Below are 71,078 nucleotides of genomic sequence, written 5' to 3'. Positions count from 1 at the left end.
AGGAACGTGCAACTCTGTAAGATAACAGTTGAACATTCCTCAGTTACTGTACCTTGTAAGGAACCATGTGCGATCTCAGGTTAGTGCCTCATGGCTTGCCTGTCAATCTGTTCTTACCTTGTCCTTGTGTAGAACTCAACATGAAAAGCAGAATCATAAACACAAGAGCCATCATCATACCATCAATTCACGATGACTGCTGTGTTTGAGTGTTCAATCTAAAAGGGAAATCCAACTAAATCATAACTTCCTCCTCACTCCTCTAGCTTCTCTCATATGTTGCACCAATTAAAAATCTGTATGCTGTTTCTAGGCAGACAAGTTGGTGTAAAAATTGTTTTCCACCCAGGTTTTGACTGTGGTCAAAAACCAAATTGGAATTAGAGTCAGCATATTCAACATACAGTCATTATTATTTGCCCTAAAAATACACTGCTCAAAAAAATAAAGGGAACACTTAAACAACACATCTAGATCTGAATGAAATAAATAATCTTATTAAGTACTTTTTTCTTTACATAGTTGAATGTGCTGACAACAAAATCACACAAAAATAATAAATGGAAATCCAATTTAGCGGTCCTGCTGCTGGGTTGTTGCCCTCCTACGGCCTCCTCCACGTCTCCTGATGTACTGGCCTGTCTCCTGGTAGCGCCTCCATGCTCTGGACACTACGCTGACAGACACAGCAAACCTTCTTGCCACAGCTCGCATTGATGTGCCATCCTGGATGAGCTGCACTACCTGAGCCACTTGTGTGGGTTGTAGACTCCGTCTCATGCTACCACTAGAGTGAAAGCATCGCCAGCATTCAAAAGTGACCAAAACATCAGCCAGGAAGCATAGGAACTGAGAAGTGGTCTGTGGTCTCCACCTGCAGAACCACTCCTTTATTGGGGGTGTCTTGCTTATTGCCTATAATTTCCACCTGTTGTCTATTCCATTTGCACAACAGCATGTGAAATGTATTGTCAATCAGTGTTGCTTCCTAAGTGGACTGTTTGATTTCACAGAAGTGTGATTGACTTGGATTTACATTGTGTTGTTTAAGTGTTCCCTTTATTTTTTTGAGCAGTATATATACTGTGAATACAATGAGTGTACAAAACATTAAGAACACCTGCTCTTTCCATGAAATAGACTGACCAAGTTAATCCAGGTGAAAGTTATGATCCCTTATTGATGTCACTTGTTAAATCCACTTCAATCAGTGTAGATGAAGGGGAGGAGACAGGTTAAAGAAGGATTTCTAAGTTTTGAGACAATTGAGACATGGATTGTGTATGTGTGCCATTCAGAGGGTGAATGGACAAGACAACATATTTAAATGCCTTTGAACAGGGTATGGTAGTAGGTGCCAGGCGCACCGGTTTGTGTCAAGAACTGCAACACTGCTGGGTTTTTCACGCTCAACAGTTTCCTGTGTGTATCAAGAATGGGGGGCGGAGGGGGTCATACCATGGATCATTTAGCTATTTCATTTAGAATTTTAGGACCCCTTTAGGTATAAAAAAAAATGCATACACTAAAACAAAGTTTTAGAACACCTACTAATTCAAGGGTTTTTATTTTTACTATGTTCTACATTGTAGAATAATAGTGACGACATCAAAACTATGAAATAACACATATGGAATCATGTTGTAACCAAAAAAGTGTTAAACAAATCAACATATATTTTATATTTGAGATTCTTCAAATAGCCGCCCTTTGCCTTGATGGCAGCTTTAAACCTGGCCTCTTCCATTTTTGCAGTAATGCTGCAATTAGTTGGTTGTAATTTTGGGAAGAGCAGACATTTCCATATATTTTTGTTAGCGGCATGTATTACAACTCCACCAGTCCTATTTATGATAGAATTTACAAAGAATATACATTTTGTTTGTAATTTGTTTTTGAAATGAGTATATTTAAGTTTTTTTTTTTTTTCCCCTTTTTCTCCCCAATTTCATGGTATCCAATTTGTAGTTAGTCTTGTCTCATCGCTGCAACTCCCGTACGAAGGTCGAGAGCTAGGTGTCCTCCTGAAATTTGAGATCCCACTTACTAGTTTCTGTCACGCCCTGATCTGTTTCACTTGTGCTTGTCTCCACCCCCTCCAGCTGTTGCCCATCTTCCCCACTTGTCCTTTGGGTATTTATACCTGTGTTTTCTGTCGGTCTGTAGCCAGTTTGTCATGTTTGTTCAAGCCTACCAGCGGTTTGGGTCTCAGCTCCTGCTTTTTCCAGTTTCTCGGCCGCCTGGTTTTTGACCCTTGCCTGTCCTGACCCTGTATCCGCCCGCCTGACCACTCTGCCTGTCCCTGAGCCTGCCTGCCGTCCTGTACCTTGGCCTCTACTCTGGATTATCGACCCCTGCCTTGACCTGTTGTTTTCCTGCCCCTGTTACAATAACATTGTTACTTCAGTCTGCACTTGGGTCTTAACTTGATTCCTGATATTATCAGTGGCAAAGCTGCATGATGGGTCTGGAACTGAAGTTGATTGGGATGCGTTTGAGGTAGTGAAACGGACAGATCTTGGTGTTTTCAAGATCACACTGAACAATGATGCTAAAGGTATGTGCTGGTTTTCAAGTCTTGGTTACTTGTGGCCTCACTTTCAATATAACCAAACATTTGACATGGCTGTATTGTCATCTTTGTATTTCAGAATCTTCCCTGATGAGTCCTGTCTCTGCCAGTTCTGTGATTGGTGGTTCAGACCATGAGTCGGATGACAATCATTTTGAGCCAGGATGGAAGCCCCTCACGAAGGCGTCAGATCTGATGACGAAGCATAACATGTACGTTTGTAATTCATTCTTCAATTCACTTGCCATCACATGGATTTTTCACTGCTGTTTTTTTTTTTACAGCTAATAGAGAGCGTACTGAAGATCAAATCTGGTGGCGAGGTTGTCATCAAGGAATACTCAAACTAAAAGCCTGACTGACTGCACCAGATGAAAGATGATCAACATTCTTGTTTCGACAATGAGACTCTCGGGTAAGTTAATGGAAAGATTGATAATGAAAATTGTTGCGCATTACTTGCTCCCATATCTGCTTAATGTTAAAAATGACTTCTGTATCAGTATCTCAGTCACATAATTGGTTAGGCTACTGCTGCCCATCCACTGCTATTGGTAGAAGATTTATCTTGTATCAAACTCGCGGGGCATGATACTGCTTCAACAATCACTCCTGATATTTAGCTGACTGGGGACCAATGCTGCTTGTGGAGATTCTGAATGCTGCCTAAACATATTATATTATCGTCAGAACATCACCACCGCGCAGTGTGAGAAGTGTTTGCACAAGGCATCATCTCCTTGTTCCCATACCTGAAGGATCCCTACACCACAAATGGATATGTAAGTGTACATTACAACTGATAAAGGGCATCTGCATTTAATTAGTATGGTATCTGAGCAAATGGGACTTGGTTATTTGTTTTTTTCTTTCAATATTAGTAACATGTTCATTTACTTATTAAGGAACATTATTACGACCCTAATAGTGGAGAGGGGTACCTCTCGTATATAATCAAAACCGTTCAGAGGAATTTGGCTTCATCTGAGAAACGGCCCACTCAACTATACTCTGAACGGGCAACTGTGAGGGAGTCCAGTCCATCCACTTTGGTTACCCTTAGTGAAGACCAGTGCAGAGAGGCCATTTCTCTTATCAAGTGTTCTTCTAATGAAGAAACAGCCACACATAAGATGAAATAGACCTTTGAGTAAAAGATGACCCACGACCCGAGTAAATGACCCACGACCCGAGTAAATGACCCACAACCCGAGTAAATGACCCACAACCCGAGTAAATGACAAACCATCCTACCTGAATTTCCACTCTTTCTGGATGTGAAGGGCTTGGTAATACTTTTTTAAAGAACAGCTTCTGTAATAGTAGTTCAATTATTGTGTAGGCTGGTGATTTACTCACTCTGTTTTGGAGGTTAAAGTGGAATGTTTTGTGAGAAAGAAATTGACTTGCACGAAACGAATGTTTTGTTCTTTGTCTTGTTTCAGACTGAACTGGATTTTGTGCTGCTGTTTGGAGCGGGAACATCAGACAAGTTTTTGGAGAGGTGGCCAACAACTCAAGCAAAAGATCAAGCTAAGCAAAACCCTAAGGAAGCTGAACTTCAGGAGCTGATCCAGATGGCAGAATCCGCTGTTGATGAGGGAGCTGACACGAATGCTGACGGTTAGATCATAATTTATCATTTATTTTTCAAATAACTCTGAAATGATAATGTCACTGATGGAACGTACCATTTTAATCAGGATCTCTTTTTTCGGATGGGATGGTGACCTTTCCTCCATCCTTCTCCTGCCCCATTTTTGATTCCTCCATCACAAGGCCGCAAAAGTCCAGGCAAGATGTCTGCATCCCAAGCTGAACAGCATCTTGTGATATTCCAAAAGGCTTGTATTGGCATTCTTATTCTTGGACATTGCTGCAGCCATTATGATGAACTGAGGGTGTTAATGTTTGTCGTCTTCAGGCAGGAACCAGTATCCAGGAGCACCTTGACGCAATTGACCAGAGCCGACAACCATGTCTTCTTGCAGTCAGGACCAGGAAGAGCAGCATCCATGCTTATTCATCATTCTGAACAAGCTAGCCTTGCCGTGCACATCAACGAGTTCTCTTGTTGCCTTCAATGAGCTTTTCAAGATTCACTTTGTTTTTGGTATTGCCTACAATACAATGCTGCGCAACGTGTACACCTTCATACAGACAACTGTGTACAACATAGACATTGGGAAGGTTAAGGAGACTCCAAGGGTTGCTGAGCTCAGAGCTAGACTCCTGCACTAATGCCAATTAAGTTATGATGATTTGTTTTGTTTGCCATGCTAGTCATGGAGGTACCAACTTGCTCGTGAGGCATCTCAAGTTGATGCATGGAATGTGCCCTGGCAGAACTCTTAGACTAAAATGTGGTCAAGTAGTTTGTGTTAGGCGGAGCAGCACAGGGGAACCGAAGAGCAGACAAGGAAACAGGGTTGAATGAACCAAGGTATTTATTGTAACACAGGGAAAGATGGAGTGCAGACCTGGGGACGCTCGGATGGGTTGTAGGAAACCAGATGTGAAGGCTGATGGCGTGAGCTGGGTTGGGACAGGGTGAACAGGTCTGGAATCAAAAAGAGTGGTAGTGTGCTGAATCCAGAACAGGGTAGCAGGATGGTGAGATGTGGAACAGGAACCAGAGTCAGAGCGGCAAAACTGCAGTGAGAGGATAAACCGCATCAGGCAGGGAAACAGGCACCGCAGGATACAGGATCTTAAATTACAACAAATAGCTAGAAGCATGACTGACTGAACAGAGATTACGATCTGGCAGAGTGGAAGTGGCAGGACTGAGTATTTGTAGAGGTCTTGATTATGGAACGGGTTGCAGCTGGTGGGGATCTGCTCTGACTCCAGCACACCTGTCTCCAATCACACACAGAGTGTGTACTGGGGGAATGACTGCAGGTCAAGGAGACACCGGATTACCACTAGAGGGTGTGGCAGGAGCAGATGTGACAATTTCCCCCCCCCCCAACCCTTTCGCTCTACGGGCGCCACTTGGCGCACGACCCGGCTTGTCAGGGTGTGAGGTATGGAAATCCTGTAAGACGGGTCCAGAATGTGACGACGGGGCACCCAGCAGCGCTCCTCAGGCCCGTATCCCTCCCAGTCCACAAGATACTGCCAACCGCGACCCCCGATGGCGCACATCCAAAAGCCGCTGGATGGTATAGGCAGGATGGTCATCGAGGGGGTGGAGGAGCAGCTGCGGCAGAGTCTGGAGCAGACTGGTTTAATCAAGGAGACATGGAAGGTGGGGTGGATTTTGAGAGAGTCTGGGAGTTTCAGATGCACAGCAGAGGGGTTAATGACATGATCAATCTCAAATGGACCAATGAATCGGAGGCAAGTTTCCTGGAAGCCACTTTCAAGGGCAAGTCCTTAGACAAAAGTCATACCTTTTGGCCTGGAGTGTAGACTGGGGCTGAAGCACGGCGACGGTTAGCTTGGGATTGGGTCCTGGCGGAGGCACGGTGAAGAGCAGTCTGGGCCCTCCTCCAGGTGCGACGACTACGGCGCATGTGGTCCTGGACTGAGGGCACCGCTACCTCGACCTCTTGGGAAGGGAACAAGGGGTGTTGGTAACCCAGAGCACACTCAAAGGGTGACATACCAGACGAAGCGTTGATGAGGGTGTTGTGGGCATATTCCACCCAGGGTAGCTGAGCACTCCAGGAGGAAGGGTTAGCCGAAGTCACACAGCGTAGGGCAGTCTCCAACTCCTGGTTGGCCCGCTCGGTCTGGCCGTTAGTCTGGGGGTGATATCCAGATGAAAGGCTAACATTAATGCCAAGTGCTGAACAGAAGGCTCTCCATACCTGAGATGTAAACTGGGGTCCGCTGTCAGAAATGATCTCAATAGGGATCCCATGCAGCTGAAACACATGGGATACCAGCAGGTCCGAAGTCTCCCTGGAGGAAGGAAGCTTGGAGAGGGGAATGAAGTGAGCCGCTTTGGAAAATCTGTCGATAATAGTGAGGATGACTGAGTTACCGTTAGATGGAGGAAGGCCAGTGATGAAGTGGAAGCGAGATTGACTTCATCATTACTTGTTTTTGTAAGAGGTGTTGACAAGCTGAATGTACCAAGCTGTCTGTTTTAAAATACTAGCACACAGCTCGGACACCAATGCATGCCTTAGTAGCGGCTAATGGGGATCCCTAATAAATACAAAGTTTGAGACAACTTCCAGAACTCATCATCTAGTGAGTTTATTTTTTTAGTTTTTTTTATCCTATCGCCACACTGGTAGTAGTCGCAGAAAACACCAATTCTGGGCTGCGTGGACCCCACGTTTTTCTCCCTTTAGTTTGATCTCACATGGCTTGTTATGTGCATCGCTCCCTGTATGTCTGAGCTGTGACATGCATCTATTTAACTGGACATACGTGAAATGTTTATCTAGATGCTTAATGAAAAGGGCCAAGTCATAGGACAGTGTTCTTTCAAATAAATCATGGCCTAGACAAGGAGGAAGCCTTTTACACAGATGGAAGTGGTTCAGTGTTGAACACAGAATTGAACTTGTCACTAGTGGACAGCTCCTCAATACTGTCTTGATAGTTACTGATTATTCTCTTTGGGCCAAGCTTGTGAGGTGCTCTTTAAAAGGTCTCTGTCAACTAAGGCAGAAATATTTACTACAGCTAAAGTTCTGTAAACCCACCAATATAGGGGGACCCAAGATTGTCACAATGGCAATCAATGACCATTTAAAAGTTTCCCCATCCCCTGTCTCAAAGCCTGAATCCTCAATATCCCTAAGATCTGAAATCAGATTGGAAAACACTTTCTCATGCCCAAAACATTTGAAATCATTCTCCTTACAGAGCAATTCGGAAAGTATTCAGAACCTTTGACTTCTTCCAAATGTTCTTACCTTACAGCCTTATTCTAAAATTGAGAATCATTTTTTCCCCCTTCATCAATCTACACACAATACCCCATAATGACAAAGCAGAAACAGGTTTTTAGAAATGTTTGAAAATGTGTATGTGTGTGTATGTGTGTATATATATATATATAGTGTGTGTGTGTGTGTGTGTGTGTGTGTGTGTGTGTGTGTGTGTGTGTGTGTGTGTATATATGTATATATGTATATATATATATAACGGAAATCACATTTACATAAGTATTCAGACACTTTACTCAGTACTTTGCTGAAGCACCGTTGGCAGCAGTTACAGCCTTAAGTCTTCTTGGGTATGACGCTACAAGCTTTTCACAGCTGTATTTGGGAATTTCTCCCATTCTTCTCTGCAGATCCTCTCAAGCTCTGTCAGGTTGGATGGGAGCGTTGCTGCACAGCTATTTTTCATCAAGGATCTCTCTGTGCTTTGCTCAGTTCATCTTTCCCTCGATCCTGACTAGTCTCCCAGTCCCTGCCGCTGAAAAACATCCCCACAGCATGGTGCTGCCACCACAGTGCTTCACCATAGGGATGGTGCCAGGTTTCCTCCAGACGTGATGCTTGGCATTCAGGCCAAAGAGTTCAATCTTGGTTTCATCAGACCAGAGAATCTGGTTTCTCATGGTCTGAGAGTCCTTGAGATGCCTTTTGGCAAACTCCATGCAGGCTGTCATGTGCCTATTACTGAGGAGTGGCTTCCGTCTGGCGACTCTACCATAAAGGCCTGATGGTTGTAGTGCTGCAGAGATGGTTGTCCTTCTGGAAGGTTCTCCCATCTCCACATAGAAACTCTGGAGCTCTGTGAGATGTTAAGGAGAGACGCTGCAGACATTTTTTTGGAACCCTTCCCCAGATCTGTGCTGTGGACAATCCTGTCTCGGAGCTCTACGGACAATTCCTTCGACCTCATGCTTGGTTTTTGCTCTGACATTTTTTTGCATTGTCAACTGTGTGACCTTATATAGACAGATGTGTGCCTTTCCAAATCAATTGCATTTACCACAGGTGGACTTCAAGTTGTAAAAACATCTCAAGGATGATCAATGGGAACAGGATGCACCTGAGCTCAATTTCAAGTCTCATAGGAAAGGGTCTGAATACTTATGTAAATAAGATATTTCTGGGGGTTTTTTGTTTATACATTTACAAAAATGTCTAAAAAACGTTTTTTTGCTTTGTCATTATGGGGTATTGTGTGAAGATTGATGGGGGGGGGACTATTCAATACACTTTAGAAAAGCCTGTAACATAACAACCGTGTCAAGGGGTCTGAATACTTTCCAAATGCACTGTATCTCCACTTTGCACCATTTTTTAAATCTCCACTGCTATTTTAGTTACCAGTTAATCTGACTATTCTCTCGTCATTGATTTAATTGACTTATTTCAGCATTTTTTTTATTTTTTTTTTTATTGTAGTCTAATGTTGGTGGGGCATATTATTCTGTTTTAATGTTACCCCTGAATCACTATGATAAATATAATAGTTATTCTTGAATGTATTATACTAAGCTGTAGGAATATAGGTCAAATCAGTCATTGACACAGACATGGTGTTGTAGCAGGAAGATAGCCTTACCATAAACCAAGAGGTTGGAGTTCAAATCCCAGATGAGGACATGTTGAATAATAATTACTGTATAAATATACAGTACATACACTATGTAATCATTTATGTCAAATGTACATTGAAAACGCTGACGCTATTTCGTGATGTTCTGGGGACATCCTTATTTTTGTTTGATGGGCGGCATCATTTGAAAATGTGAATGCACATGTGCAAAGTTATGTGAATTGTCATCACATGTGGTTTCACTATTTCACATGAAATTTCACATGTGAAATATGCGCAAATCATGTGAAATCATGTGTTTTTTTTATAAGGGTAACTGCACATTCTTGTATGATAACAATCAATATGTGGCGGTGCAAGTATACAGGTGAATTCCATGTTTTTTTCTCACCAGATGGACACTTTGTCACCACCCTCGAACTTTGTTATTACAGAGGGGAAGATCCACAACATGTTCATCATCAGAATCTATTCAGACATGGTGACGGTTGCGGAATACAACAGTGCTTTCAATAGATACACTGGCTATATAGTTGGAATATATCATGCTGAGATACAGAACAAAGATCTGTTTTTCTACTGCAAAAATGATGAACTTGTCTACAAAGCTGGATTTAATAAAACTGGTAAGCATCCATAGAGGACAGTAGTGAAAATAAAATGATGGTGAACTTGTCTACAAAGCTGGATTTAATAAAACTGGTAAGCATCCATAGAGGACAGTAGTGAAAATAAAATTATGGTGAACTTGTCTACAAAGCTGGATTTAATAAAATTGGTAAGCATCCATAGAGGACAGTAGTGAAAATAAAATGGACTTCAGGCTAAATGTATTTTACATCATGTGTGTTTTATGGCATATAAAATATTCTGCTAAACACTATTTGGTTGACTCTAACATGAGTGAGGTTTGTATTTGACAAGTCAGGGAACTTCCAGAAAGAAACCTTTCTGTGCTGTTCTTATTTAACCCACACCATGACAGGGTGGAATCTTGCTGAGTTTGTTTTGAGGAAATGAAAGAGAACTAGCTTGGGTATCAGTCTGACACAACACAAGCCACCTCAATTGACCCTGTCTAAAAGTACACTTACTAAAGCTTAATGGTGAAATTCATTGAAATCCAAGAGACCTGGCCAGTATGAATCTGTCCAACCTTATTGGACATTTACAGTACCACTCAAAAGTTAGGACACACCTACTCATTCAAGGGTTTTTCTTTATTTTCACTATTTTCTACATTGTAGAATAATAGTGAAGACATCAAAACTATGAAATAACACATGGAATTGGTGCAGTTGGTCTCATCTACTACTACAACAGGAGGAAGACCACTTGTGGTGATACTCTATAATCTATCAAAAATATAATAGTTCACTGGTGGTGAGACATACAACAATCTATCGGAGATATTACATTCAGAGGCCTACCTTTTGACCCACAATTGCCTCACAATGACCACGGCACTAAGTTTACCTGTGATAAGTGTGTAACTTTTTCCAATGCCTTCGTTAAGCTAAGCCCAGACCAAGTGGACAGGTTGACGTATGAAACACAGACGCAGAACGCCTCCCAGCTGTGGCACAATGCAAGGATGCTGCGCATCACTGCCAGCACAGCACAGAAAGTTCCCAGACGCAGCACAACAAACCCAGGAAAATTCTTAAATGAACACTTGCTCCTGGCTTTTAGAGGGAATACTGCCACTTGGTACCGCAACAAGGACAAAGGCACACAAATGATGGAAGGCAGAGGATTTGCTGTGGAGAGAAAAGGCCTGGTGGTGCATCCTGGCCATCCCTGGTCGGCAGCTGGGATTCTGGATCCTGGAGGTGAAATGTGACCTGAGGCTCCAAATCAAATTTTATTGGTCACATACACGTGTTTAGCAGATGTCATTGCGGGTGTATCGAAATGCTTGTGCTTCTAGTTCCGACAGTGCAGCAATATCTAACAAGTAATATCTAACAATTTCACAACATATACCTAATACACACAAATCTAGTAAAGGAATGGAATTAAGAATATATAAATACTTGGACGAGCAATGTCAGAGCGGCATACACTAAGATACAGCAGAATAGTATAGAATACAGTATATACATATGAGATGAGTAATGCAAGGTATGTAAACATTATTAAAGTGACATTATTAAAGTTACCACATCACTTAAGGAGTTTTTGACCCAGTCACGTGGTGACATCAAGTCACATGGTGACAACAAACAGTTTCTCATCCTTCCAAATGGGCCGAGTGGATATTACCTCCAGGTCCAGTTGTCCATGTTCTGTTTGGTCATCTGGACACCTACAGAAGACCTGGACATCCCATTAATGCAGACTATACACAGGGTCATGTGACACAGTTACATCATTTTTACTTTCTGCACATGCTCCCCAGAATTGTAGATGACTTTGTGGCCAGTAAACTTAAGGTCTGCAGCAAGTACAGCGAGTTAGTAAAGATGCCAGTGAACTAGATAAAGAGGAGATGGGGAGGGGCATAAACTAGATAAAGAGGAGATGGGGGAGGGGCATAAACTAGATAAAGAGGAGATGGGGGAGGGGCATAAACTAGATAAAGAATAGATGGGGAGGGGCATAAACTAGATAAAGAGGAGATGGGGAGGGGCATAAACTAGATAAAGAGGAGATGGGGAGGGGCATAAACTAGATAAAGAGGAGATGGGGAGGGGCATAAACCAGATAAAGAGTAGATGGGGAGGAGCATAAACTAGATAAAGAGGAGATGGGGGAGGGGCATAAACCAGATAAAGAGGAGATGGGGAGGGGCATAAACTAGATAAAGAGATGGGGGAGGGGCATAAACTTCTCAGCCCTCTCCTGTACACCCATGACTGCGTGGCCATGCACACCTCCAACTCAATCATCAAGTTTGCAGACGACACTAGTGGTAGGCTTGATTACCAACAACGACGAGACAGCCTACAGGAAGGAGGTGAGGGCCCTTGGAGTGTGCCACCATAGACTGCCACCATAGACATCTGAAATGAACAGGAGGAGCCACTAAATACTTTACAGTGTTGCTGGCATAATAATGGCCGTAAGATTCACTCTGTGAGTCTAAATGTTTCAGACTGTGTGACACCAAAGCGCTGTGTTAAATCAGTAATGACCAAGTTGAGTCTAAGTTTCCTGAGGGTCATCAGTGTCTAGTCCACTACATGCACTGAAATTGATGTAGGAGCAAAAGGCTGTAAACATGATACATGGGTATAAAAGGCAAGCGATGGTAGTCCTGTATATAATACAGCATCTGCAGGTTTGGCAACCAGACTGTCGGCAAACGTTCTCGATCCCTCATTGGATACCTGGGTCATCTCTATGGCACTGCTGATCTGTATAGTTGACTGCAATAGTTGTGGTCCTCCAGGATAGGATCCATCCATTGTGTTTGAGCATCAGAGAAGCCCTGGGGTGCAGGAGGTGACCCACTCGCCCCTGCTTGACTACAGTCACCTTCAAGGTTAAGCATAAAGTAATAGTTGTCATTGTAAGCTTGGACAGGCAATGGCACTGGAATATCTGATCAATAACATCGACATTTTGGGAGTCAACTAATAAAAACTGTGTGCCTGGTCAGTGAGCTGAAAACACCAACCTTCTGTCGTAATGTTGTCAGTAACTCTTTGCAACTGTCGTTGCCGTTTCTTCTCTGGAGCTCTATCGTAGCCTAGTCATAGCGTTGGGTAAGGGTTCTCGACTTTGTCAACAAAGTGGAACGAGTCTTCAGTGGTTTCTTTAATTTGAAATTTCGCAATCACAATTGCTTGTCTTCTTTCGCAGTTGGTAGACGATGGAATGTGTACCATGGTGGACATGTGCATTCTGACCTTTTTAATGGTGTATATGATAAAAGCATTGTTGACTTTGCCATAGGTTAAATTCGACTGGTTGTAGTTGTAGCCTCGAACAGCGAAGGTGGTCCCAGAACTCCTTAGCAACATAACGTTGACAGTACTTTTGAGCGACACTTTGTGATAACGTTATTAGCATTAACCACAAAAAAAAACAATGTTAACAACGGAGGTCAAATGTAGTATTCAACTAGCGATTAAGTTAGCTAGCTAACTCCGGGAGAAAACATCTGCAATAAGAAGTCTACTTCAAACTGGAAGTTGTTCAGAATATTGTGGATTGAGATTTCTGCACATTCTGGAGCATACATTATTTTTGATTGTGCATCCTCGTGCCACTAGATGGCACTTTTGTAATAATGAAGAATAACAATCGATGGGTTAGTTTACCACGGGCAGAAGGCCGTGTGTTGTGATTCTGGATGGCCAGATAGCTAGCAACAATGACAAGAAGCTGCCTTGTGGGGAATCGTATGTGGCTCTTTTCAGCTAGTTATCTAACCAGCAACTGTAATGATGTATTTGAGAGACAAGTGCTCATTGTGCAAATGCATTTATCTTTTCAATAAACATTGGAGATGAAATCTAGTTTCCATGTTGTCAACAATCTAAGCCAACCCAGTGTGTTTTGCCCCATAGTTGCGCACGCATCAGTTTTGTTGCTAAACAACCAACCTTGTAATTTGAGGCGTAAAACAGAGGTATACTGGACCCCCTAAAAACATACCACTTCGATACAGCTACGACTGGAAGTGACTTTTGGTAACAGGTGCAGACATAGCTGGGGGAAGTAGTTTGGGGGCGTCATATTTCCGTTAGGGAACACCTACTCTGTAAAGTGCACCTGTGCAATAACTCAATTCGCCTTCGCACTCCTTCTAAACAATGCAATTTTTGGAAACTTTGACAATGTTAAAGTCTACAAAACTTAGTCCACTCTGTTTGTAACAGTTTATAGTATTGGGAACAGAAAACTGTATTGAGATCAAATGTTTAATCGATGAGAAGATTTGCAGAATGTCTGCCAAAATCCATCTCGTTCCATCTTCTCCCATTGCCGGCCACTGGGCTTTAGTGAGTGGAAACGGCAAACGGATGCTTCACATTTATACACCCGGTGAAATATCTGTTCCTTAATGCTCAAATGTGTTCAGACTGACATGGCTACTCTAGTTGTCATGGTAATGGCAGGTGTGTGCAGGGGCATAGGCTGATTGGTGGTGGTGCCCATTCTTCCTCTCAATCAGAAGTTGTTTTGTAGCATGCAAAGTCTACCCCAGATGCTTTTAATGTTCGATATGAAAGTCTCCCCCAGTTGCTTTGAATGTTTGAAATCTTAGTGTAAGAACACTTTTAAAGCCTCAAAGGATAAGATGATCCAACTTTCAAAATGAGTCCTTTTTGGCTAGCCACAGCATTCAACTAGCTAGCTATGTAGCTGTTTAGCTTGCTAGCACATTCAAACAATTAACAAACTTGTGAGCTACCAGATGTTCTTGTCAAACTGTCAACAGAGTAGCTAGCAAGCAACAATATATGCTAAATCAGTCTGGAAACCACTTAAGGGCATTTGACCTTTCAGACAAGTCACATGGCCAGGAATCAGATTTATGTGATTTCAAATATGGCTTGAAATATCTGATTCCATGTGCTTTTTGTCTGTGCAGACTGCAGGAAAAATATCAGATTTGACTCAGCTATATACATTATTTTTTGTATTTGAGTCAAACGTCAAACTGCCACTCTGGCGTTGCAGTTGGGTTGGGCATAAAACTAGAAAATATTTATTTGACAGGAATAAAATCCGTTCTTCGTTTCAGGCAATATGGCACGTGTTGACTTGACATGATTAAGATAACTACTGTGCAGGTGCATGACAGCAACAGCATTTGACATATCAAAGATATTTAATTTGGGGCTTTCTGCAGAGGCCAAAGCGAATCGGATGACGATCTGATTTCCGGTCAGTTTTGCGCTTACTTGCCAAACAGTACTTGGTTATGATTTGAGCAAGATACATTGATCCCAGATCTGCGTTTACCGGCAACTTCCGTGTACTGGCGACCACGTGTCTATGCGCTGACCAATGGCAACGCTCCTAGTTATAGCTGAACGAAGCCATGTGAGGATCTGTAAAATGGCGGCGCAGTGGCGTAGAAAAGATGAGCATATAATCACCGGCAACACGGACTTTCTGACCGCAAACACATTCAATGAGGTACGGCTTTGATACATACTTTTTCTGCATACATGTGGCCAAATAAAAATTACTTGTACCACTTGTCTTTGGCCTTTTTCATACACGAAAAATAGCAAACCAGCACGCGGTGCCTACACGTGGATGTGAATGTCTAGTAGTAGCTAACTTTAGCTGCGAATCGCATGGTGGAATGGGAAAATAACTGCTGGTGACACAAGTAGCTAACTATGTTGTCTCCGTTATTTCACGATTTAGTTCGGCATTATTTTATTGGCTTTCTGCGAAGTAATACCTGTCTAAGTTGCAGTGACAGTAAATTGAATGTGCTATAATTAATTAAGGAGTCAGCCAAGTTTCTCCTCTACTCGGAAAAAGCGATGTTCTGTCTGCTGCTAACGTTCATAGTTGCTGGACTCGCACACCTTATAAAGACTGGTCGTGTTGGATATGCGGAAGCTGGCAACAATCAATGTCGGTTGGCGTCAATCAAAAGCAAATGATTACATTTACGTCATTTAGCAGACGCTCTTATCCAGAGCGACTTACAACTTAAATAAGATTCAATTGTTGAGTTTATTCTTTCGAATATTCCTCATTCACGTGGCTGTCGATATGCATATTTAGCAACGTGCTGGAACGTACACACTCACTGTCCCATACATATTCAGACAGGGACACATTACTTTTTGTTACATTTACATTTACATTTAAGTCATTTAGCAGACGCTCTTATCCAGAGCGACTTACAAATTGGTGCATTCACCTTATGATATCCAGTGGAACAACCACTTTACAATAGTGCATCTAAATCTTTTAAGGGGGGGGGGTTAGAAGGATTACTTTATCCTATCCTAGGTATTCCTTAAAGAGGTGGGGTTTCAGGTGTCTCCGGAAGGTGGTGATTGACTCCGCTGTCCTGGCGTCGTGAGGGAGCTTGTTCCACCATTGGGGTGCCAGAGCAGCGAACAGTTTTGACTGGGCTGAGCGGGAACTGTGCTTCCTCAGAGGTAGGGGGGCCAGCAGGCCAGAGGTGGATGAACGCAGTGCCCTTGTTTGGGTGTAGGGCCTGATCAGAGCCTGAAGGTATGGAGGTGCCGTTCCCTTCACAGCTCCGTAGGCAATCACCATGGTCTTGTAGCGGATGCGAGCTTCAACTGGAAGCCAGTGGAGAGAGCGGAGGAGCGGGGTGACGTGAGAGAACTTGGGAAGGTTGAACACCAGACGGGCTGCGGCGTTCTGGATGAGTTGTAGGGGTTTAATGGCACAGGCAGGGAGCCCAGCCAACAGCGAGTTGCAGTAATCTAGATGGGAGATGACAAGTGCCTGGATTAGGACCTGCGCCGCTTCCTGTGTGAGGCAGGGTCGTACTCTGCGAATGTTGTAGAGCATGAACCTACAGGATCGGGTCACCGCCTTGATGTTAGTGGAGAACGACAGGGTGTTGTCCAGGATCACGCCAAGGTTCTTAGCACTCTGGGAGGAGGACACAAGGGAGTTGTCAACCGTGATGGCGAGATCATGGAACGGGCAGTCCTTCCCCGGGAGGAAGAGCAGCTCCGTCTTGCCGAGGTTCAGCTTGAGCTGGTGATCCGTCATCCACACTGATATGTCTGACAGACATGCAGAGATGCGATTCGCCGCCTGGTTATCAGAAGGGGGAAAGGAAAAGATTAATTGTGTGTCGTCTGCATAGCAATGATAGGAGAGACCATGTGAGGATATGACAGAGCCAAGTGACTTGGTGTATAGCGAGAATAGGAGAGGGCCTAGAACAGAGCCCTGGGGGACACCAGTGGTGAGAGCGCATGGTGCGGAGACAGATTCTCGCCACGCCACCTGGTAGGAGCGACCTGTCAGGTAGGACGCAATCCAAGCGTGGGCCGCGCCGGAGATGCCCAACTCAGAGAGGGTGGAGAGGAGGATCTGATGGTTCACAGTATCAAAGGCAGCAGATAGGTCTAGAAGGATGAGAGCAGAGGAGAGAGAGTTAGCTTTAGCAGTGCGGAGAGCCTCCGTGACACAGAGAAGAGCAGTCTCAGTTGAATGCCCAGTCTTGAAACCTGACTGATTAGGATCAAGAAGGTCATTCTGAGAGAGATAGCAGGAGAGCTGGCCAAGGACGGCACGTTCAAGAGTTTTGGAGAGAAAAGAAAGAAGGGATACTGGTCTGTAGTTGTTGACATCGGAGGGATCGAGTGTAGGTTTTTTCAGAAGGGGTGCAACTCTCGCTCTCTTGAAGACGGAAGGGACGTAGCCAGCGGTCAAGGATGAGTTGATGAGTTGAGTTGATTTTGTAATGTTGGAACTGTTACGGTCCAAGTGTTGGGCATGCTACCTATGTCAACCATGGGCTCATACAGAAGTACATTAATTCCGCTACAATGCACCCTTATTTTACTCGTTTTTATATCATTGCATTTCAATTGCCTTTGCGTACCACCCATTTCAGTAAACATTCTCCATATATAATTCATACCTGTCAACACTGGCCTCACACCCAGGGTCTTGTTTTGCTGAACTAGCTATAGCCGCTCTACTCTTGTGGGAAACATTCATGATAAACAGAGTTGTAGCTAGTGTGATTGTATAGGCCTTACATTGACGTTAATAGGAGTGAGTGTCAGGCACCTAGTAGCCGACAATGGCCTATTTCAACGCTGTCCACGTCTTTGTAGTACTGTACTATCCCGCTCAATTAAAATAATGTATATTTCCTGAGAGGTAATGAGGGATTAGTAGATAGGGACCATATGGGCTCTGGTCCAAAGTAGTGTACTATATAAGGAATAGGGTGCCAGTTGGAACGGGCTCAATAATAAATAAAGGCAAAATAAAAAAATATCGTTACGCCACGCTTTTCTGTTTTCCCCAGTCTGAACATTTTACAATGCTCCCATTGTTACTGTTCGCTGTCGGATCGCATCTCCCACACACTTATTGGTTGGGTGACACTGAGAAAAGAACACTGACTGGAAACTCTCACAAATGGCACCCTACTCCCTATAGTGCACTACTTTTAACCAGAGACCTATGGGCCTTGGTCAAAAGTAGTGCACTGCACTTCATATGTAATAGGATGCCATATGGGATGCAGCTTGTGACTATCACGTTTCTCAAGAAAGATCCATTTGGATCTATAAGCCCTGGTCATAAGTAGTGCACTGCATTTGGGAATAGGGTGTCTTTTGGGACGTAGCACCATAATCATATTATAGACAGACAGTGTCCCAGCAACAACCACCACCACCCCCAGGGAGGGGCCAGTTGTTGTCAAGAAGTGAGCGTGAGGACTAGTGTGCTATGGGCTAACTGTCACTTTTTATGACAAGACAACGCATGTCCTTATGATGCGAGACACTTTGTGCTGCTGTTTTTACACCTCGTTGGATAAATCAAACTGAAGTGTGGTAATGACTGTCTGAACATTTCCCTCCTCCGCCCCTGCCACAGGGCTCTGCTCTTCAACAGTCTGAAAACATGGCATGCACACACACTCATTCTGATGGGAGGAAGCATACAAACGCAGCCTCAACAAACACTGATGACTAGCAGCTTGTTTTATTGTATTCAGACTGCCCTTTGAGTTATGTTGCTCAAGTGTCTTTTAGTAGAAATGTGTTAACTTTCTCAATCTTTCCTTAATTCCCCCCATCCTTCCTCTTTGCCACTTTCTGTAAATACATTAAAGAAGAATGTCAGAAGGGAGGGACATGACCTTCTCCTCCACTACGGTTGGGAAAGAGACGAGGAGATGGGATGCGGGGAATCACAAAAAGACTTATGATCGAGCAACTGTTTCTGTAGGCTGCGTTTACACAGGAGGCCCAATTCAGATATTTTTGCTTGCTCTTTTGACCAATCAGATCAGATCTTTTTCCAAAAATTGGCCAGCCTATTTGCCTGACTCGTGATTGAACTTGTTCTCCCTTTCTGATCTTGTTGCTTGTTACAGGCTGTCCTGGGTAAAGGGGAAGTCAGTGATCTGGAAATGGACACTCACTCCTGCCTGGACCCTTCCATCCTGGCTATGTTTGAAGACTCCGCCGTAGCTGCAGAGGTCAGTATCAGGACACAATGTTGGCCAACATTTAGATTTACTGGGGCGTATTCATTACGCTGATTCTGTTGTAAAACATTTCTTAAAAGAAGGCAAACGAAACGGGGAGGGAACTACCTGAATTTGTCCAATAGAAACTCTAATTTTGTTGTTTGCTATCGTTTGGGTCTTAAACGGTTTCCGTAATGAATACGCCCCTGATGTAGACCCTGTTCCCATCCGAGACAGGTTCTACATCAGTGGTTCCCAAACTTCAGGTCGGGCCCCAATCTGGGGTCCCCTGAGAAAATGTGGGATCTTATCAAACAAATGAAGATTTTTTTGAATCTTCAAATGGGTACAGAGTACAACCTTTTAGTGTCAACTAAGGGCCTTTTACACTATTAGAATGCTCTTTCATGTCATTATTATGAGTTGGGACAGCCTGCGGGACCTAAAGCTGAGTAAATATCAACACACAGCGTTAACTAGGGAATATCATGTTTCCAAGTGGTGTCCCCTGCATTTTCTACTGTCAAAGAAAAACTCCTGGTTTACATTAACTTGTCCAATTAGAAACAGAAATGAGAGATGCCATTTGTATTATTTTTAATTCATTCAATTTATTTCAGAAATGAATGCCATTTGTTTTTCAGACTAGGAGCAGACTGGATGAGGAGAGTGAGGCCACGTTGTTGACAGCTCTAACAGAGATACTGGACAGTGTTGACGATGAGACCCTGTCTCCCTTTGACACCCTGCCTGACACTGGGCTCTTCTCTGACCAGAGGCTACGGGACAACTCCCCGGTGGGTAAAACCAAGTCTGGGTCTGTGTGTGTGATTCAGAATCAGTTGAGAATTAAGAGTAACCAGCTGTCCTACTCTGAGACGCTGTGTGAATACAGTCCCAGGTGTTCTTGATTTGATGAGAATCAGGGTTATTGCTTTTATTTTGGTTTTATCTGGAAGTCATGGTGAAAATGGTGTCAGTGGGAGGATGTGATTGTTGTTTTGTAATTACTGTATTTCTCCTGTTTGGTGTGTTTCTCCAGTTGAGGCGGCTGCTGAGTTTAACACGGTCTCCACCTGATAAAGAAGCACTCTTTCGTTCCATAAAGACCCCCTCTTCATCTTCATCCCCCTCTTCCTCTGTTGGAAAGGTAGAAACCTCATCCCTTTCTGTTTTATGGAAGTCCGTGTGTGTGTGTCAGATTAAGATTAGCCGTACTACTACTGGTAATCCCACCCGTTAATCTAGGTTTACAGAGGTAATTTCAATGATAAAAGAACCACCAGAAGAGTGCTCTCCAACCCTGTTCCTGGAAGCTATCCTCCTGTAGGTTTTCACTTCAACCCTGTTCCTGGAAGCTATCCTCCTGTAGGTTTTCACTTCAACCCTGTTCCTGGAAGCTATCCTCCTGTAGGTTTTCACTTCAACCCTGTTCCTGGAAGCTATCCTCCTGTAGGTTTTCACTCCAACCATGTTCCTGGAAGCTATCCTCCTGTAGGTTTTCACTCTAACCTTATTTGTAACTAACCTGGGGTGTATTAAGTCTTGCAACGGAAACCGTTTACTGTTTAAGAAGCAAACATAATGAAACTGGGAGGGTCCTACTTGAATTTGTCCAATAGAAGCTCGATGTTATTGCAAAACATTTTTCCATTTGGAGTAAACTGTTTCTGTTGCAGAACAGTCATTTAGCTGTGGCGCTTCGCTTTTTTCCGTCACTGAGTACATTTCAGGTCTGCTGACTGCAAACTTAAACATTGTGAAAATTCTGTGCAACTTCCGGCGCGCGTTTATTGTGGCCACTGAGGCTGCACCAGTGTTACGTTAGTTAGTAGGCTACTGTGGCTATTTGATCATCATGTAGGCCTACCATCAAAAACAATGGAGAAAATGCATCCCATAACATTTGAACATGGAAATAGCTGTTCAGACATTCAGCCTACAGCCAATGTGTGGTGTTCAATATAGGCCTACATCCATGAGACTTTTGGGGGGAAAAACATGTAGGGCTTGACATGAACCTGTTGATCCACTTGTCCTTCATACAAGGAGGTGATTGAAAAATGTTGTTGTTCAATGCAAGAAACCACTTTACAAAATAAAATGCATTGTTATTCCCATACCATTATTACAGAGAATCAGACAAATGATGCTACCCTCTGCCTATTGGCTACTTAGCTTATTCAAGGCCTTCTCAAAATACAACACAAATACAACACTGCCCCTTTAAGACATGCAAATGCTTTTTACCTGACTGGCTTTTCAAAGATGTCTAGAAATACAAACGTTTTGTGCTCTTGTAGGAAGCAACCACTCCCCCCATTGGTAACTACAAATGATCTATAACTGGGCTAATAACTCACTAACTAGCAAAGGATATGAACAAATGTGCACAGGTGGCTACATGCAGCTCTCACTTTGATCTCAAAACAAGCGCATGCTGTCCAGTGGCCATATAGGATCCATATGTGGCAATGGCTATTTTCATATAGGCCTACTGCGGCTCTGATTGGTTATGGTGCACTGGTCTGTGTAGTGGTGCATGTCAATGCAATAGAATCCTACTCCGATGCGTTCTGCCTACAATAAAATCTCTTGCACAGTTAGTTTTGCATACGAAGTCTTGCGTAGTTGGTTTTGTTTCTGTATGTTCACATTGAAAGTAGCTAATGTTGCGTTGATTCTAACACAATTCCCACAGTAGAGGGAAACGTTGATGTGTTAACTAACGGGGAAAACTCTAGAAAGTCAAGTGAAGTTCAATCTCGTGCTTCTCTGCGCGGGCTGATATTTAATCTGTGTGGCAGTGGCGAGCTGGGCCCCCACGCACGCGCGCACCTTAGAGGGAACATTGGCCGTCACGCAAAAAAAATATTTCTGTTGAGGCGCACTTTGAAGATGCTGGAACAGTCAACATTTACTTTTCCTCTGCAAACAAAACGAGTTACGAATCGAAAAATCTGACAACCCCATTGTAGAATTATTTATTTCTATGCAAGATAAATATTCCTCTCGAGGCACATTCAAGTTATGAGTACCATAGGAAGAGCCCTGCACTGGAGTAACTTGTTTGGTTTCAAATAAGAAAAACTGTTAAAAATGCACATTGGTTTTAATGTACTAAATAATAATAAATAAAATGCCTAGCATAATGAATTTGGCATTTGTATGGGATTGGGTTGTGTCATAGTTTGGAAATCATATACAAAGAATATTAGTGTACTACACTATGGGATTGAGTTTGTCATGAAAAATAATATAGAGAATTATATCTTTATTAAAAATAAATAAAAATCGAGAAATAGCCAGCACGATTATGAGCATAGCTAGCTCTGCTGGAGTAACAGTCTTGACGTCATTCTTCTTTACAGGTTGAGACAGTCATTACTGACAGACCCAGGAGGGCTAGGCTAACTCCCAGAGCCCAGGGCTCTTCCACATCCATACAGAGGAGCGATGGAGAGGAGGAGGAAAGGAGTGATACAGAAGAGGAGGAGGGCGGCAAGGTCCACATTCACAGTCCGCCTCGGGGCTTCAATCTGACCAATCAGGACTCGGGAGAACTCTCCCTCGACCAATCAGAAGTGAGAGCGCTGAACTCTGTAGAGAAGGACCATGGCTACTCCTCTACAGTGTCCCTGGTGGACCTGGTGAAACTCATGCACCCCTACTGCCTGAGGGTGTGCCTGGATGAGGAGGGGAAGGACTGGATCGGCACATCCAGGCAGGAGGCCTCCTCCCTGGGGGAATGGAGCGCGGACCAGAGAGTACCCCTTGAGGGCGAGGTGTGGAGGTATACGAAGCCTGGTTCGGAAGAGAGCGACGAGGAAATTGATGTGGACGGATCAGATGACGAGTGTCCCTCGGGAGGAGGGATGAAGAATGAGAAAGGGGGGGATGGAGAACAGGGAAGTAAAGGTGAAGAAGTGAAGCAACTAAAAAGTCTACTTGTGAAGTGGGATGGGCCCAAAGAAGGCCAGAAGACCAAGAACAAAAAAAGAGTGAGCTTCGGACCTGTCCTGGTGACATCCTACGAGCTACCAGAAACAGACGAACTTGACTTAAACGTGCTCCCGGACTTGAGCGAGCTCACCAGCCAAATCCCCATTTTTGACTTCAACACCAAAACAATGACCATTTCCCTCACAACATCCTCTCCAGAGTCTTCAGCAGCATCTTCAAAGGACAACCAACATCCGGTTGAAACTGGCTTACCTGAAAGGACCGGAGATAAGTCGTCGGAGCCTCCACCACAGCAAGGCGAGTCCAAGCCCAGACCGGCCCTCAGTCTTCAGCAGTACCGCCTGCTGCGCCAGCAGAAAAGACTACCCCTGGTGGTGAAACCTGAGAATTACACCACCAAATGGCCCTCTCTACCTGAAACCCCCAAGGAGTTGCCTCCTATACCCTATTTGCAAGGACCTAAATATAATGTTTGGGGACCAACAACCACACATCATTACATAGGAAGTAAAACAGGGGATGATGTCAGTGGATTCAAGCCTATATCTAAGACTAGGACAAAGATTGTCTCTCCTGCTTGTCCCAGTAAACCTGGTAAAGGCATTGGCATCAATGGATCAAAGCCTGTAAGAAGTGGGACTAAGACTTCTCCTGCCAGCTCAGCTTTAAAGCCCAAATGCAGCTCAATGGAAGCTAAATCTGCTAATTATGTTGGTGTATTAAAGCCTATTTGGACTGATACCATCTCTCCTGCTAGTCCCTTACCAAGTCCCAACCTGAACTCCAACTCAGTGGCGGGTCTGGGCCAGAACAGGACTAGCCCAGAAAAGAGTGCTGTTGCGATCAGTAGCGACCCCCCAAACCCTGTCCTGGTCCCACTACCAGGAACCCGTCCATCTTTGGATGGATTTGATAGGAGCCATGGGACCAACCAAGAGAAGCAGGAACAGGAACAATCTCTACCTCTGTCCACCACCCAGGAGTCTCCGGCGCCCAAGCCCAAAATGGTGTTCTGCAACCGGGATCCAAGCCTGAAGAGCACCAGTCTCCTCCTTGAGATCCAGCGGAGGTTCTCCACCAAACAACCATTGCGGAAAGCACTTCACACCCAAAACACTGCAGAGACCATGAAACAAGGGCATCAGCCTCGCTCTCTCAGCCCAAGGAAAGGGATTGAGACCGTACCAGAAGGGTCCAAGTTTTCCCCAAGTGCACCAGTAATGGCAAGTCCGTCCTCCAGACCCTCAGTCCATCCACCCACCAATGCTGTTGTTGCTCCTTACCCAGAGATGGAGAGGGCAAAGCGGGTAGCCCTTGGGAACCTCCCCCATGTCCAACTGTCCACCTCTCCAGAGAGTAACACCTGCATACAGACCCCTACCTGCGGCACAGGTAAGCCAGATGAGCCATAACACACACATAAACAATATATTTTGGTATAGGGTGAAGTTGACTCTGATTTTGGGTCAGTTTATAATTTCACTTACTACAGGTTAAGGTTAGGATTGGGGGAGTGGAATCTGATCCTAGATCTGTACCTAGGGGAAACTACCCTGAGTATGTATTTCTTCAGATAAAGCTAATTAAGCTAGAGCTAAAAGTGGATGATTTGTGATTTAGTTAGATCTGATGTGAAATTAACAAAAATGTATAATTTGTGATTACTTTGATATCCTGTGTCATTCTTTCTAAGACCCATTCAGAAAGAGATTGTCTCCATGTCCAGCGACGGAATCAAAGCTTTAAACATATACTAGATTGACGACTGCTTTTCAGAACGTTTATATATTTTTGTATTTATTTTGTAAGGAGTGGGGCAGTCCCACTCATATTTTTCAGATAGGAAAGATGGAGAGGAAAAAGTGAGGAGAGTTGCTGAAATAGCAGGGGTCTGGACCGGAACCCATGCTGCAGCGGTATATGTGTTCCAGAGGAAGCAGCTTAGAACACTAGACCAGCAGAAAGTTCACCTTGATGAACTGCTACTGTCCCTGCATTCAGAAACTGATTTCTCTTGGTCACGTTGCAGGAATCGAAGCCACAGATCTGACCAGCCTTCTGGAGCGGTTTGAGGAGACACAAGGTGAGTGAGGGATCAGTGGGGTTTTGTTAACTCTCTCCCGTGCTTCTTCCAGCTATACTACGTCCCATCCATTCTGGGATTTGCATTAAGATGTATTGATTTGGTTGATGCATACATCCCAGCTACCCCTGTCCTTGTCATCTTAAACATGGTGATGGAAAAAGGCACAACAGATCCTAAATCAGCACTCCTACTCTAAGATTCAACCCCTGACCTTTCCTCCCTCATGGCTGTGTCTCTTCCCACAGCCAAAGAGGAGACTGAGAGTGAACCTGAAGGCAGTCCAGATAGGAGCCCTGTTAGAGATGAAGAGCTGAGCAACAACACTCAAGGTGAGTTAAAGGAAGGTCCTTTCTATTATGCAGAAGGACTCAGCCTGGAGACTTGCACCCTATTACCTCCTTAGTGCACTACTTTTGTCCAGAGCCATATATGGGCACTGGTCAAAAGTAGTGCACTATAAAGGGAATAGGGCGCCAGTTGGGATGAACCTGTTCTTCGACTTAATTTCTAGTTTAGTCCACACAGTTGCTCAGAGGACTTTGCTGTGGTTATTCTAATGCTTTAGAACAGAACTTCAGTTCATCATCTGGTTTGTTGCTTTCTTTCCAGGGATGCTGACACTGCTGGGTGCCTATCTCCTCAGCACCCAAGAAAAACTCTGTGTTCCAGAACCCGCTAGCTTTCCAGAACTTGTCAACACACTTGAACCCCTCAGAACTCCGGAACCCCTCAGAGCTCCGGAACGTTGCGATACTCAGGAACCTCTCAGCACCCAGAATGTTCTCAGCACTCAGGAACAGGCCCCTGCACAGCCGCGCTGGAAACCGCTTACCCCTGTCGCACCTCAGAGGAAGCAACCGGCAACCCCCAAACCTCTCCCTCCCAAGGCCATCCAAATCATCGACCCCCGTCCTCTACCACCCAAAAAGGCCCACCCCCTCCCCCCAAAGCCCCCTGTCACCCCCCCTGAGTTCCAGACACCAGTATCTTTCTCCTCGGACCATGACTACTGTCTATCTCAGGATCAACCAGGGAGTAATACTACTACGCTATGCAGCAAAAGACAAACGATACTCACCGACCACCAACCAATCACCAACCCCTCCTTAGTGCCTGGCACGCAGAACTCTGGGAAATATTTGCGCCAGCAGCAACCAATGGACTCCAGGACTGTTCCAGAGACAGAACTTCCCTCAGACTCTGCTCCGCCATCTACAGATAGCTCCCCCTTTAGGACGGATGCCATTACTGCAGGGGAGACACAGGAAGAGAGAACCAGCCCCTGCATCCCTTCCCCTCCTTCACCCAGTCCCCCTGCAAGAGGTAGGAGGTCGTCCCGGCGCTATCGGACAAGGTCTTCATGCTCGGACTCTAGCTCTAGGTCCCCTTCTTCATCATCATCTTCCTCATCCTCCTCCTACTCTCGATCCAGGTCTCGCTCTCCACCCCGAAAGAGGTAGGTTAAAGTTCTGTGTGGTGACTGTTATTGCTTTTGAATTGAAGTTGAGGGGAGGGGGGGGGGCATGTTAGTGGGTGTGGCCAATGGTAAGGTACTTTTTTTTGCTGTTTTAAACCTAATTTCTGACAGAATAAAAAAATACATTTTTAAAGATAATTTTTTGCAGTTTTACACATTTTGCCATAGCATAAAAACACTTTATAAGGCACCAATCAATGACATGAGATGTTTTGAATTTTAACCTCTCCCTGACTGTACTTTTTATTTTGGTGATTGTTAGTTCTCAAAGATGATCTTCAAAATCTCCATTATATCTTCTACATACTTTACATCTGGTTTTAGTCATTTAAGTTTACAACTTTTTACCACCACAAAATTGATTTTCTTGCTTTAACCCACGTCCTCTCCTTCCTCTTTCTCCAATCCCTCTCCCTCCCCTCCCCATCCCATCCCTCTCCTCCCCATCCCCATACTCTCCTCCCCATCCCTCTCCTCCCCATCCTCCCCATCCCCATCCCTCTCCTCCCCATCCTCTCCTCCCCATCCTCCCCATCCCTCTCATCCCCATCCCTCTCCCTCCCCACTCCCCCTCTCCCTCCCCATCCCTCCCCATCCCTCTCCTCCCCATCCCCATACTCTCCTCCCCATCCCTCTCCTCCCCATCCCCATACTCTCCTCCCCATCCCTCTCCTCCCCATCCTCCCCATCCCTCTCATCCCCATCCCTCTCATCCCCATCCCTCTCCCTCCCCATCCCTCCCCATCCCTCTCCTCCCCATCCCCATACTCTCCTCCCCATCCCTCTCCTCCCCATCCTCCCCATCCCCATCCCTCTCCTCCCCATCCCTCTCCTCCCCATCCCCGTCCCTCTCCTCCCCATCCCTCTCCTCCCCATCCCCGTCCCTCTCCTCCCCATCCCTCTCCTCCCCATCCCCGTCCCTCTCCTCCCCATCCCTCTCCTCCCCTCCCCATCCCTCTCCTCCCCATCCCTCTCCTCCCTCCCCATCCCTCTCCCTCCTCCCCATCCCTCTCCCTCCTCCCCATCCCTCTCCTCCCCATCCCTCTCCTCCCCATCACTCTCCTCCCCATCCCTCTCCTCCCCATCCCTCTCCCTCCTCCCCATCCCTCTCCCTCCTCCCCATCCCTCTCCCTCCTCCCCATCCCTCTCCTCCCCATCCCTCTCCTCCCCATCCCTCTCCTCCCCATCCCTCTCCTCCCCATCCCTCTCCCTCATCCCCATCCCTCTCCTCCCCATCCCCCTCCCTCCTCCCCATCCCTCTCCTCCCCATCCCTCTCCTCCCCATCCCTCTCCCTCATCCCCATCCCTCTCCTCCCCATCCCTCTCCCTCATCCCCATCCCTCTCCCTCCTCCCCCAACAGGTTCTGTCCCAGGCGTTCTGAAAGCAGCTCCTCATCCTCTTGCTCCAGCTCCGTCTCCCGTTCCCCGGTTCCCTGCCGGTACCGGCTCCCCTACCCACAGTCCTGGAACCGCTCTCGGTCCACATCAAAGTCCTGGACTCAGTCTGGTTCCAGATCTAGGTCCAGGTCCCCCACCACACTGGCCTACAGCAGGGCCCAGAGGTGGAGGGACTGCTACAGGTCAGTGATGGCATTAATACATTTTTTAAATAACTTTTAAAAAAGTATTTTGTAAAAGTTTTTAGGGGTGTGTATTATTAAAGGAGTTCTGAATGATTGTATTAGACTCTGATTAAACTATAGCCACACTGGTCTTCCGTAGTCCATCTCACCTCGCTGTCTCCTCTCCTCTTCCCCAACCTTCAGCTCCAACAACGTCAGGGACTCCAGGAAGCGAAAGAGACAACAAGATATGAGGAATCAAAAACTAAAAGCCATAGTGAGTACTGAGTGGTACATTTACAAACCGTGGTACACCTTGTGTTTTTGCTGTTAACATTTTAGAAATATATTTTTTATACTTTTTAAGATGTTAAATGTAAACGTGCCATTACTTCCTGATTGATTTGGAGACCAAATTGTCGCCTACTGTACTCTTCGGTTCCCACCAGATGGCCAAGCTGCAAATTGAAGATTGGCTATGTCATAAACATTTTTGGAAACCAAAATGAGCTTTTTGGTCTTCAATTTAGGTCAGGAATAAGGTTAGCAGTGTGGTTAGGGTGAAAGTTGGATGAGTTGCGGTGTAACTGCCACGTCCGTTTGCGATATTACAATAACAAAGCTGTTTCAAACAACAAGCACTTTTATTCCCTGATATCATTGCATGTGTGATATAACAGCATGTACTACAATGTATTTCAATTACATTGCTGGAGGCTCATCTCCTGGTCTAAAACAAAACCATAACAGATGGCCTGGGAGAGACCTATGGCACCGTTTCCCCTTTCGCAGATCTCAGCTTTAATGTTTGGGTTTAAAATCGGATTTTAAGAAGATCATTTGTAGAAATTTACAGGGCTTGTGATAGTGACAACCCTTGGTGCGTTGTTTTGTTTGGCCAGGACGAGCGCAGGGTGGTGTACGTGGGCCGCATCCAGAGGACCATGATGCACACGGAGCTGAGAGAACGCTTCTCTCTGTTTGGAGAGGTGGAGGAATGCACCCTGCACTTTAGAGACAGGGGGTGAGTGTTGCTTTCTCTCTGCATCAAAAGAGATGGTCAAAAATCATTAGCATCAGTGTCTTTAAACTTTTTCTTCTCTAGACTTTCTCTGTCCTCTTTCCCCTTCTAGCCCCTTCTGTCCCCCTCACCGCTCCCTCTCTGTCCCCCTCACCGCTCCCTCTCTGTCCCCCTCACATCTCCCTCTCTGTCCCCCTCACCGCTCCCTCTCTGTCCCCCTCACCGCTCCCTCTCTGTCCCCCTCACCGCTCCCTCTCTGTCCCCCTCACATCTCCCTCTCTGTCCCCCTCACATCTCCCTCTCTGTCCCCCTCACATCTCCCTCTCTGTCCCCCTCACATCTCCCTCTCTGTCCCCCTCACATCTCCCTCTCTGTCCCCCTCACATCTCCCTCTCTGTCCCCCTCACATCTCCCTCTCTGTCCCCCTCACATCTCCCTCTCTGTCCCCCTCACCTCTTTCTTTCTCTCCCTCTCTGTCCCCCTCACCTCTCCCTCTCTGTCCCCCTCACATCTCCCTCTCTGTCCCCCTCACCGCTCCCTCTCTGTCCCCCTCACCGCTCCCTCTCTGTCCCCCTCACCGCTCCCTCTCTGTCCCCCTCACATCTCCCTCTCTGTCCCCCTCACATCTCCCTCTCTGTCCCCCTCACATCTCCCTCTCTGTCCCCCTCACATCTCCCTCTCTGTCCCCCTCACATCTCCCTCTCTGTCCCCCTCACATCTCCCTCTCTGTCCCCCTCACCTCTTTCTTTCTCTCCCTCTCTGTCCCCCTCACCTCTTTCTTTCTCTCCCTCTCTGTCCCCCTCACCTCTCCCTCTCTGTCCCCCTCACCTCTCCCTCTCTGTCCCCCTCACCTCTCCCTCTCTGTCCCCCTCACCTCTCCCTCTCTGTCCCCCTCACCTCTCCCTCTCTGTCCCCCTCACCTCTCCCTCTCTGTCCCCCTCACCTCTCCCTCTCTGTCCCCCTCACCGCTCCCTCTCTGTCCCCCTCACCTCTCCCTCTCTGTCCCCCTCACCTCTCCCTCTCTGTCCCCCTCACCTCTTTCTTTCTCTCCCTCTCTGTCCCCCTCACCTCTCCCTCTCTGTCCCCCTCACCGCTCCCTCTCTGTCCCCCTCACCTCTCTCTCTGTCCCCCTTCACCTCTCTCTCTCTCCCCCTTAGATATAATCATACTTCATTTCATTTATTGAACACTTATTTCACCAGGTAACTTATTAACTTACCTTTGTCCATGTCAAGTGGTTAGGAAATAACACTTTCTTAACCTGTGTTCTGTTTCCATAGCGACCACTACGGCTTTGTGACGTTCTACAACATGAAAGATGCGTTCGCAGCCATCGAGAACGGCTACAAGCTGAGGAGACCTGATGAGCTGCCCTTTGACCTCTGCTTCGGGGGCAGGCGTCAGTTCTGCAAATCTACGTACGCCGACCTAGGTGAGAACCTTTAAGGGTGGTCCCAAATGGGAAAGAGGGATACCTACTCTGTTGTTCAACTGAATGCCTTCAACTGAAATGTGTCTTCCACATTTAACCCAACCCCTCTGAATCAGAGAGGTGTGGGGGGCTGCCTTAATCGACATCCACGTATTCGGCGCCTGGGGAACAGTGGGTTAACTGCCTTGCTCAGTAGCAGAAAAACAGATTTTACCTTGTCAGCTTGGGGATTTGATCCAGCAACCTTTCGGTTACTGGCCCAACGTTCCTAACCACTAGGCTACCTGCCACACAATGGCGCCCTGTGTTTATTATGAATGTATCGGCCTCTCGGACGAAGGCTTTCCCCTTTTGGGAAATAGATGACATGAGTTTATTAAGTCACATGCACAGGGTCGCAGATGTAATTGCAGGGTAAATGTGGTTGAAATCATAGCATATTGGTAACTGAACTGGTTTGTTTCACCAGATTCTAATCGAGAAGAGGAGGACCCCACTCCAGCGAAAAGTAAGGAGGAGGAGCTGGACTTTGACACGCTATTGAAGCAGGCACAGAAAGGCTTGAAGCGGTAGCAGAGTCCTGGAGGAAGAGAGGGAGCCAAGAAAGAAAAAAGGAATGATGGGGAGAAAAGGTCCCAAATGTCGCCCTATTCCCTATAGAGGGCACTAACCTTAGGGCTCTGATCCCAAAGCAGTGCCCTCTATAGAAGGGAATGGGGTGTAATTTGGGACTGAGCCAACAAGTCAGCAAGATTTACCTCAGCTATACACATGTGCATACTTTAACATTATAGAAATGTTGTTTTAACTTGTATTGGTTCACTTTTATCAACTCATCTTATTTTATTTACTGTGCTAGCAAAACTTTGTTGATGCAGTAAAAATATTTTTAAGAAAAAAAATCATATGTTAATTATTAGAATATTGTAAACAAAATATTAAAAAGTTTAAAGGAAGGATCTTTAAATATCTTTGTTTGCACTAATATTGCATTTGCAAGCTTTGCTTTTCTCTCGTCTGTTATAATGTTTAAAAAGTTGAGATTCCCTTAGTCATTTTATTCCCAATTATGAACATGTTCTTTATGAATGAATAAAGACTATTATTGTGTAATACTGAACTAGTGTCCATCCCATTGCCCTGACTGGATGGATCCATGAACTGACAGATGAAGGAATATCTCAAACCCTACACTGTCAGTCTTCTTAAAGTGGAAATGAGTTGCTTAGTAACAGCCAACCTTTGGCTTTGAAGCTCACAATGTAGAAAATAATTAACCTGCCAAACTATACATTTCCAAAACTACATTAACTTCGAAAAGGATGGTACAAGGTAATCACAAGCAAGACTAGTTTAAGATGAAGATGAATTAAGTTGAAGTAGACTTGTGAACTGATGCCTATTTTCGTCCATTTGGCACGTTGAGATAAGATGGAGAGCGGACCCTTTAAAGGAAATTGTGCACTGTCTCTTTAAGCACGCACCAACCAGTAGCCCTACATCGATCTTTTCACGATTGCACACGCGCATGGTTAACTAAAACAATATTTTCTTCACTTTTAATTATGATTCTTCCTGTGATTGGCATTCCACTGTCTAATTGTGTAATACAACTTGTATCGATTTATTTGGCGAGCTACTGAGTCTGCGCACTAGGGAGCAATAAGGAACTCAACTATCATTTAAATAAAATCCCATGCAGAGCTACGTGGTTGACAAACACAGCTAGGCCATTTTCAGTGATCGATTGTCATTGAGTAACTTTACCTAGCTCGATGTGCTACTAAAGGCTTCATCTAACGCCTGATCAAATCATCTCCGGGACAGGTACACAAATTGAAACTACCTAGAACTTGGAGAAAACCATGCCGAAGCCGAGCGCTTCCAAGGCGGCAGCCGAGACGGGGAAGACCCGCAGGTTCATCAGTGGTGTGGTGGAAGGTGAGAGTTCTCCTCGTCATCACGTCAAATGGTCTACTGTAAGATGTCAATCAAATAGCCTGCTGTAGGAAAGGCCTACAAATAGTGTCTGTTTTGATTCAATGTAGTTACATTAAGCCACACATTTCAGTGCATGTATCAGATTATAATAATATGGTATATTTGTATATACCATATAAACTCAGCAAAAAAAGAAACGTCCTCTCACTGTCAACTGCGTTTATTTTCAGCGAACTTAACATGTGTAAATATTTGTATGAACATAAGATTCAACAACTGAGACAAACTGAACAAGTTCCACAGACATGTGACTAACAGAAACAGAATGATGTGTCCCTGAACAAAAGGGGGGGGGGGTAGAAATCAAAAGTAACAGTCAGTATCTGGTGTGGCCACCAGCTGCGTTAAGTACTGCAGTGCATCTCCTCCTCATGGACTGCACCAGACTTTCCAGTTCTTGCTGTGAGAAGTTAGCCCACTCTTCCACCAAGGCACCTGCATGTTCCCGGACATTTCTGGGGGGAATGGCCCTAGCCCTCACCCTCCGATCCAACAGGTCCCAGACATACTCAATGGGATTGAGATCCGGGCTCTTCGCTGGCCATGGCAGAATACTGACATTCCGGTCTTGCAGGAAATCACGCACAGAACGAGCAGTATGGCTGGTGGCATTGTCATGCTGGAGGGTCATGTCAGGATGAGCCGGCAGGAAGGGTACCACATGAGGGAGGAGGATGTCTTCCCTGTAACGCACAGCGTTGAGATTGCCTGCAATGACCACAAGCTCAGTCCGATGATGCTGTGACACACCGCCCCAGACCATGATGGACCCTCCACCTCCAAATCAATCCCAATCCAGAGTACAGGCCTCAATGTAACTCTCATTTCTTCGACGATAAACGCGAATCCGACCATCACCCCTGGTAAAACAAAACAGCGACTCGTCAGTGAAGAGCACTTTTTGCCAGTCCTGTCTGGTCCAGCGACGGTGGGTTTGTACCCATAGGCGACGTTGCCAGTGATGTCTGGTGAGGACCTGCCTTACAACAGGCCTACAAGCCTTCAGTCCAGCTTCTCTCAGCCTATTGCGGACAGTCTGAGCACTGATGGAGGGATTATGCGGTCCTGGTACCGATCTTGTGCAGGTGTTGTTACACGCGGTCTGCCACTGCGAGGACGATCAACTGTCCGTCCTGTCTCCCTGTAGCGCTGTCTTAGGCGTCTCACAGTATGGACATCACAATTTATTGCCCTGGCCACATCTGCAGTCCTCATGCCTCCTTGCAGCATGCCTAAGGCACGTTCACGCAGATGAGCAGGGACCCTGGGCATCTTTCTTTTGGTGTTTTTCAGAGTCAGTAGAAAGGCCTCTTTAGTGTCCTAAGTTTTCATAACTGTGACCTTAATTGCCTACCGTCTTGTAAGCTGTTAGTGTCTTAACGACTGTTTCACAGGTGCATGTTCATTAATATTTTATGGGTCATTGAACAAGTATGGGAAATAGTGTTTAAACCCTTTACAAATGAAAGTAATTTGGATTTTTACGAATTATCTTTGAAAGACAGGGTCCTGAAAAAGAAACGTTTCTTTTTTTGCTGAGTTTATATCAGGGATGGGGAAACTCCAATCCTGAGTGGTGTCACGTTTCCCCTGTCTTTAGCAAACACAGCTGATTTAAACTAATTGCGTTCTAAACTGAAGATCATGATTAGTTGATCAAATTAACTGGTGCAAAAAGAGTGACTCCAATCAGGCCCTGGAGGACGGGAGTTACCCATTCCTGATATATATACAGTACCAGTCAAAAGTTTGAACACACCTACTCCTTCCAGGGTTTTTCTTAATTTTTTACTATTTTCTACATTGTAGAATAATAGTGAAGACATAAACTATGAAATAACACATATGGAATCATTTAGTAACCTAAAAAGTGTTCAATAAATCAAAATATATTTTATATTCTTCAAAGTAGCCACCCTTTGCCTTGATGACACTCTGTGCTCCACGTTATGCATGACAACTAAAAGTTTATATGACCTTTGCTTCACTCAGGCTTTTACGGGCGACCATGGACTATGGAACAGAGGACTGAGCTTTTCCAGAGGTAGTAAACCATTTCTAAACACACACTCACCCATACTCTTTCTCTCCCTCTTCTTCACCGTGTTCCTTTCACCTATCCAGTCCTTACAGGAAGTTGTTGCTTTACCGGAAGTGTCTCATACAGTGTGTTTGTTTTTGTAGGGAGCAGAAGTGGGGTCTGAACACGTACCTCTACGCCCCTAAAGATGACTACAAACACAGAATGTACTGGAGGGACCTGTACTCACCTGAGGAGGCAGGTTAGGAGGACACAGCGTCACACACACACAGCGTTGCAAACCCCTGACCCCTACATCAGTACCACCTAGTTACACCCCACCCTTAGTTCAGATAAGAGACATGGTGATTGTGATGTGTGTTGTTGTTGTTGTGGCGTTGCCTAGGAGATGCAGCTCCATATTGTGTCTTGATATGTTGTCATGTCAGATCATCGTTGATGCCCTCACTTTGACCTGAAGATCCACTCCCATTTACCTTTTGATCTACTTTGATTTAATTGATCTACTTAGCAACTATCACATTGTTGTAAAAGCCTCTGTCTCGAATGACACCATTTCCCCCAGATAGTAAAAGTAGATGGTGTATGACTTTAGGCTATAGGTAGTCATTTTGAGACATGGACAAATACAATGTGTTCTTGTCAATCCATTTACCTGGTTAAGTCAAGTTAAAATTGTATTTTTTTTTTACTTTGACGTGGCACCCTCTTCCCTAATCTGTACAGGATATATAATGCACGACCTTTGACCTGGTCAAAAGTAGTGCACTATAAAGGGAATAGGGTGCCATTTGGGGTGAATCTTAATTGTCTGTTCCAGAGAAACTGGTTGCTCTGATAACTGCAGCGAAAAAGAACGGAGTGGACTTCATCTACGCCATCTCCCCTGGTCTGGACATCACATTCTCCAACCCCAAAGAGGTTGCCACCCTGAAGAGGAAACTGGACCAGGTGATGTTCTAGAACCATGGTAACCTAGAACTGGACCAAGTGATGTTCCAGAAGTATGGTAGCCTAGAACTGGACCAGGTGGGGTTCTAGAAGTATGGTAGCCTAGAACTGGACCAGGTGGGGTTCTAGAACTATGTTCAGAGAGAAAGTGTGGCCTGTGAGGAAAAGCTGATTTCTCCTCCCCTCTCTTCTTCCAGGTGAGTGGGTTTGGCTGCAGTTCCTTCTCCCTCCTCTTCGACGACATCGAGACAGAGATGTGTCCGGCGGACAAGCAGGCATTCAGCTCGTTCGCCCACGCCCAGGTAGCTGTCACCAACGAGGTGTTCAAACACCTGGGACAGCCTGACACCTTCCTCTTCTGCCCCACAGGTGAGGTCAGAGGTCAGACCATCACCTCAGAATGATCTAGAATGGACGAACGGTCAGTCAGACCCATAGAAATAGAATCAGAAGGATCTAGACTGGACATTCCAGTTCCATATCAACATTCCAATGTCAGACAACCACACAGTGAGAAGGTCATTGTAATTAAAAGCAGTGTTCCATTACATGTTGTTTGCTGGTAGCCATATTGGACACACCCTGTTTTAAAATTCAATATTAATTATTTATTTTCTCGCAATTTGCTGCTTTTTGCAAGTGTCGTCAAAGACTAGAATGTCTGTGTGTGTTGTGGTTTGTTTCAGATTATTGTGCAGCATTCTGCACTCCTAACGTCTCCCAGTCGGCCTACCTTCACACTGTGGGAGAGAACCTCCTACCTGGGATTGATGTTCTCTGGACAGGTGAGAGCAGACAGGAAGTCACTTTCCTTTGTTTTGTTTTCCAACAACTATAGTACGTTTGCTAAATTTTTCTGCTGGAATGTTTCCTCGGATGAGTGAGTTTTAAGGACATTACAAAGCACAGTGTTCAAACTATCAGGCACCCAATCTAACCCCCGCTATGCTATCCTGTCCTGCAGGTCCTAAGGTGGTGTCCCACCACATCACGGTAGAGTCCATTGTAGAGGTGTCCTCCGTCCTGAAGAGGGCGCCGGTTATCTGGGACAACATCCACGCCAATGACTACGACCCCCAGAGAATCTTCATGGGACCATACAAGGTTTCTATTATTAATACTATGACCCCAGAGGATGAGACCATACAAGGTTTCTATTATTAATACTATGACCCCAGAGGATGAGACCATACAAGGTTTCTATTATTAATACTATGACCCCAGAGGATGAGACCATACAAGGTTTCTATTATTAATACTATGACCCCAGAGGATGAGACCATACAAGGTTTCTATTATTAATACTATGACCCCAGAGGATGAGACCATACAAGGTTTCTATTATTAATACTATGACCCCAGAGGATGAGACCATACAAGGTTTCTATTATTAATACTATGACCCCAGAGGATGAGACCATACAAGGTTTCTATTATTAATACTATGACCCCAGAGGATGAGACCATACAAGGTTTCTATTATCAATACTATGACCCCAGAGGATGAGACCATACAAGGTTTCTATTATTAATAAGTGTTTCTGTTCACCTTCTATTGTGGAAGGTTTAGGATAATTATTGTCTATTCAACCACTATTGCCTATATAATGCACTACTATTGTTCTATAAGCAGTGTTCTATAAACAGTGTGGTAGACAGGGAGTATGTTAATAGTAGATGTAGAATAATAGAGAAGTTTTTCTCCTCCACTACTGTGGTCCTCTTCTAGTGGGATCTTGGGAACAATTTCAGTTCAGGCAAGTTCACAAGGAGGTGAGCCTGAATTGAACCCAACCAACCCTGCTGCCGACAGTGTCTTTCAAACCTTCATCACATATCCTGCTTGTTTCTCCATTAATCCACCTTGGATAGTTTCCCGGTCAGGCTGAACCCCCCCCCCCCCCCCCTTCTTCCTCTCCTAAGGATCGTCCCACAGACCTGATCCCCAAGCTGAGAGGGGTGCTGACCAACCCTAACTGCGAGTACTACCCTAACTTCGTGGCGATCCATACCCTGGCGACGTGGTGCCGGTCTGAAGGAGGAAGAGTAGGAGGACGGAGAGACGTGGAGATGAGTGAGTATCTATGAGGTGTTACTGTTTTACACTCCTTTTAATGTCTTATGTGAGGCAGCTTGATGTACAAATAACCCCTGGACAGGACGCTAGTGTATCGCAGGGCCTTGCCCCCAATCCATCCACTGAGTGCCATGCAGAGAGGCATCGACACCCATTTTTTAGAGTCTTTTGGTATGACTCAACCAGGGGGATCGAACCCCCAACCTTCTAATCTTAGGATGGACCACAATGCCACGGAGTTAAACTAACCCTTAACTATGTCGTCGCCCCAGCAGGTGATGATGACGAGGCAGGCTCAGACCCCTGCTACAGCCCAAAGAGAGCCCTCACCCTGGCCCTGACTGACTGGCTACAGGAGTTCCTCAGCACTGACCAGCCTGGAGGTACAGAGGGAAAGATGACCATTCAATACAACTTTATTTATCCCCTAGTGGGCAAACGCATGAAAACGACACATCCTAGTCTCCATGAGGACCGTGATTCCAGATCCACTTTTTAATTACATCTATTCATTGTGAATTAACTCTCTGGCTGTCGTCTTCACCTCAGGCCCTCGACCTCTGAACCCCACCCACCTGAAGAAGGAGTCCTCTGACGAGGAGCCCATGCAGACTGACGTGGGAGACCCCGTGTACGTGCCAGGTTCTGGGGACAACCCCCTGTTCACAGCAGAACCCCTGACCCTGGACGATCTCCAGCTACTCTCAGAACTGTTCTACCTGCCGTATGAACACGGTTCTACTGCTAGAACCATGCTGAGAGAACTGGACTGGCTGAAAGCACACAGAGAAGCAGTGGGAGAGGCAGAGACTGAGATGGTGAGGAGTGTGTGTGTTGGGACTGGACTGAGATGGTGAGGAGTGTGTGTGTGTGTTGGGACTGGACTGAGATGGTGAGAAGTGTGTGTGTGTGTTGGGACTGGACTGAGATGGTGAGGAGTGTGTGTGTGTGTTGGGACTGGACTGAGATGGTGAGGAGTGTGTGTGTGTGTTGGGACTGGACTGAGATGGTGAGAAGTGTGTGTGTGTTGGGACTGGACTGAGATGGTGAGAAGTGTGTGTGTGTTGGGACTGGACTGAGATGGTGAGAAGTGTGTGTGTGTTGGGACTGGACTGAGATGGTGAGGAGTGTGTGTGTGTGTGTTGGGACTGGACTGAGATGGTGAGGAGTGTGTGTGTGTGTGTTGGGACTGGACTGAGATGGTGAGGAGTGTGTGTGTTGGGACTGGACTGGCTGAAGGTAGTGTGGGATATGGAGACTGAGTGGAACTCAATCAATCAATGTAATAATTTAAGAATCTGTATTGATGTGGAAATTGTAAGAACTTACATTGACAACTCTTTAACACGCTCTCTCTCTCTTTCTCACTAACTCCCTCTCTCTGTCTCTCTCTCTCTGTCTCTGTCTGCATGTATCTCTCGGCCCCCCTCTCTCCCTCTCTCCAGACAGCAGAGTGGCGTTCCAGGGCGAAGTGTTTTGACGTGATGTGTGTTGCTGTGTTTACCATGTTTAACCGTCTGTCCAACGCCCCCAACCGGAGCATCCTCTACGACCTCTACAACTACATCTGTGACATCAAGAGTGGTGTCACCCTGGCCCGCGCCTACGTCAAACAATTGGGTACAGCAGGGGTGGGGGAATAGTGTGTGTGCGTGTGTGACACATGAAGCAGCACCGGCAAACAATTACTAAGCATACAGGTTGTCATTCAGGTGTAATATTGTTTGTGTCCACAGGGGGGCAGAGTAGGCCCTCAGCCCAGGTGATGACTGACGACCCAGAGCCCTGGGGGTTTAGAGGGGGTCTCTCCGGGGAGTTCCAGGTACGGCGCTTACCCCCATCACCCCTTTAACGAGATTTTATTTATTTAACTTTTGTATGCCTCTTACCTCTCAATCGGTCGACAGTGTCATTTTATCAACATTGCGTAATAAATTCTGCAGTCAAACTTTTTTGAATGTAATTATGTCATCCAAAATTGTTACTGGGATGTGTGCAACAAAAGTTCAACATTCACTTTTTGCTACTATTTGTGTCAAGTCGACGAGTACAATGTGATGCACAACACAGAGCACACTCCAGCTGTATGTACTTCTGCTGTACCAAAACACAATGACGCCGTCACATTCACATCAACACTCAAACAATGACAAGCCACACACACACAGGGGGATCACAGACAACCACCTAGACAGAGCCATTGATCTCTCAGGCATAACAAAGGGATCATTGACTTGGTACTGACTGGTTGATGACGATAGTATTGCTGTTGTTTATTGTTTAGAGAATGCTGCCTTGCCATGGTAACAGAGATCTGTTCCGTCACCCTCCTATGACATCAGTGTATTCTATACGACCCTTCTGCCCAGAAGACAAGGTTAGTTATTTCAATATATCTAGAACTGACTCGGACATATCTGTTAAAATATACGAGACATGTGGACCGACTGGGAATGGAAACCAGGTCTTCTGAGTGTTTTGCCAGAAGACTGTTAGCCCACTGAGCGAAAGCCTGTAGTATAGAGCACCACAGTCATAATTCCCATAAAACCTAGGAGTCAAACAGGGAAATGGTTCCAAACGTTTTTCCTCCATTCATTTTTCCCATCAGGGATTTTAGAAACACTTAAAATAAGGGCTGGGTTTTGTGTAGGCTTACCCTGGCGTGACGTTTTGATAACCATGTAAATCTCTCTAGGACAAGGCGACTTTTATCAATATATTCGGCACTATTTATTCTGCATCAAAAATGCTAATTAGCATCAAAGTAGACATCATGCAAAACTACAAATCCCTGCAAGCTCCTGCAGTCATCTCTAGTTGACACCTTTGCTAACAGGTATTGTGTCAAGACAGTTCACAGAATTGTCCATATAAAGAACTTTAGTCAATTTATTCATTACTACATCGATTTGTCTGTCATGGCATTTGTAGTTCTGTATGATAGCTACATTAGCATTACATTTTTGGGAGGTAAATACAGGTGAATATATTGATAAGTCACCTTGTCTGATGGGGGGATTTACATAACGTCACGCCAGGGTAAACCTACACAACACAGCCCTTATTTTATGTGTTTCTAAAATCCCTTATGGGAAAAATGAATGATGCTAGGTTTTATGGCTATTCTGACTCATACTGTGGTACTCTATTGTTTTAATAATTATGCTAATATGACTCGCGCGTTTCATTCTCATTAAGAAGCTAGCTGATGCATGAAGAAGCTAACGTGTGTAGTTATAAGCTAGCCCGGGCGTTAGCTAGCCCGGGCGTTTTAGGTTTGGTTCACCAAACCACCTCTGTAATACGTGAGGCATGTATCGGCTAGCTGACATCTTTATTGATTTTGTCTTTATAACATCTCTGTTGTTTCAGACTGAGATACAGAAGATCCACATGGAGATGCAGAGAGGAGAGGCCAAGGCTCCTGCAGCAGCCCTACCTGCTCTGATCAGTGATGGGTGAGGGAGTGTACAGCATGACTCCCCAATGATCCACTCTGGACAGTCTCTGATCAGTGATGGGTGAGGGAGTGTACAGCATGACTCCCCAATGATCCACTCTGGACAGTCTCTGATCAGTGATGGGTGAGGGAGTGTACAGCATGACTCCCCAATGATCCACTCTGGACAGTCTCTGATCAGTGATGGGTGAGGGAGTGTACAGCATGACTCCCCAATGATCCACTCTGGACAGTCTCTGATCAGTGATGGGTGAGGGAGTGTACAGCATGACTCCCCAATGATCCACTCTGGACAGTCTCTGATCAGTGATGGGTGAGGGAGTGTACAGCATGACTCCCCAATGATCCACTCTGGACAGTCTCTGATCAGTGATGGGTGTGCTTGTCCTGACCTTCTGTCTAGACAGCCAGTATGTAATGTCCCAGTGTACCTCACTCTCTCCCCAGGCTAGCAGGAGGGCAGCTGTCCCCCTCCCCAAACTGTGGCCTGGTTCTGGAGGATGAGAGGGGGGTGTGTGGGTATGCCCTGGGCCTTACTGACGCCACAGCAGCTGCACTGAACAACCAGGTAACCGCTAGGTTCCAACGGCACAATCACACACTGGAATATGACTTGGTCTTGTTTGAATCATTGACCCCAACATTATTCTATATGGTTGTAGTTCAGTTCTGTCTCTCTGTATTACTTCAGATGTTTTGTATGGAGTTCCTTGACTCTGAAAATACGATTTGATATTTTCTTCCCCCCGTCTTTCTTGTAGAGGGCGTTGCCAGGGGACTTCCCTTCCTTGGTAACCATGCAGCTCCACCCCCGGGTTACAGACCCCGCCCCCGCCAGGCGTATGATTGGCAGCTTGCTCTCGTTGATGAAGACCAGTGGTGAGTTAACTTGTATATTCAAGTGCCACTACTGTGATTAGGGTGCTGACTCCCTTGTAGTTGTGCACCTGCATGGTGGGTTTCTGGTCACTGTTTGACTGAGCCTAGAGCAGGACTCTCCAACGGTGTTCCTGTAGAGATGCCCTCCTGGAGGTTTTCACTCCAACCCCAGTTGTAATTAACCTGATCAACCAGCTAATTATTAGAATCAGGTGCACTAGATCAGGGTTGGAGTGAACCTACAGGACGGTGGCCTTCCTGGAACAGGGTTGGAGTGAACCTACAGGACGGTGGCCCTCCAGGAACAGGGTTGGAGTGAACCTACAGGACGGTGGCCTTCCTGGAACAGGGTTGGAGTGAACCTACAGGACGGTGGCCTTCCTGGAACAGGGTTGGAGTGAACCTACAGGACGGTGGCCTTCCTGGAACAGGGTTGGAGTGAACCTACAGGACGGTGGCCTTCCTGGAACAGGGTTGGAGTGAACCTACAGGACGGTGGCCTTCCTGGAACAGGGTTGGAGTGAACCTACAGGACGGTGGCCTTCCTGGAACAGGGTTGGAGTGAACCTACAGGACGGTGGCCTTCCTGGAACAGGGTTGGAGTGAACCAACAGGACGGTGGCCCTCCAGGAACAGGGTTGGAGTGAACCTACAGGACGGTGGCCTTCCTGGAACAGGGTTGGAGTGAACCTACAGGACGGTGGCCTTCCTGGAACAGGGTTGGAGTGAACCTACAGGACGGTGGCCTTCCTGGAACAGGGTTGGAGTGAACCTACAGGACGGTGGCCTTCCTGGAACAGGGTTGGAGTGAACCTACAGGACGGTGGCCTTCCTGGAACAGGGTTGGAGTGAACCAACAGGACGGTGGCCCTCCAGGAACAGGGTTGGAGTGAACCTACAGGACGGTGGCCTTCCTGGAACAGGGTTGGAGTGAACCTACAGGACGGTGGCCTTCCTGGAACAGGGTTGGAGTGAACCTACAGGACGGTGGCCTTCCTGGAACAGGGTTGGAGTGAACCTACAGGACGGTGGCCCTCCAGGAACAGGGTTGGAGTGAACCTACAGGACGGTGGCCCTCCAGGAACAGGGTTGGAGTGAACCTACAGGACGGTGGCCCTCCTGGAACAGGGTTGGAGTGAACCTACAGGACGGTGGCCTTCCTGGAACAGGGTTGGAGTGAACCAACAGGACGGTGGCCTTCCTGGAACAGGGTTGGAGTGAACCAACAGGACGGTGGCCTTCCTGGAACAGGGTTGGAGTGAACCTACAGGACGGTGGCCCTCCAGGAACAGGGTTGGAGTGAACCAACAGGACGGTGGCCTTCCTGGAACAGGGTTGGAGTGAACCTACAGGACGGTGGCCTTCCTGGAACAGGGTTGGAGTGAACCAACAGGACGGTGGCCTTCCTGGAACAGGGTTGGAGTGAACCTACAGGACGGTGGCCTTCCTGGAACAGGGTTGGAGTGAACCTACAGGACGGTGGCCCTCCAGGAACAGGGTTGGAGTGAACCTACAGGACGGTGGCCTTCCTGGAACAGGGTTGGAGTGAACCTACAGGACGGTGGCCCTCCAGGAACAGGGTTGGAGTGAACCAACAGGACGGTGGCCTTCCTGGAACAGGGTTGGAGTGAACCTACAGGACGGTGGCCTTCCTGGAACAGGGTTGGAGTGAACCTACAGGACGGTGGCCCTCCAGGAACAGGGTTGGAGTGAACCTACAGGACGGTGGCCTCTCCTAGGAACAGGGTTGGAGTGAACCTACAGGACGGTGGCCTTCCTGGAACAGGGTTGGAGTGAACCATACAGGACGGTGGCCTTCCTGGAACAGGGTTGGAGTGAACCTACAGGACGGTGGCCTTCCTGGAACAGGGTTGGAGTGAACCTACAGGACGGTGGCCTTCCTGGAACAGGGTTGGAGTGAACCAACAGGACGGTGGCCTTCCTGGAACAGGGTTGGAGTGAACCTACAGGACGGTGGCCTTCCTGGAACAGGGTTGGAGTGAACCTACAGGACGGTGGCCTTCCTGGAACAGGGTTGGAGTGAACCTACAGGACGGTGGCCCTCCAGGAACAGGGTTGGAGTGAACCAACAGGACGGTGGCCCTCCAGGAACAGGGTTGGAGTGAACCTACAGGACGGTGGCCTTCCTGGAACAGGGTTGGAGTGAACCTACAGGACGGTGGCCTTCCTGGAACAGGGTTGGAGTGAACCTACAGGACGGTGGCCCTCCAGGAACAGGGTTGGAGTGAACCAACAGGACGGTGGCCTTCCTGGAACAGGGTTGGAGTGAACCTACAGGACGGTGGCCTTCCTGGAACAGGGTTGGAGTGAACCTACAGGACGGTGGCCTTCCTGGAACAGGTTTGGAGTGAACCTACAGGACGGTGGCCCTCCAGGAACAGGGTTGGAGTGAACCTACAGGACGGTGGCCTTCCTGGAACAGGGTTGGAGTGAACCTACAGGACGGTGGCCCTCCAGGAACAGGGTTGGAGTGAACCTACAGGACGGTGGCCCTCCAGGAACAGGGTTGGAGTGAACCTACAGGACGGTGGCCCTCCAGGAACAGGGTTGGAGTGAACCTACAGGACGGTGGCCCTCCAGGAACAGGGTTGGAATGAACCTACAGGACGGTGGCCTTCCTGGAACAGGGTTGGAGTGAACCGACAGGACGGTGGCCCTCCAGGAACAGGGTTGGAGTGAACCTACAGGACGGTGGCCCTCCAGGAACAGGGTTGGAATGAACCTACAGGACGGTGGCCTTCCTGGAACAGGGTTGGAGTGAACCTACAGGACGGTGGCCTTCCTGGAACAGGGTTGGAGTGAACCTACAGGACGGTGGCCTTCCTGGAACAGGGTTGGAGTGAACCTACAGGACGGTGGCCTTCCTGGAACAGGGTTGGAGTGAACCCTGGCCTAGTGTGATGGCTGCTATGCAGCGTGATGATGTCAGAGTTCAACAATACCCTTGACCTATTAGTAATCAGACCCGGGGTTCAAGCACTTTCAGCTTTTGCTTTAGAGGTGGGGAATTGAATATTGGCACAATATAAAGTAGGATTCCGTTACTGATCCAGAAATGGGTCAGATGTGTTTATGCCAGATGGTGCTTCTCTCCCAGATGGCATCGGGCTGGATTATCGGAACTAACACACGTCTATGTACAGCCCCTCATTCAGTTTGTCTTGTTCCTCACATTCTTTTCCCCTCATCATTTGACTGTAGTTAAAATCTGAATCTACACTGTCTCTCCTGCAGGTTCCAGAGGTGTGTTCTGTGAGCTGAGGCAGGGTGACAGGAGGATGTTTGACTTCTACTCTAAACTGGGCTCCTTCACAACGCTCAAAATGGCGGGGCAGCCTCAGGATGTCATCGCCATGGGAACCAGCTTGTAAATAAAGATGGCTGCCACGGGAACCAGCTTGTAAACTTGTCGCCACCTTGCAATACTACATGGTCAGGTTTTTAAAATGGCCTTTTGGATAAGAGACGAACGTTTGATTAAAAAACATCTTGTTTAATGGCCATGTGTTAATTACTCTAGGATGATGTGTGAAATGTATCTGATCAAGTTTGTCAATGGGATCCACATTGTTTGACAGTATTTGTGGAACGTCTCTTTGTGAATTCCAATCAGTTAATGGTATGTTTTAAATTATGACTTCACTGAACTGGACAATCCCATATTAATGGAATGACTGATGCATTTAAATCAGCCTGTAAGAGGATCTAACTAATGTATCTGTTTTATGTTGATCAATAAAGATTTGACACATTTGAATCTGTATGACCCATGTTTTGTGGTAAGCTGTCCATTATTCAACCAACATTTTAATCTGAGGTGTTCTGTTTTTAAAAGAGAGAAAACAAGTTATTAACATAATAGCTGGTGGAAGAAGATTATTCAGTAGTCTGTTCAACGTCTGGTAAATGTTGACAACCCAACGTCATCTAAGTTCTGCGTTTGAGGCAGTGTTACTTTAAACAAGGGTCCTCTTCAGAAGTCAAACGTTAAAAAAAATATATACATTAACAGAAAACCCCCAAAATTACTGGCCTTACTGGACAACTTCAGGTAATTAATGCTCAGTTTTAAAATGTTTCTTTCCGATTTGTGCCGACTAAATTTGTCAATTTTAGTATTTTTGTTCTTGTGAGCGTCACCGTTGTTTGACCACTGTTCAACTATAGGTCTTCTACGGCTGCGTTTAGATATGCAGCCAATTATTTTGACCAGTCAGATGTGATGGGTAAAAACCTCAGAATTGGGCTGCCTGTTTAAACCCAGACTTAGTGGACTACATTACCCAGACTCCTTTTGGGGGGCAGGAAGTTGCCCATGTGAAGAATCTTAGGGTGTCTGTCAAACACTAGTCGTTTTTCTGGACAACCTTGTTGATGACCGGGACCTTCCTGGAACAGAGTCCTCCTACCTCAGGTGTGTCAGGTCACAGGTAGCTGATGTTTGTAAGTTCTAACAACCTGTCCTGTTGTATTCTGCATCCAACCCTCTCTCCAGTCTCTCCTAAGGATCTCTCCTTCCCATCCCTCCATTTTAAATAAACTCCAGTCCTTCATACTTCAGGTCTCCTATCTTCGTCTCTGGCAGTAACATCCTCCCGTCTAACGTAAATGCCAGGATATACGTCGCTATCTTCCCCGCGTCCTCCTCCGACTTCAACGCGAGTACGATCTGATCGTCGGTGTCCGGTACGAACTTGAACGAGGAGAAACCGTGCGTTGGGTGGAGAGGTCCAGCGCGCCCCACGGTGATGTCGCCGAAATCCGAGGGGCAGGAGAGGAGGAGGTTGGTGGCGCGGCGCTCGTCGGTGATCTCGTCGTAGCGTTCGGAGCTGGCGCGGCGGGGGAGGAAGAACCAGCGCTGGAGGCGGTCGGACCACGCCGCAGACTCATGGATCAGGTAACCTGGACGGGAGAAGGAGAGAAAGTGTGAGATTAACCCAGTTGACAGAGATGGTGAGATGATCGAGGGAGTGTTTTTCTACACAACTGACTTGATGTATCAGGTCGCCTCGGAGAAGAGACAATAGAAAAGGTGACATCTTCAGAGGAACAGAGAGAGTTAGTGTGACACAAACATTAAAGGGTGTGTCATACATTCTTCCAGGAACCAAGAGGATTAAAGACAGGTGTATTAGACTCCTCACCTGGTGGATGAATCCCGGCTGCGCTGCGCAGGGCGTTGTAACGCGGCACCCAGTTCTCGTGTTCCACGTCGCCGCGGTAACCCACCACCTTGATCCATTGGGGGTTGTCGTTGATGAACTCTCCGGTAGTGGTCGTCCACTCTTTACCCAGACCACCCACGTAGAGGCACTCATCCTTCACCGCCAGCCACTCCGCCTTGAACCCTACACAGAGGTCAAGGGTTAGAGGTTATTACAGTATGGCCTTGTGATCCACTCTTTACCTAGACCCCCCCCCCCCCCCACGTACAGACACTCATCCTTCAGAGCCGGCAACTCTGTTTTGAGCCCTACACAGACCCCCCCCCCCCCCCCCCCACACACACACACACACACACACACACACACACACACACAAAACACTGACCTTTTGAGACAGACCCGTCTCCATCAGTCAGTATAACCCAGGGTACCGCCTGGTTCCCCTCTATCCTGTAGACAACTCCTGTACGGTCGTCCACACTGTACAGGTGACCGTTGAACGCAACTAGCTCCGACAGCTCCATACCTGGGGGTGTAATGATCAGTCAGTCAATATGATGATCAGTCAGACAATATGATGATCAGTCAATATGATGATCAGTCAGTCAATATGATGATCAGTCAGTCAATATGATGATCAGTCAGTCAATATAATGATCAGTCAGACAATAAAATGATCGGTCGGTCAATATAATGATCAGTCAGTCAATATGATGATCAGTCAGACAATATGATGATCAGTCAGACAATATGACAATCAGTCAGACAATATGATGATCAGTCAGACAATATGATGATCAGTCAGTCAATATAATGATCAGTCGGTCAATATGATGATCAGTCAATATGATGATCAGTCAGACAATATGATGATCAGTCAGACAATATGACGATCAGTCAGACAATATGATGATCAGTCAGACAATATGATGATCGGTCGGTCAATATAATGATCAGTCAGTCAATATGATGATCAGTCAGTCAATATGATGATCAGTCAGTCAATATAATGATCAGTCAGACAATAAAATGATCGGTCGGTCAATATAATGATCAGTCAGTCAATATGATGATCAGTCAGACAATATGATGATCAGTCAGACAATATGACAATCAGTCAGACAATATGATGATCAGTCAGACAATATGATGATCAGTCAGTCAATATAATGATCAGTCGGTCAATATGATGATCAGTCAGACAATATGATGATCAGTCAGACAATATGATGATCAGTCAGACAATATGACGATCAGTCAGACAATATGACGATCAGTCAGACAATATGATGATCAGTCAGACAATATGATGATCAGTCAGACAATATGATGATCAGTCAGACAATATGATGATCAGTCAGTCAATATAATGATCAGTCAGTCAATATGATGATCAGTCGGTCAATATGATGATCAGTCAATATGATGATCGGTCAGTCAATATAATGATCAGTCGGTCAATATGATGATCAGTCAATATGATGATCGGTCAGTCAATATAATGATCAGTCGGCCAATATGATGATCAGTCAATATGATAATCGGTCAGTCAATATAATGATCAGTCGGCCAATATGATGATCAGTCAATATGATGATCGGTCAGTCAATATAATGATCAGTCGGTCAATATGATGATCGGTCAGTCAATATAATGATCAGTCGGCCAATATAATGATCAGTCGGTCAATATGATGATCAGTCAATATGATGATCGGTCAGTCAATATAATGATCAGTCGGTCAATATGATGATCAGTCAATATGATGATCGGTCAGTCAATATAATGATCAGTCGGCCAATATGATGATCAGTCAATATGATAATCGGTCAGTCAATATAATGATCAGTCGGCCAATATGATGATCAGTCAATATGATGATCGGTCAGTCAATATAATGATCAGTCAGTCAATATGATGATCGGTCAGTCAATATAATGATCAGTCGGCCAATATAATGATCAGTCGGTCAATATGATGATCAGTCAATATGATGATCGGTCAGTCAATATAATGATCAGTCGGCCAATATGATGATCGACCGGTCAATATGATGCACCCAGCGCAGCCTTCATTAATATTAAGTACAGAAAGTATTCACACTCCTTAACTTTTTCCATATGTTGTTGTGTTACAGCCTGAATTTAAAATTGATTACATTTATGTCACTGGACTACACACAATACCTCAATGTCAAAGTGGAATAATGTTTTAGACATTTTTACTAATTAATTAAAAATGCTAAGCTGAAATGTCTTGAGTCAATAAGTATTCAACCCCTTTGTTATGGCAAGCCTTAATAAGTTCAGAAATAAAAATATGCTTAACAAGTCACATAAGTTGCATGAACTCACTCTGTGTGCAATAATAGTCTAACATGATTTTTGAATGACTACCTCATCTTTTATTTACATGTTTTTATTTTTATTTAACCTTTATTTAACTAGGCAAGTCAGTTAAGAACAAATTCTTATTTACAATGACGGCCTAGGAATAGTGTTCAGGGGCAGAACGACAGATTTTTACCTTGTCTTCTGGGGGATTCGATCTAGCAACCTTTCGGTTACTGGCCCAACGCTCTGACCACTAGGCTACCTGCCGCCCCTCTGTACCCCACACATACAATTATCTTTAAGGTCCCTCAGTCGAGCAGTGGATTTCAAACAGAGATTCAACCACAAAGACCTGGGAGGTTTTCCAATGCCTTACCAAGAAGGGCACCTATTGGTAGATGGGTAAACATAAAAAGCAGACATTGAATATCCCTTTGAGCATGGTAAAGTTATTAGTTACACTTTGGATGGTGTATCAGTACACCCACTCACTACAAAAATACAGGCATCCTTCCTAACTCAGTTTCCGGGGAGGAAGGAAACCACTCATGGATTTCACAATGAGGCAATGGTGACATTAAAACAGTTACAGAGTTTAATGGCTGTGATAGGAGAAAACTGAGGATGGATCAACAACATTGTAGTTACTCCACAATACTAACCTAATTGACAGAGTGAAAAGGAGGAAGGCTGTACAGAATAAAAAATATTCCAAAACATGCATCCTGTTTGCAACAAGGCACTAAACAAGTAATACTGCAAATAATGTGGCAAAGCAATTAACTTTTTGTCCTGAATACAAAGTGTTGTATTGGATTTGTCCCAAACATATTACAGAGTACCACTGTCCATATTTTTAAGCATAGTGGTGGCTGCGTCATGTTATGGGTATGCTTGTAATTGTTAAGGACTGAGTAAGTTTTCAGGATAAACAAGAAATGGAATGGAGCTAAGCACAGGCAAAATCCTAGAGGAAAACCTGTTTCAGTCTGCTTTCCAACAGACACTGGGAGATAAATTCATCTTTCAGCAGGACAATAACCAAAAACACAAGGTCAAATCTACACTGGAGTTGCTTACCAAGAAGACAGTGAATGTTCCTGAGTGGCCGAGTTACAGTTTTGAATTAAATCTACTTTAAATTTGATGGCAAGACTTGGTTGTCTAGCAATGATCAACAACCAATTTGACAGAGCTTGAATAATTTTAAAATTAATGAGGCAAATATTGTACAATCCAGGTGTGCAAAGCTCTTAGAAACTTACCCAGAAAGACTCACAGCTGTAATCGCTGCCAAAGGTGATTCTAACATGTATTGACTGAAGGGTGTGAATACTTATGTAAATGAGATATTTCTGGATTTCATTTTCAATAAATGTTTTCACTTTGTCATTACGGGGTATTGTGTGTAGACGGATGAGAGGAAAAACATCTATTAAATCTGTTGAATTCAGGCTATAACAATAAAATGTGGAATAAGTCATGGAATATGAATACTTTCTGAAGATTTATACTTCTCATATGACAGAAGAAAGGAGAGCACATTCCAACTACTGTTATGTGATCCTAGCCTGGCTGCCAGTCCGTCTCTGCTCTCTAGCCACTCCTTACACAGCATGATGGTTCCATAAGGAGTTGGCAAGAGAGCAGAATCAGAGTGGTCTGGCAGCCAGGCAGAGAGAACACAACACAGTGGTTTAAACCACTGGCTTTCTAACCTCTCCTCGTGGAACCTCGGACGTTTCACAATTCCATTGTAGAACTAGCACACCTGATTCACCTAGTTGACGGTCTGATGATTAGTTGACAAGTTGAATCAGCGGTGCTAGCTCTGGAATAGATTAAAAACATGGAACGACATGGAACCTGAGGAGAGGTTGAGAACCCCTGGTTTAGACCATTCTCCTCTTCTGCTTAGTCTTTGCGGTCTAGGCCGGGTTACTGTAAAGACGCACTATGCAGAAATCACTCCGCCATTTCCTGGTTGCTACAATTCTAATAGTTCTGACAAAACGCAGGTAATAGTGTAGAGAATCTAAAACTTAAGAACAGGAAGCATAGAAATGGCACACATAGGACAGATCTACCGCTTCTTAGACTTGCTTTCAATGAGAACTACAGATCTATAACACGCATTTCTATGTGAATTTGGTTGGGTCGCCCCAAAAAGTGACATATTGCAGCTTTAAAAGCAGTTTGTGACAAATGCTGATATAAAAAAGCATTGAAGCCATTTGAATAAATGGTACAACACGGTTCGAGTCCCAAATGGCACCCTATTCACTATATACTGCACTACTAAGTGGCGCACTAAATAGGGAAGAGAGTGCCATTTTAGATGGAACCACAGTAATTAAAACCACCTCGTCCCTTCTCAGCCAGGTGGCTCTCCAGGGTCAGGCTGTCTGCGTCCCACTCCACCTCCACTCTGTCCCCACTCTCAGACACCACCAGGTGGCCCCTCCGCATGACGCTGAACCACGTCTGACCCTACAGGACAAAAGATAAATACTTTATTTTAGCATGTAGCTGAACCACGTCTGACCCTACAGGACATGAGATAAATACTTTATTTTAGCATGTAGCTGAACCACGTCTGACCCTACAGGACATGAGATAAATACTTTATTTTAGCATGTAGCTGAACCACGTCTGACCCTACAGGACATGAGATAAATACTTTATTTTAGCATGTAGCTGAACCACGTCTGACCCTACAGGTCATAAGATAAATACTTTATTTTAGCATGTAGCTGAACCACGTCTGACCCTACAGGACATGAGATAAATACTTTATTTTAGCATGTAGATGAACCACGTCTGACCCTACAGGACATAAGATAAATACTTTATTCTACTCCTAAAATAAATTTAAAAAGACTGTATTAATCCCTGATGTAGCTAAACACGTCTGCTCCTTAAAATAAAATAAGCTTGTTGAATTAACATCAAATCCAATCACATTTTATTTTGAGTACACTTAAAATCCCCACACACTTCAGAGTAAAATAGTTAAATGAAAGAAATAAAGCAAACTGATGAATAAAGTAACAAACACATAGGCCTCCCGAGTGGAGCTGTGGCATCGCACTGCTAGCTGTGGTCTAAGGCTCTGCATCGCACTGCTAGCTGTGGTCTAAGGCTCTGCATCACTCTGCATCGCACTGCTAGCTGTGGTCTAAGGCTCTGCATCGCACTGCTAGCTGTGGTCTAAGGCTCTGCATCACACTGCTAGCTGTGGTCTAAGGCTCTGCATCACTCTGCATCGCACTGCTAGCTGTGGTCTAAGGCTCTGCATCGCACTGCTAGCTGTGGTCTAAGGCTCTGCATCGCACTGCTAGCTGTGGTCTAAGGCTCTGCATCGCACTGCTAGCTGTGGTCTAAGGCTCTGCATCGCACTGCTAGCTGTGGTCTAAGGCTCTGCATCGCACTGCTAGCTGTGGTCTAAGGCTCTGCATCGCACTGCTAGCTGTGGTCTAAGGCTCTGCATCGCACCGCTAGCTGTGGTCTAAGGCTCTGCATCACTCTGCATCGCACTGCTAGCTGTGGTCTAAGGCTCTGCATCGCACTGCTAGCTGTGGTCTAAGGCTCTGCATCACTCTGCATCGCACTGCTAGCTGTGGTCTAAGGCTCTGCATCGCACTGCTAGCTGTGGTCGAAGGCTCTGCATCGCACTGCTAGCTGTGGTCTAAGGCTCTGCATCGCACTGCTAGCTGTGGTCTAAGGCTCTGCATCGCACTGCTAGCTGTGGTCTAAGGCTCTGCTAGCTGTGGTCTAAGGCTCTGCTAGCTGTGGTCTAAGGCTCTGCTAGCTGTGGTCTAAGGCTCTGCATCGCACTGCTAGCTGTGGTCTAAGGCTCTGCTAGCTGTGGTCTAAGGCTCTGCATCGCACTGCTAGCTGTGGTCTAAGGCTCTGCATCGCACTGCTAGCTGTGGTCTAAGGCTCTGCATCGCACTGCTAGCTGTGGTCTAAGGCTCTGCATCGCACTGCTAGCTGTGGTCTAAGGCTCTGCATCACTCTGCATCGCACTGCTAGCTGTGGTCTAAGGCTCTGCATCGCACTGCTAGCTGTGGTCTAAGGCTCTGCATCGCACTGCTAGCTGTGGTCTAAGGCTCTGCATCGCACTGCTAGCTGTGGTCTAAGGCTCTGCATCGCACTGCTAGCTGTGGTCTAAGGCTCTGCATCGCACTGCTAGCTGTGGTCTAAGGCTCTGCATCGCACTGCTAGCTGTGGTCTAAGGCTCTGCATCGCACTGCTAGCTGTGGTCTAAGGCTCTGCATCACTCTGCATCGCACTGCTAGCCGTGGTCTAAGGCTCTGCATCACTCTGCATCGCACTGCTAGCTGTGGTCTAAGGCTCTGCATCGCACTGCTAGCTGTGGTCTAAGGCTCTGCATCACACTGCTAGCTGTGGTCTAAGGCTCTGCATCGCACTGCTAGCTGTGGTCTAAGGCTCTGCATCACACTGCTAGCTGTGGTCTAAGGCTCTGCATCACTCTGCATCGCACTGCTAGCTGTGGTCTAAGGCTCTGCATCGCACTGCTAGCTGTGGTCTAAGGCTCTGCATCGCACTGCTAGCTGTGGTCTAAGGCTCTGCATCGCACTGCTAGCTGTGGTCTAAGGCTCTGGTTCACACTGCTAGCTGTGGTCTAAGGCTCTGCATCACTCTGCATCGCACTGCTAGCTGTGGTCTAAGGCTCTGCATCGCACTGCTAGCTGTGGTCTAAGGCTCTGCATCGCACTGCTAGCTGTGGTCTAAGGCTCTGCATCGCACTGCTAGCTGTGGTCTAAGGCTCTGCATCGCACTGCTAGCTGTGGTCTAAGGCTCTGCGTCGCACTGCTAGCTGTGGTCTAAGGCTCTGCATCGCACCGCTAGCTGTGGTCTAAGGCTCTGCATCACTCTGCATCGCACTGCTAGCTGTGGTCTAAGGCTCTGCATCGCACTGCTAGCTGTGGTCTAAGGCTCTGCATCACTCTGCATCGCACTGCTAGCTGTGGTCTAAGGCTCTGCATCGCACTGCTAGCTGTGGTCTAAGGCTCTGCATCGCACTGCTAGCTGTGGTCTAAGGCTCTGCATCGCACTGCTAGCTGCGGTCTAAGGCTCTGCATCGCACTGCTAGCTGCGGTCTAAGGCTCTGCATCGCACTGCTAGCTGCGGTCTAAGGCTCTGCATCGCACTGCTAGCTGCGGTCTAAGGCTCTGCATCGCACTGCTAGCTGCGGTCTAAGGCTCTGCATCGCACTGCTAGCTGTGGTCTAAGGCTCTGCATCGCACTGCTAGCTGTGGTCTAAGGCTCTGCATCACTCTGCATCGCACTGCTAGCTGTGGTCTAAGGCTCTGCATCGCACTGCTAGCTGTGGTCTAAGGCTCTGCATCGCACTGCTAGCTGTGGTCTAAGGCTCTGCATCGCACCGCTAGCTGTGGTCTAAGGCTCTGCATCGCACCGCTAGCTGTGGTCTAAGGCTCTGCATCGCACCGCTAGCTGTGGTCTAAGGCTCTGCATCACTCTGCATCGCACTGCTAGCTGTGGTCTAAGGCTCTGCATCGCACTGCTAGCTGTGGTCGAAGGCTCTGCATCGCACTGCTAGCTGTGGTCTAAGGCTCTGCATCGCACTGCTAGCTGTGGTCTAAGGCTCTGCATCGCACTGCTAGCTGTGGTCTAAGGCTCTGCATCACACTGCTAGCTGTGGTCTAAGGCTCTGCATCACTCTGCATCGCACTGCTAGCTGTGGTCTAAGGCTCTGCATCGCACTGCTAGCTGTGGTCTAAGGCTCTGCATCGCACTGCTAGCTGTGGTCTAAGGCTCTGCATCGCACTGCTAGCTGTGGTCTAAGGCTCTGCATCGCTCTGCATCGCACTGCTAGCTGTGGTCTAAGGCTCTGCATCGCACTGCTAGCTGTGGTCTAAGGCTCTGCATCGCACTGCTAGCTGTGGTCTAAGGCTCTGCATCGCACTGCTAGCTGTGGTCTAAGGCTCTGCATCGCACTGCTAGCTGTGGTCTAAGGCTCTGCATCGCACTGCTAGCTGTGGTCTAAGGCTCTGCATCGCTCTGCATCGCACTGCTAGCTGTGGTCTAAGGCTCTGCATCGCACTGCTAGCTGTGGTCTAAGGCTCTGCATCGCACTGCTAGCTGTGGTCTAAGGCTCTGCATCGCACTGCTAGCTGTGGTCTAAGGCTCTGCATCGCACTGCTAGCTGTGGTCTAAGGCTCTCCATCGCACCGCTAAATGTGGTCTAAGGCTCTGCATCGCACTGCTAGCTGTGGTCTAAGGCTGTGCATCGCACTGCTAGCTGTGGTCTAAGGCTCTGCATCGCACTGCTAGCTGTGGTCTAAGGCTCTGCATCGCACTGCTAGCTGTGGTCTAAGGCTCTGCATCGCACTGCTAGCTGTGGTCTAAGGCTCTGCATCACACTGCTAGCTGTGGTCTAAGGCTCTGCATCGCACTGCTAGCTGTGGTCTAAGGCTCTGCATCACACTGCTAGCTGTGGTCTAAGGCTCTGCATCGCACTGCTAGCTGTGGTCTAAGGCTCTGCATCACTCTGCATCGCACTGCTAGCTGTGGTCTAAGGCTCTGCATCGCACTGCTAGCTGTGGTCTAAGGCTCTGCATCGCACTGCTAGCTGTGGTCTAAGGCTCTGCATCGCACCGCTAGCTGTGGTCTAAGGCTCTGCATCGCACCGCTAGCTGTGGTCTAAGGCTCTGCATCGCACCGCTAGCTGTGGTCTAAGGCTCTGCATCACTCTGCATCGCACTGCTAGCTGTGGTCTAAGGCTCTGCATCGCACTGCTAGCTGTGGTCTAAGGCTCTGCATCGCACTGCTAGCTGTGGTCTAAGGCTCTGCATCGCACTGCTAGCTGTGGTCTAAGGCTCTGCATCGCACTGCTAGCTGTGGTCTAAGGCTCTGCATCACACTGCTAGCTGTGGTCTAAGGCTCTGCATCACTCTGCATCGCACTGCTAGCTGTGGTCTAAGGCTCTGCATCGCACTGCTAGCTGTGGTCTAAGGCTCTGCATCGCACTGCTAGCTGTGGTCTAAGGCTCTGCATCGCTCTGCATCGCACTGCTAGCTGTGGTCTAAGGCTCTGCATCGCACTGCTAGCTGTGGTCTAAGGCTCTGCATCGCACTGCTAGCTGTGGTCTAAGGCTCTGCATCGCACTGCTAGCTGTGGTCTAAGGCTCTGCATCGCACTGCTAGCTGTGGTCTAAGGCTCTGCATCGCACTGCTAGCTGTGGTCTAAGGCTCTGCATCGCTCTGCATCGCACTGCTAGCTGTGGTCTAAGGCTCTGCATCGCACTGCTAGCTGTGGTCTAAGGCTCTGCATCGCACTGCTAGCTGTGGTCTAAGGCTCTGCATCGCACTGCTAGCTGTGGTCTAAGGCTCTGCATCGCACTGCTAGCTGTGGTCTAAGGCTCTCCATCGCACCGCTAAATGTGGTCTAAGGCTCTGCATCGCACTGCTAGCTGTGGTCTAAGGCTCTGCATCGCACTGCTAGCTGTGGTCTAAGGCTCTGCATCGCACTGCTAGCTGTGGTCTAAGGCTCTGCATCGCACTGCTAGCTGTGGTCTAAGGCTCTGCATCACACTGCTAGCTGTGGTCTAAGGCTCTGCATCGCACTGCTAGCTGTGGTCTAAGGCTCTGCATCACACTGCTAGCTGTGGTCTAAGGCTCTGCATCGCACTGCTAGCTGTGCCACTAGAGATCCTGGTTCGAGTCCAGGCTCTGTCGCAGCCGGCCGCGACCAGGAGACGGCGCACAATTGGCCCAGCGTTGTCCGGGTTAGAGGAGGGTTCGGCCGGCAGGATGTCCTTGTTCCATCGTGCACTAGCGACTCCTGTGGCGGGCCGGGAGCAGTGCATGCTGACACGGTTGCCAGGTGTACGGTGTTCCTCCGACACATTGGTGCAGCTGGCTTCCGGGTTAAGCGGGCATTGTGTCAAGAAGCAGTGCGGCTTGGCTGGGTCGTGTTTCGGAGGACACATGGCATCTCGGCCTTCGCCTCTCCCGATTCCGTACGGGAGTTGCAGCGATGAGACAATTGGATTCCACGAAATTGGGGAGATTTATTTAAAAAAAAAAAATATATAGTTTTTTTTATATAAAATGTAATAAATGAAAAATAAAAAATAAAGAACATAAACACAGTCTAATGACGGATAAAGCTGAAATGTGGGTTTTTACGCATGATTTAAATACCTTGGTGCTCCTTGAGGCCGTGTCCAAGTCGGTGATCACCCCAATACGGTACCGGATGCTCCCGGACGCCGTCCTCTCCGGCGGGCTGAGAGGATATGTGTCGTTGTAGTGTTTATTCTTCGAGTTGACACCGCCGTTGGATCCCACTGCAGCCAGCGGTTGACGGTTACCATTATTGTTTACTTCATTGACATTGTTCGTCCACCAGCTGTGCGCCCCGTTACCGTGGTGATGGAAGCCGCCAAAGACGTCATTGCCGCCAGTTCCGACCCCCGTTGTCTGGTGCAGGTAGAGCAGCAGGGCGAGGGCGAGGAGCGTTGCCACGGTGATGGCCCTCCATTTTAGGCGGAAGCGGGGGTCGGAGGCGGCGTCGGCCATGAAGGCCAGGGCGGGAAGGCCTCGAACGGAGATCCGCAGGGTATTCATGGAACTGGAATCATCAGGACCACCACCACGTTCCAGCTCTGAATTATACCCTGAGATAATGGACATGGGGGAGGGGAAAGAAGGGACGGGTTAGAGAGAGGCAAGAGAGAGAGAGACAGAGAGAGAGATGGACAGAGGGAAAGTAGCCAGAGATGCAGGGGGTAAAAGGGGAAAGAGAATTGGAAAAAGAAAAGGAGTGGAAAAGGGAAGAGGAAGAGAGTAAATGTTAATTTCATTGTTGTTCATTCATTATATTGTCCACTGTTTATTGTTATACTGCAGCCTGGTGCTGAGCACTAGTCAAAATGTCCATTCCACTAACCATGTTTCAATCCACAGTAAAGTCATCCCTTAAAAAAATGAAAAATAAATCACGACAGCTGAGATGGAAACAAGTAGCTTCGGTACAATTTTATTAAATCCGAGAGATAATTTGTTCGTTCGACATGGTGGGATCTTTTTGTGTCTGTAAAATGTATTATGCGAGAGATGGTGGTGGAAATGCCTTTATCAGCAAATATTGGTTTATTATCCATCATATGGAAGTAAACATGGAGTCACGTGATGAGATGGTGTGTGTGTGGTCCTCCCACTACGACTCAGGACAGTATGCAGTTTATCAGGCTACAGATGAAATAAGTTACGATGAACTTCACAGGGTGGGGAAAGTGCACGATGATGAGCTTGATGCTCCTTTCAATAAATATTGAGGGTCTTATTCTGTTGACATAATTATTGATGCTTAACTGCCGCTTGACAAATAAAATCCTCTTGCTCTTATCCATAATAACATCACAATGTAGATATCCTACCCACACTGCATGTGTCAGCTGTTGGCTAGAGAACACGTGGAGGTGAAAATGTGATGGACACACATTGAACTTTAAGTTTTCATGTACCAAATAAAAATGTAAGTTAAAAAGTACATTTTGTTCACCAAGTCATCAAGCACTAACTTTTAACCACAACAAGTCTGTTTGGTGGAAACCCCACTGTTGGGAAAATGCTAAAATGTTTCTTTACGCAGATCTTTTTATATTTGCATGAAAATCTGTCAGCAAATTAGATGGAAACCAGCTAGTGACTGAACAAGGCTCCCCAGGACTGGGTCGTATTCACTAGACACTAAACCAGCTAGTGACTGAACAAGGCTCCCCAGGACTGGGTCGTATTCACTAGACACTAAACCAGCTAGTGACTGAACAAGGCTCCCCAGGACTGGGTCGTATTCACTAGACACTAAACCAGCTAGTGACTGAACAAGGCTCCCCAGGACTGGGTCGTATTCACTAGACACTAAACCAGCTAGTGACTGAACAAGGCTCCCCAGGACTGGGTCGTATTCACTAGACACTAAACCAGCTAGTGACTGAACAAGGCTCCCCAGGACTGGGTCGTATTCACTAGACACTAAACCAGCTAGTGACTGAACAAGGCTCCCCAGGACTGGGTCGTATTCACTAGACACTAAACCAGCTAGTGACTGAACAAGGCTCCCCAGGACTGGGTCGTATTCACTAGACACTAAACCAGCTAGTGACTGAACAAGGCTCCCCAGGACTGGGTCGTATTCACTAGACACTAAACCAGCTAGTGACTGAACAAGGCTCCCCAGGACTGGGTCGTATTCACTAGACACTAAACCAGCTAGTGACTGAACAAGGCTCCCCAGGACTGGGTCGTATTCACTAGACACTAAACCAGCTAGTGACTGAACAAGGCTCCCCAGGACTGGGTCGTATTCACTAGACACTAAACCAGCTAGTGACTGAACAAGGCTCCCCAGGACTGGGTCGTATTCACTAGACACTAAACCAGCTAGTGACTGAACAAGGCTCCCCAGGACTGGGTCGTATTCACTAGACACTAAACCAGCTAGTGACTGAACAAGGCTCCCCAGGACTGGGTCGTATTCACTAGACACTAAACCAGCTAGTGACTGAACAAGGCTCCCCAGGACTGGGTCGTATTCACTAGACACTAAACCAGCTAGTGACTGAACAAGGCTCCCCAGGACTGGGTCGTATTCACTAGACACTAAACCAGCTAGTGACTGAACAAGGCTCCCCAGGACTGGGTCGTATTCACTAGACACTAAACCAGCTAGTGACTGAACAAGGCTCCCCAGGACTGGGTCGTATTCACTAGACACTAAACCAGCTAGTGACTGAACAAGGCTCCCCAGGACTGGGTCGTATTCACTAGACACTAAACCAGCTAGTGACTGAACAAGGCTCCCCAGGACTGGGTCGTATTCACTAGACACTAAACCAGCTAGTGACTGAACAAGGCTCCCCAGGACTGGGTCGTATTCACTAGACACTAAACCAGCTAGTGACTGAACAAGGCTCCCCAGGACTGGGTCGTATTCACTAGACACTAAACCAGCTAGTGACTGAACAAGGCTCCCCAGGACTGGGTCGTATTCACTAGACACTAAACCAGCTAGTGACTGAACAAGGCTCCCCAGGACTGGGTCGTATTCACTAGACACTAAACCAGCTAGTGACTGAACAAGGCTCCCCAGGACTGGGTCGTATTCACTAGACACTAAACCAGCTAGTGACTGAACAAGGCTCCCCAGGACTGGGTCGTATTCACTAGACACTAAACCAGCTAGTGACTGAACAAGGCTCCCCAGGACTGGGTCGTATTCACTAGACACTAAACCAGCTAGTGACTGAACAAGGCTCCCCAGGACTGGGTCGTATTCACTAGACACTAAACCAGCTAGTGACTGAACAAGGCTCCCCAGGACTGGGTCGTATTCACTAGACACTAAACCAGCTAGTGACTGAACAAGGCTCCCCAGGACTGGGTCGTATTCACTAGACACTAAACCAGCTAGTGACTGAACAAGGCTCCCCAGGACTGGGTCGTATTCACTAGACACTAAACCAGCTAGTGACTGAACAAGGCTCCCCAGGACTGGGTCGTATTCACTAGACACTAAACCAGCTAGTGACTGAACAAGGCTCCCCAGGACTGGGTCGTATTCACTAGACACTAAACCAGCTAGTGACTGAACAAGGCTCCCCAGGACTGGGTCGTATTCACTAGACACTAAACCAGCTAGTGACTGAACAAGGCTCCCCAGGACTGGGTCGTATTCACTAGACACTAAACCAGCTAGTGACTGAACAAGGCTCCCCAGGACTGGGTCGTATTCACTAGACACTAAACCAGCTAGTGACTGAACAAGGCTCCCCAGGACTGGGTCGTATTCACTAGACATTAAACGAAAGAAAACAGACAGAAACTGAACTTATCCAATAGGAAAGAATCTCAGTTTACTTTGCATAACATTTCCTGTTGCAACACATTTGCACTAATGAATATGACCCTGGGCTACCAGCGCTCCTGGGTGTACTTTACCACTAGGTACAGATCTAGAATCAGCTTCACCTACCCCAGTCCCATCTTTAACTAGAAGTAGGGAAAATGCCAAACTGACCCAACAACAGCGTCTAGGGGCAACTTCCCCCTACCTGAACACAGGTGTGGTACCTGAACACCAATTCTGTATGTAGTGTACTACTGTTGACATTGTCCCATAAGGCTCTATGTAGGGAATAGGGTGCCATGGCTGGGTGGAGGAGAGGGAATAGGTGCCTTCCAGTTGAAACTGGAGAGGGCTCTGTGTGTGTGTGCGTGTGTGTGGGTGGTACAGACAAGATGACCCGTTCTCTGCATGTCTTGCATCGTGGTTGCTAGGGGCAACAGACTTAAAAAAGGTAGAGACAGGTAGGTACTAGTTCCGTTGTTCCTCTGTCACAGTTATGCACCCACTCACTTGTACTACTGAGTCACGCAATGCTACAAGACAGGCAAGGGCTAGACACTACAATACTGTAGAATACGTACCAGGGTTCAAATACTATTTGAAATCTTTCAAAGACTTTTAGCGTTTGCTCTCTAGCATGTTGGAGTCCCGGATGGGTGGGGTTTTACTGCTTGCAACTATTCTATTGGTTCAACTGTGCCAGGCAAGCTCAATCAAGCCCAGATAATGTATTTGAAATGATTTTAAATAGTATTTGAACCCAGGGAAACACACATTTGCTCTGTAAGGGGAACCAACGGCTGTGGAGTGGCGTCTCCCTTGATGCTCTCTGCCTCTGGTCTAGGAGAGTCTAAATGATTACTAAACACTGTAGGATGTGTCCAAAACGGCACCATATTTCCTGTTTAAGGCACTTATTTTGACCAGGGGCCTTAGGGTTGAAAAGCAGTGCACTATGTAGGGAATAGGGTGACATTTTGTAAAGAAAAATTGTTACATAAACACTGGTTCTGTTCCACTTCAGTTAGGGCTGCTGAGTGGTGCAGCAGTCTAAGGCACTGCATCTCAGTGCTAGAGGCGTCACTACAGACCCTGGTTCTATTCTAGGCTGTATCACATCCGGCTGTGATTGGGAGTCCCATAGGGCGGCGCACAATTGTCCCAGCGTCGTCAGGGTTTGGCCGGAGTAGGCCGTCATTGTAAATAAGAATTTGTTCTTAACTGACTTGCATGGTTAAATAAAGGTTAAATAAAAGATGTCAACAGGTCAGCTGTGTAGGTAAGGAGAGTAGGATGTATCATCATGAGGTTGTCAGCCAGTCTGTGAAGACTTACTGAGGTAGCCGACCACAAGAGACTAACACTGGTCTCTCCTATCAAAACCATGTGCCTCTAACACAAAACACAAACACAAATACACTCTCACTTTCTCTCACTCAGGCAGTCACTCATCAAATCCCCGCCCACACACTGCATGTAAACCCAAACCTGCCTGCCACAAAAACCAGCTGTGAGGACTATTGATCTCTTCCTCTCTCAGATCCAGCTGTGTTCCGTTATTCACCATTTCTCCTCCTCCTTCCTGAGCGCTCAGCAACAGGCATATTCCTCTCCTTCGCTTGCCCGCATTCCTTTCTCCAGCCCCCATCCTCTCTGCCACCCGCTCATCCAGCAAGTGATTTCCATCTCTTCCTCTCTCTCTCCTTTTATCCCTCTCTCCTTTTATCCCTCTCTCCGGCCCTGTATCCCTCTCTCCGGCCCTGTATCCCTCTCTCCGGCCCTGTATCCCTCTCTCCGGCCCTGTATCCCTCTCTCCGGACCTGTATACCTCTCTCCGGACCTGTATCCCTCTCTCTCTAGCCAGTGAGAGGAAAGGTAGAACTGTGCAATAATGACGGAGTAAAAAAACTCCAAACCAAGTGTGTCCCAAATGGAACCCTATTCCCTATATAGTACACTACTTTACCATAGTGCCCTGCTCAAAAGTAGAGCACTACATAGGGAATAAGGTGCCATTTATGATGCTGCCAAGTGATGAAACCTAATACAGGTAAATGAGGTAACAATGTTTGATTGACTCGAGCACAAAATAACGAACCGCTAACCCATAAGCAAACAACACATAAGAAGCAAAACCACCACTGTTGTTATGGTGATATAATCACTCGCTAATAGGCTGTTATAACACAATGGATATGTCTCAAATGGCACACTATTCCCTGTATAGTGCACTACCAGGTCAAAAGTAGGGCACGGGTCAAACTCATTCCATGGAGGGCCGTGTGTCTGATGGTTTTCACTCCTCCCTTGTATTTGATTTTTTAAATGCTTTTATTTCACCTTTATTTAACCAGGTAGGCTAGTTGAGAACAAGTTCTCATTTACAACTACGACCTGGCCAACTGCGACCTTGATCAATGAAGGCCATTGATTAGTTAGGAACTCCCCTCACCTGGTTGTCAAGGTCTTAACTGGACACAAGTTGAAAGGAGATAACAAAACCAGCCGGCACTGGGCCCTCCATGGAGTGAGTTGGACTCCCCTTCACTAAATCAATCAGATGGTATTAGAGGTCAGCTTGGGATACCTGTGGGATATTGATGACAGTACAGTGGGCTAAAATCAGATAAAAATCTCCTAAATCAGATCAAACTAGCCTCAAACCAGTTTGTGTTGGTTTAAACTGGTTTTCCTAGATTCAAACGGGTTGATGTTAGTTTATACCAGATATACTACCAAGCAGGATCAATGTCCTATCTGCATGACCCCTGTATGTTGAACTGTCTGTCCCCTATACATGTCAATCATGTTAGGGATTCCCCTCACCTGGTCGTCTACGTCTTGAATCGGAAACATTGAAAGGAAACAACAAAACATGCATAAACTCTATTGAAAGAGTTTGACACCCCTGATATAGCTAGGTCCCCTCCAACAAGACATCATGGCCACGAAGACAGGAAGAGAGGTGGAGCCAGAAATCTAGCCAGACTACAAGCGGTGTATTCATTATGGAAACGGTTTAAAACTTCTCTAGGATAGGGGGCAGTATTTTGACGTCCGGATGAAAGGCGTGCCCAAATTAAACTGCCTGCTTCTCGGGCCCAGAAGGTGGGATATGCAAATTATTAGTAGATTCGAATAGAAAACACTCTGACGTTTCTAAAACTGTTTGAATGATGTCTGTGAGTATAACAGAACTCATATGGCAGGCAAAAACCTGAGAAAAAATCCAACCAGGAAGTGACTTGTAGTTTTTCTATCTAATCCCTGTTCAAACTACAGTGTCTGTGGGGTCATTTTGCACTTCCTATGGCTTCCATTGGCTGTCAACAGCCTTTAGAAACTTGTTTCATCCGTCTACTGTTACTGGGCAGAGAATAGGAGCTCAGTCAATCAGTGGACTGCCTGGGAGCAGTGAGTTGTTTACTGCGCGGGCACGCTTGGCGCACCGCTCCTTCTTTTTCCTCTGTAATGAATACGCTATTGTCCGGTTGGAATACTATCGAAGCTTTATGTTAAAAAGACCCTAAGGATTGATTGTAAACATCGTTTGACATGTTTCTACGAACGGTAATGGAACTATTTGACTTTTCGTCTCTGGTTTTGCACTCTCGCGTTATGCCTTTGGATTAGTGATCTGAACGCGCGAACAAAACGGAGGTATTTGGACATAAATATGGAGTATTTCAAACAAAAAGAACATTTATTGTGGAAGTAGGAGTTCTGGGAGTGCATTCCGACGAAGATCAGCAAAGGTAAGGGAATATTTATAATACTAATTCTGAGTTTAGTTGACCCCAGAACTTGGCGGGTATCTGTATAGCTTGCTTTGATGGTTGAGCTATGTACTCAGATTATTGAAAAATGTGCTTTCTCCGTAAAGCTATTTTCAAATCTGACACAGCGGTTGCATTAAGGAGAAGTGTATCTATAATTCTTTCAATAACGGTTGTACATTTTATCAACGTTTATGATGAGTATTTTTGTAAATTGATGTGCTCATTCACCGGAAATTTTGGTGGGAATACATTTTCTGAACATCACGCGCCAATGTAAAATGGGGTTTATGAATATAAATATGAACTTTATCAAACAAAACATACATGTATTTTGTAACATTGAGTCCTGGGAGTGTCATCTGATGAAGATCATCAAAGGTTAGTGATTAATTTTAGCTGTATTTCTGGTTTTTGTGACACCTCTCCTTGCTTGGAAAATGGCTGTGTGGTTTTTCTTGTCTCGGCACTGTCCTAACATAATCTAATTTTATGCTTTCGCCGTAAAGCCTTTTTGAAATCGGACACTGTGGTTGGATTAAGGAGAATCTTATCTTTAAAATGGTGTATAATACTTGTATGTTTGAGAAATTTGAATTATGAGATTTTTGTTGTTTTGAATTTGCCGCCCTGCTATTTCACTGGCTGTTGATAGGGTGTACCGCGGGTGGGACGCTAAGCGTCCCAGATGTCCCAGAGAGGTTTTAAGAACCAAACGGAAGCAAACAGAGAAAAAGGAACTAAACAGGAATGGACCTACCCAAATTTGTCCAATACAAACTCTTGTTTTGCAACAGATTAAAGGTTTTGCTATAGAATCGGTGTAATCATTACACCCCAGTAATCTTGGGGCAAAACTAGTGACTGTCAAACTAGCAGACTGACCAAATGCTTATCTCGCTACTAGTTAGCTTTGATACCTTCACTCCTTAAGGTCCAAGGACCTTATGCTATTTTCAGAGGTAGACCATCTCTGCAGCCAAAACAGCCAAATACTCCATCTAAACGTGCATCGATTCTCAATTGCGATATGGTTCTAGAAACATAAAGCCCTGTACTTTCATATCACAAAATCATTTCACAAATGCAAAATACATACAATATACACTTACTGTACACTGTTTTAACCGGCTTCATCAGTCGCAGCTGACAATATATTTCAGCGACAACATGTTTCTGGCGGCCTTCTGTTACACACAGGTAGGTGTTCGGAGCATGCGAGATAGCCAACTAGCATGTCGCATTCTTCCGTCTGTCTTCCGTAAACAGCTGTAACATGGAGATATGACCTTGTGAGAACACCAACCCTAACCCTATAAAAGGTGTGTTTCACTTTAACCTTTTGTTTTGAGAAAATTATGTCTCGCTTATATGAAAGATAAGGTTATGCTCCAAAGCCGTACCGCAAGCGATGCGTGTTAATGTTCAGACCGAACGTCTGGGCTCTTATTAACAAACCTCCACTGTAGACCCCTTCGTCCAATTACTCCTATGTGTAAAGTAATGGAACAGAGTCGTGATCAAGGTCTAGCTATGATACATGTAGGAGCTACGTCAAAAGCTAGGTGAATGACTGTCAGTCAATGGAAACTCTGAAAAAGTCAGAGAAGGTCGGAAATAGTTTCGGAAAGTATATTCCACTTTTAGCAAGCGCCTAGCTAGCTTGTGCAAAAACTTTAGCATTAGGGGCTAGCTTATTGGATAGCATTGATAAATCCGCCTCCAGATTGCTTGCCAGTTGAAATTATCCGTTACTTTATTATGCACGGCTTTGTATACTTCGGACAGACCGTATTTACTGGGTATACTTTAGACAGGCCGTACTTACTGGGAATACTTTAGACAGGCCGTACTTACTGGGTGAGAGGGAGGTCTCCAGCGTCCCCCCGTAGCGGCTGTTTGGAGGAGGTTATGCGGTGGTTCTCGGTCCCTACTGTTCCATCGCTGGAAGAGAGTTGAGGCAGCCAGCTCTACTTCCGCCTTGTCGCTGCTTCCCTGGCGCGAGCGGAATAAACTCTGGAAAACTCTGTCAATTTGCCAGCCGCGCATGACGACACACAGCCACCGCCGCACCGCCTACCCGACGCATCCCAACGAGCTTCCTCATTGGTCCGTTCCTTTCCGCGTCGCTTGACCCAGCGTTTGCTTAAAATATTCTGTCCGTCGCGCTGAGTTGAACACATTGACCCTGACCTTCTCGGATAACCTGTACAGTCCATACAAGTGGGTACAGTACAGTTCAGACTCAGAGATAAATAATATTTTCCTAAAAACTCCAAACGAAACGAATAGAACTGCTGCTGTGGTAGAATTAACATAACGTTCTAGAACAACGCGTTATTTTCTGGTCGAACACAATATCCCTTATGTTCCCCCAAAACAATGATCCTATTTATAACGTTTCATATGAGGGTTATGAAAACGCTAGACTCCTTCCCTTGCAACCACAGTTTTCCCTGACAGTTCCGTCTCTGAAACTCACCACTATTTTCTCAAAAAGAAAGCTTTGACAGAATTGGCACACTTCTATGACATACACAATTATTGTGATACTTTACATAATTCTCCCACCAACATTATTACTAGTCATGTTATGTAAACAATAATGTAAACAAGCATTTAGGCTACTAGACCAGGGGCGAAAATCTGATATCAACTTTGGGGGGGACAATTACATGAAATTTTCTCAAGAGCAATTCCTGAGGGGGACACCAAAAGTAGTGCTGTAACACATAGCCTACATTGTAATATGGTAAATGTATATTGAGGAACCAAAGAAATAAGGTGTTTGCCGTACTCCTAACTACCGGTACCCAAAACTACACAACAGCAATACCATTGCCTTTAACAAATCTTAGTTCAGTCACCAGTTTAAATTGAGAGTGGGGGTATCCATGGCATTTTCCAATTATGTTCCTATTTTACAAGTAAAAAAAATGGAGAACCTTTCATAATGTTGCCAAACAAAGACTCAACAAACTTACCTGAGACTCCCTGTCTCTGCCAGTCTGTCCCTGCATATCTGTCCCCAACTCTGCTGTCTGTGTGCCATCTGTTGCCTAATCTGCCTAATGACATCATTGTGAAAAATTTCCATTAGAATTTCATTTCTTTCTTATGAACATTTTATCAACTAGTCTTTGAGATATTAGGCTACTAGGGTTCTTACATTGCGTTTTGGTGTACTGAAAAATACTCTGATGTCCGTCTTTTATTTTTCTGCCATTTTTCTACCTGGCTGGCTGGCTACACACACACACACAGTGTGTAGGCTATTTACAGTAGGAGATGGGCTTCTATCATCTTATCTTTTATCATTCTATTTGGGCTTCGATCTAAAAGGTAGCTAGCAAATGTGAAACGGATTAAAATGACAAGAGTTGACAGCTGTATGAGTTCACCATTTACACAACATATGCTGCAACCTTTTGTAATTTTAATAGTTTGTTTCATATTGGCTGGCTTCCAACAATAGCTGAATTTGCAAAGCTAGCGAGCACCAATTCAGTTTCAGTGGTGTTTGCTATAATCTTTGTTACCCGGGTTAAATAAAATATATAAATAAAAGCTCCCTTGCGACAATTTAGCTTTTGCAATGAGACCATTAAATATATTTAAGACAATGGTAGAAGAGAGTGTAGTTCTGTTCAGTTTGGACTTCAGTTTATCGCTAACCTTATCACAGGGACTTTGAAGCACTAACTTACATCATCTGCATGCTGATCTCGGAATAAATTGACGATAGCAAAGATTCCATCTTTGACGAGGCCACATAAATGGAATAGGTACTAGCTAGCTTAATAGTTCATATTTGCGCGCTAGCTCTGCATATTCAGCTAGTGTGTGTGCGCGATTGACTGGATTAACCTCACGTCAGTTACGTTCATTGAGTGCCTTTCAGACAGTAGATACGACCCCTCTGTTACCTTGCCAGTGGATCAAACCATTGTGAGGAAAAGGGTGGGGGGTCGCAATCTTTTGAAACTTAAAAACGCGCTATTAAGTGTCTATAATCAGCACAATTGCTTTCATTGCGTATTATTAATATTATTTAAATTACATAGTTATGTTTCAGTGATATATTGGGGGGGACAAATCATATTTTTCCCAGGATGGGGGGGTCGTGTGTCCCCCGTCCCCCCCGCGATTTCCGCCCCTGTACTAGACAAAGAAGCATAATGACCCACATAAAACAATTACTACATTTTAGTGTGCAAATCTAGATTATTATTCTACCCTAATATGAAATTGTCAAACAAAATACAGTATTCCTTAGTTCTAGATTGTGAGAGACAAATTCAAGTGTTAAAAGGTTATTTTGGGGTAAATGTTTTAATTAATTCCATGTGTAACACACATCTGACAATTATATAGGTAAACATTGACATATGTCCAAAATGGCAACCTTTTCCCTAATATAGTGCACTACTTTTCACCATTCGAGACGTACCCTATTGAATGCCAACATTCACCTTTCGTCATACTGATTTCAATTCATGTCATGTACTTAATCTTAACACGAGAAGTCCAGACCCTGTTCATGTCCTTTAGAAAATAACCAGGGTTTGAATTACAGGGGGGCGTAGGCCAGACTGAACACCCTCATCGTTCATGCACCCCCAAGAGCCGATGTATAACTTGAACCCTGGTTCTAATGACAGGTGAATAAAGTTATAATAACAGTGAACAACATAGTGGGGAAAGATTCCCAGTCAATATGGTTCAGAGAACAGACATCCTTATTCAAGTCAATGACGCCATAATGGCTGGACTATTTCTATGGTTCCGAGAGGTTTAGAAACAAACACAGGAAGTGATGTAACAATACAAAGAAACAAAAAAGTGCCACTGTCGCTGCGTTACCAACTACACTGTGCCACTAAAACAAGCAATGAAATCGACTGGCATTGGCAAAATTGCCATGAAGACAATATTAATTTGTGCATAGTAATTGGTTAACTGATTAGCTATCTCGCTCGCTCTGGAAACAAGTGTTGCTACTTTATCCTGGCAGGCTATGCTTCAGTCCCAAATGGCACCCTATACCCTACCTAGTGAAATAGACCTGGTTAAAACTACTGAACTATATAAGGATGCAATTTGGGATGCACAATATGTTGTCAAACCTTGGCTGGTCCAGGATCAGTTTGACCATTTCCCTAAAAGATTCCTAAGAGCTGACCCCAAACCAGTTTTTATAGCAGTAACAGAGTGAAGAGGTATAGGTTACATCCAAAATGGCACCTTTAACCAGGGCCCATAGGTACCCATAGGGCTCTAGTCAAAAGTACTGCACTATATAGGGAATAGGGTGCCATTCGGGACAAACCCATAGTGTAGTGTGAGATAGGGTGCATCCTAAATGGTACCATGTTCCCTGTATAGTGCACTACTTTTGACCGGAGCGCTATATATAGGGAATAGGGTGCCATTTGGGATGCAAACTTAGTTTCATCTGGTTGTTACTGTAAGACCGGGTAGGGAGGGGATTTGGGGTTTAAAAAACACTCCAGGACACTCTTGAACAATGTTCCCTCTTATATTTTGGGGCACTGAGCAAATGTTAGGTTTTGTGTGAGTTTACAGTGTACCCTTACAGTTTGACAGTAGCCAATAGGCTGTACCCTTAGTTTTAGACAGTAGCCAATAGGCAGTACGCTTAGTTTTAGACAGTAGCCAATAGGCTGTTGTGACTATTGAAGCATAATGTAGGCCTACCAACAAAACCAATGGAGCAAATCCTATAAC

At 46.0% G+C, this 71,078-nt stretch overlaps 4 protein-coding genes across 6 annotated transcripts in view; 2 read left to right on the top strand and 2 right to left on the bottom strand.

Moving 5' to 3' along the window:
* Positions 1-264, bottom strand: part of LOC106564360 (H-2 class II histocompatibility antigen, A-Q alpha chain) — a 2,665-nt gene extending 2,401 nt beyond the window's left edge. The window contains exon 1 of the mRNA XM_014130418.3: positions 118-264. Within this exon, the coding sequence (XP_013985893.1) occupies positions 118-178 (61 nt within the window). The 5' untranslated portion in view covers positions 179-264. The remainder of the gene's footprint in view (positions 1-117) is intronic.
* A 14,757-nt stretch (positions 265-15,021) lies between these two features.
* On the top strand, positions 15,022-31,842 carry LOC106564355 (uncharacterized). The gene is made up of 13 exons (XM_014130414.3): positions 15,022-15,151; positions 19,086-19,190; positions 19,826-19,978; positions 20,224-20,331; positions 22,553-24,536; positions 25,174-25,227; positions 25,476-25,559; positions 25,840-26,686; positions 28,069-28,287; positions 28,474-28,546; positions 29,172-29,293; positions 30,571-30,722; positions 31,192-31,842. The coding sequence occupies exons 1-13, from the start codon at positions 15,071-15,073 to the stop codon at positions 31,293-31,295; spliced, it is 4,086 nt and encodes a 1,361-aa protein (XP_013985889.3). The 5' UTR covers positions 15,022-15,070; the 3' UTR covers positions 31,296-31,842.
* Positions 31,843-32,233: 391 nt separating this feature from the next.
* Positions 32,234-45,912, top strand: LOC106564358 (protein O-GlcNAcase). 2 transcript variants are annotated; one of them, XM_082958665.1, is made up of 17 exons: positions 32,234-32,663; positions 34,716-34,767; positions 34,908-35,005; positions 35,585-35,715; positions 35,913-36,084; positions 36,402-36,500; positions 36,680-36,819; positions 37,639-37,789; positions 38,068-38,175; positions 38,342-38,610; positions 39,238-39,412; positions 39,529-39,614; positions 40,077-40,169; positions 41,168-41,253; positions 41,703-41,823; positions 42,017-42,134; positions 45,390-45,912. In XM_082958665.1, the coding sequence occupies exons 1-17, from the start codon at positions 32,588-32,590 to the stop codon at positions 45,524-45,526; spliced, it is 2,112 nt and encodes a 703-aa protein (XP_082814791.1). In that variant the 5' UTR covers positions 32,234-32,587; the 3' UTR covers positions 45,527-45,912. The 2 variants fall into 2 exon arrangements, with proteins under 2 accessions (XP_082814791.1, XP_082814790.1); XM_082958664.1 differs by having other exon boundaries at positions 32,235-32,663; positions 38,065-38,175.
* Positions 45,907-67,368, bottom strand: LOC106564354 (soluble calcium-activated nucleotidase 1). Of its 2 annotated transcripts, XM_045690902.2 has the most exons (7): positions 67,188-67,368; positions 66,443-66,599; positions 57,846-58,321; positions 52,017-52,143; positions 47,706-47,846; positions 47,300-47,503; positions 45,907-47,057 (listed from the first exon to the last, which is right to left on the bottom strand). In XM_045690902.2, the coding sequence occupies exons 2-7, from the start codon at positions 66,465-66,467 to the stop codon at positions 46,687-46,689; spliced, it is 1,344 nt and encodes a 447-aa protein (XP_045546858.1). In that variant the 5' UTR covers positions 66,468-66,599; positions 67,188-67,368; the 3' UTR covers positions 45,907-46,686. The 2 variants fall into 2 exon arrangements, with proteins under 2 accessions (XP_045546858.1, XP_045546859.1); XM_045690903.2 differs by lacking the exon at positions 66,443-66,599 and having other exon boundaries at positions 67,188-67,367.
* Positions 67,369-71,078: the final 3,710 nt, after the last annotated feature.

The sequence above is a fragment of the Salmo salar genome, chromosome 12, assembly GCF_965601325.2.
Source record: "Salmo salar chromosome 12, fSalSal1, whole genome shotgun sequence".
NCBI classification, from domain to species: domain Eukaryota; kingdom Metazoa; phylum Chordata; class Actinopteri; order Salmoniformes; family Salmonidae; genus Salmo; species Salmo salar.
Note: the sequence above shows the minus strand (reverse complement) of the source record. Positions and strands in the feature narration are given on the sequence as shown.

What these genes read in the sequence shown, in the direction of transcription:
- LOC106564355 (XM_014130414.3), top strand. Translation starts at nt 15,071, where the DNA reads ATGGCGGCGCAGTGGCGTAGAAAAGATGAGCATATAATCACCGGCAAC. An exon ending in CCGCAAACACATTCAATGAG is followed by an intron (nt 15,152 to 19,085) that starts GTACGGCTTTGA and finishes TGCTTGTTACAG; the next exon opens with GCTGTCCTGGGTAAAGGGGA. An exon ending in GACCCCTACCTGCGGCACAG is followed by an intron (nt 24,537 to 25,173) that starts GTAAGCCAGATG and finishes GTCACGTTGCAG; the next exon opens with GAATCGAAGCCACAGATCTG.
- LOC106564358 (XM_082958664.1), top strand. Translation starts at nt 32,588, where the DNA reads ATGCCGAAGCCGAGCGCTTCCAAGGCGGCAGCCGAGACGGGGAAGACC. An exon ending in GTCTCTCCGGGGAGTTCCAG is followed by an intron (nt 39,615 to 40,076) that starts GTACGGCGCTTA and finishes TTTATTGTTTAG; the next exon opens with AGAATGCTGCCTTGCCATGG. An exon ending in CCTGCTCTGATCAGTGATGG is followed by an intron (nt 41,254 to 41,702) that starts GTGAGGGAGTGT and finishes CTCTCTCCCCAG; the next exon opens with GCTAGCAGGAGGGCAGCTGT.
- LOC106564354 (XM_045690902.2), bottom strand. Translation starts at nt 66,467, where the DNA reads ATGAAGCCGGTTAAAACAGTGTACA. An exon ending in CGGCCTCAAGGAGCACCAAG is followed by an intron (nt 52,144 to 57,845) that starts GTATTTAAATCA and finishes TTTGTCCTGTAG; the next exon opens with GGTCAGACGTGGTTCAGCGT. An exon ending in CCTGGCTGAGAAGGGACGAG is followed by an intron (nt 47,847 to 52,016) that starts GTGGTTTTAATT and finishes TTACACCCCCAG; the next exon opens with GTATGGAGCTGTCGGAGCTA.